The sequence below is a fragment of the Coffea eugenioides genome, chromosome 2 (genome assembly GCF_003713205.1).
Source record: "Coffea eugenioides isolate CCC68of chromosome 2, Ceug_1.0, whole genome shotgun sequence".
Lineage (NCBI taxonomy): Eukaryota > Viridiplantae > Streptophyta > Magnoliopsida > Gentianales > Rubiaceae > Coffea > Coffea eugenioides.
The window spans coordinates 14,747,696-14,819,784 of NC_040036.1; the positions used below are offsets into that span (position 1 = coordinate 14,747,696).

Below are 72,089 nucleotides of genomic sequence, written 5' to 3' on the forward strand. Positions count from 1 at the left end.
TGGGGGAAAATTGCTTAACTTGTACAGCTAAACTAGGTCAACAATATTGTACGGTACGAAATTAAGAAGACGACAATCCTAGGGGTCCAGTCGAAGTAGATATCAGTTAGTTTCATTAAATAGTCTCCAACGTCATCTATGTACTTCAAACATTTGAAAAACTTGTTGTAGCATTTAGTTGCTTCTCCAAAGGGGCAAAGTACTTCCCAGTCCGTTTCATCAAACACATCGTCAACGCCAACTGCTGTTTCATCAAACTGATTGGCAAAGGGTGGATGGTATTGAAGGATTTAGAAGAAACCAAGATACACTCTGAATTGATGGATTCCTGACACCTTTTTTCCTTTATTTGGGTAAAATATGTAGTCCTGAAATTGCACCATCATTTTCTTGCATTCACGTATAACTATTCTGGCTCCGGGGGTCGGAACTATTTGCAAGAAGTGGCAGATTAACTAATTTTACAACCTAAACTATAGCTATCAATTCTATCAGTAACAATAATTACGATACAATGACCTACAAAAATAGATACAAAAATCATGTCGTCTATTCACATGCAGGTGAAATATATTACAGCCTTACCTGACTCTGGCACTCTAAACTACGACAGGACATGGGGTTTTGTAGGGCATATAAAATCTCCCGCTTTTGGAAGACTCTTTTAAGTGTCGCTCCAATTATCATCTTCCCCATCACTTCCGACAGCCTGGATAAGAAGATAAACGAGGTAAAAGATCATAAATTGACTGAGGCAACTAGGAGAAGTACGTTTAGCATGTGTGCATTCCGGCCCAAACCCTCCTTTTCCGGAGGATGTTTGGGACTCGAAGTGAAGTAGAGAAGCATTCAAAATCCAAGCAAAATGTGAAGAACCTGGCGAATTTCATTTGCCTTCTGCAGAAGTGCAGTAACCTGGATACCTGTTGGCGGCACTGCTGTGGCTGTTGGCTTAGCCGTCACAGTTCGTCTGAGATTAAATGACTGGAATCATATTGCAATGCAGGCAAACATCAGCATTCATGTTAAGAAAATGAACAAGTTTCACTGTTCTCATTAAGTACTTCATAATTTACACCTAGTGTGAGAATTGAAGAGCGGGACAATGGAGAAAAAGGAATAGCACAAACGGAAGAATTCAAGTATCGTAAGAAATCAGCACCTGCAGAATAACTAATAGGGAATGATTGTCAAAGAGTTTGTTATCTCGAATCTCTCCAAATTTTATGTTTTAAATGCAAAGTATAGACCAATTAGCTATGCATAACTGTTTAGTTAGTTATCTACTTGCAAGTATAATCAATCATACATGGAAATTTATTAACATCAGCAGATTCCTGGAAGCCACATAATGAGTCACAGAAACAGATATTCCATTGAATTCCTAAGAGTAACATACTCCTTCCTTTGTTAAAGGAAAAATTGAGTAAATTTATATCCAAATTTAAATGAAAACTGGAAAGTCTCAGATCAAAGATGACAAGTCTCCTTACTTTTGTCCTGATCTGATGCAAAAAGTCATTTTCTTCAATTTCCTTCCGAAGCACAGCTTGATTGACCTCTTTTTGCCTAGTTGTTTTCTGCAAGTCTGGTTGCTGCAAGTACAGATACAGGCAAGCCATTTAGTTTTCATCACTTAAAAAACTCAAACCGAAATTATCTTTTCATCAATTTTCTGACAAGAAAACACCAATAAAACAACAAAAGAAAAATAAAGACCTTCAGGCGTTTACCTTGCTTTTCATTGTATGTGCAGCCTCAATAATTTGTTCTTGCTTAAGGGGAGCTGGCTTTGGGTGCTGACTAATGGTAGATCCAAACATGTGATCAACTGCAAAACCTAGATTCTCAGATAAGACAACTTGTCTGTTGTCTGCAATCTCTGCTTGCGGTTTCATAGCACGCCACTGTGGTGGAGGAAGAGGTGGAGGTGAAGGATCAGGCTCCTTATAGCACTGCAGTTCAGTAAGGCTATTCACATCACAATCGTTTCCTTCCATGAATGAAGGATGAAGGGTATCCAGTATTGGGAGATCGAACAAGTGACCAGATTGAGAATGTTCCACACTACTTCTAGCTAAAGGTATTTGAGGTCTGAAGTTGTTATTCACTTCTCCCTGGACAGCTGATCCAGTATTCCCATATATTGGAACTGGGTCAGTGAATGAAATTCTGCGCAGAGCATCATATAACTCGGGTTCCTTACTACTGGGAGATTCACTAGATTCCCACTGCTCAGAATTTGAATCAGAGCGACGACTAGGACAATCTGACCCATACGGCGAGGATCTACAGAATGTATCATCCTCTGAGTCTGAACCAGCATCATGCAACGGAATACTAGGCTCTGGAACCAGCTGAAATGAAGGAAACATATCTCTGCCACTTCCATTACTAACATTGCCATCAGGAAATTTCAATTGCAGTTTATGATCCTCAAATCCATTGATTGGCTGAAAAGAGATTTTCATATGTCCAAGCGGTGGCGACGAAGGAGGTGACACAAGGGGGGAGATACTGCTCAGCATGTCTTTACTTCTCCCAGAGATCAGTCTAACATTAACATTTTGGCTGCCATTCTTCAGCTCAGAGACAACCGCACTTGGAGAGCTGGTTGAATTATCATCCTTCTCAAAAGACGGCTTTTGATGAAATCCATTCGTAAGCAGCTTATTGCCAAGTTCAAACATGCGAGATGAATTACTACTCTTCTCCAGACTGCCTCTAGTAGATGCAGTATGTGGACTGACTGGCACAACAGTTCCATAGGTTTCACTATTACCATTATGTTGGGAAGTATCAATATAGCTTTGATTGCATGGATCACTTAACTTTTGCAGATTGACTCCTAAATCAGCGGATGAAAACAACCATGATGCCTTTTTCATTAAGATGCCACCCCTTCTCTCATCCTGGCAAGGTGTAGAACATTCAGGGACAGCTGACTCATCAACACTTCCAGATCTCCCCTCTGTAATATCTGACTTTAGGATTGAAGCACCAATTCTGTCATCTTTACTCTTCTCAACTTCGCTAGATGGGGTAGGCATGCTGAAATCAGGAGGCTTTGATGGCTGAAGTCCTAGCAAGCCACCATTTGTCCAGAATGTAGCTGAAGTAACACTGGAAAGTTCAGGCGAAAGTTTTGGGAGCTCAGAAAAAATGCCTGAAATCTTATCACATACTCGAACACCTGAACTTTGATTTTTGGAGTCAGAGGATATATTGCTTGTAACAGAAGTGATATTTGAACTACCAGGAGTGTCACTAATTTCAGAAAAACCAGCATCTGGCAGACTGCCTGAATCCGGAGATTTACTAGCCATAGGAGAAGATTGCACCAAGGCACAAGTTTCCAAGGGTACTGAGCTGATTATACCGTCAGATGTTACTGCACCTCCAGAACAAGTTTCAGATAACTGGGGGTAAACGTCAATTCCCAGGGTACCATTACTTGGCAAACAGCTTGTAGTACCAACAGATTCAGCATTTGAGGATTGACTACCAGAATGCCCTGTTGTGAACATATCCAGGCCATGATCTACTGCTTTATTATCTGAATCAGAATACTGCTCTACCTCTTGCTTATTTGGGCCATCTGTATCTGTTTCATACTCTGATTCAATTGTGTTAAGTGCATCAACATAATTGTCTGTCTCACTATCAATGTCATCACGCTGTATATCACTAAAGGTCTGAATTGGCACATCTTCATTACCAAGTTTGGCATTCATTTGACCAACAGCTTCAATTTTAGAGCCATCAAGCTGGATATTACCAGATACAGGAATGGAGAATTCTTTATTATCTATCTGGCCGGCACTTATCAAGTGAATATCATCCCTGTCCTCACCTTCCAGATCAAAATCGACAGAACGTGTCTCTAAGGTCTCATCATGATCATACCCCTTGGCACCTCTGACATCACTTATTTCCCTATCCACAGTTTTTGGGTCAAATTCCCTAGGATGAGTCTCTGAAGTGTCAGCAAAATCATATTCCTTGGCAGCTTTGAATTGAATAGCTCTTCTTTCCTCGATACCAACATCCGTTGAATGTGCCTCCAGATTCGCATCATGATCATATTCCTTGGCAGCTCTGAGATGACTACTTTCCCTATCCTGAGTTTCAACATCAGAATGCATCGACCATGTCTCTGCGGTGTGAGCATAATCATGTTCCTTGGCAGTTTTGAAATGAACAACTCCTCTTTCCTCAGTTTCTCCATCAAATTTCTCTATGAGTGTGTCTAGACTGTCATCCTGATCATATCTATTGGCAGATCTGAGATGACTAGTTCTCTCTTCAGTTTCTGTGTTAAAGTTTGTAGGATGTGCCTCTAAAGTATCATCATAACCATATTCCCCGGCAGTATTTAAATGACTAGCCCCTCTCCCGGTTTCTCCATGAAAATTTGTTGATAGTGCCTCCAGATTCTCATCATGATCATATTCCTTGGGAGTTTCAAGATTAACGGCTCCCCTCTCCTCAGTAATAAGGTCAAATTTCATAGACAATGTCCTGACAGTCTCATCATGATAATATTCCGTACCTGCAGGCTCCAATATTTCTGTCTTTCCATCCCACGTGACAGAAAATGAACTGGGACCAGTTTGTTCTCCTGATAAGCTACTCTGAGAGTCATCCACAACTGCAGCTTTTCCATCCACTAAAACAAAATTATTGGAATCACTATGGGGCATCCCTGTGGGAAACGATGAAGATTCATTGTATGCTTGTTCCTCATCATGCATCGAGTAACTTGAACGTGATAAACCCTCTATGTCACCTGACCAATACCTTGAACCTAAAGACATTGACTGGTCTCCATGGTCTGATTTTGACACACCATAATTCGAGTCATTACATTGCATCATTGCAGAAGACAATGGAGATCCATTATACGCAGGCTCCTCATCATGCATTGAGTAACTTGGTCGTGATGATCCATCAAAGTCAACTGACCAATACCTTGAACCTAAAAAGACTGACTGGTCTGATTTTGCCACACCATAATTCGAGACTGTTTGAAAGGGGGATGTTTGGCCATCAGTATTTTGTGAAGCAAATTGCGTTCTGCACATGCAAAACATCAGATGATTCATTGTCCAGATAAGCAAACGATAAAGTCAACAATATGACTTTCTTCACCATTAACTTCCTTGCTTTATGAATCCAAGTATTGAACAGATAATGCACGTACCTGCTGCTGGTATTGGAGAATGATGCACCACGCAACAGTTCTCCAGTCTTGAGCACAGATCTTTTCTTCTGCTTAAATTTAACATGTCATGAACAGCATCATGGGAAGTAACACACGAACATTTATATAATTATCTTCATGTTGAATGCAACTAGAGCATGGGGAAAACTACTACCGATGATAAGACACAAACGAGAAATATGCCAACTCTGAGCACAAGAAATATATAGGCACAGAATTCATCAAGACCGTAGAAAACAGATCACCAAGAATCTGGTCATTTATCATGGCATGTACTGTATGGTGCCCATGCCCAGCCTGGAACCAAAGTCGTTCCCAAGGCCCGCAAGGGTGGAACTTGCAAAACTAAACTTTGAAGTTTGTCTCAATGGACATGTAAAAATAAACTAAATTAAAGTCAAAACTTCTGTTTGATTGGCAAAACAGAGCATGGAGGCAACAGATTAACCATCTATTGTGGTGATAACTGAACACCCAGACGAGACTTTTGTTCAACAATTTTTTTTCCAGACTTACTCCCACCACGCACGCTTCCTAAGCCCCTCAAATACTTAACTATTCTCCAATGCCAATTTACCTAACTCCTTCTGATTGATAGATTTCTTGACTTTTACTTTTGTTTTTTGTGTATGCTACTAAATTTTCACTTATTAACCTCTAAACAGTGCTTCACATCAAGTATAGGATAGCATGTGAAAAATAAGTGCTCTGTTTGGATCCTTCAGTTTTTCAAAAACTAATTTTTCAAATAATTTTTAAAAAGTACTCTAAAAGGTAGTCTAAAAAGTAGTCTAAATTTTTTTTAATGTTTAAAAAATATCCCAAAATATATTTTAAAAACTCTACTACTCTTAAATATTCCAAAATATTTTCTAAAAATATCCCAAAATATACTCTAAAAACCCTGCTACAGTAAAATTTTTCAAAAACACCCCCAAAAACAGCTATAATCCAAATGGAGTTCTGTAACTTAATTACGCAAAGCATACAAACTTGGATAAAGAGAGCAGTTTCTACAGCAATTTTTTAAAATTAATTTTCAAAAGCCAACGAATCTTCTAAATAACACATAATCAGAACCAGGTTAACCAATTATGTTCAATTTTCTACAAGTATTATGCCTGGAGACCCTTCATTTGCTGGTCACTCTTTAATCCATTTGACTTACTGATGCTTACACTTAATTGCCGTTTTTAATTGATTACATACGAGACATTATTAGTGGGGTAATGGACTCAGATATCTTAACCCAAAAAGAACATATATTCATGGAAAGATTGGGATGCATTTCTCAAGGTTTTAGTTTTCTTTTTCAAGTTCTTCACAACAGTTTCTGATTTGCAATTGTATGAGATCAGCAATTATGGTGATATGACAGACCATCAGCTGCAAAATCCTCTATTAAAGGCTAGATGCCACCACTTTGTCTCATACAAAATTATCAACTCCAGCAAAAAGTTATATCCAACTAACAGAGGACTCTGATGCTTCCGTTATACCGAGTTCCAGCAATTTTCAGAGAGTACCTTAATTTTTCGACCCTTCTTCTCTTTTAAGACTTTATCAGTATATGCTCCATCAGACCCAGATGAAGCTCTTTTAAAGAATGATGGATCTGAATATCTTTTCAGGCAAGATCCAGGACCACCGGGATCAAATCTGGATGACAAGATGAGAAGTTTTAAATACAATTACAACAGAAAATAGGATGTTATCATAGGTGAATCTAGAAGATTCCATACTTGTCAAGCAAATCCAAATGTGGAGGCCCTCGGCAATGTTCATAAGAATCCATGATAAATCTTGGCAAGTCACTACATACAAAATGACTTTGTTCGCATCGGAGACGGGAGTGCCAATTGGCACCTGCATGTTAATTACTTCAATAATTAAGTACAATTTTTAAAAGGAATGTCTCAGGAACAGTAAAAAGCAGATCTTCTAGGACAGATAATATACATGAAAACCAAAAAATACAATATTAGGTCAGATATATTTTTTGGCAAAACTGTACTCAACCTAAAGAGGTAAGTATGGTATTTAAGTATTAAAGCAATAGCCATCACCTGAAGTGTAGGCAAAGTGCACGTGACTCCTTTGGGCCAAAACTAACTTCTCAAGTCGAGGAAGTGCGGCCTCAATTCTTTGTACACGCCCCACCAGCTTATGGCTTCTAGAAGATGTTATCATGACTTGCTCCTGTAAGCCATGGAAAACCTCTCCTGCAAACCTACCATAAGTAGAAGAAGATATATCAGTACTATGTTATTACACAACCCAAATTGTAAAAGCACTACCATACTAAGAACTTCAGGACCAATAATTATTTCAAGCAGAATAATAGCAGCAGCATTGTAACACAGACCATTAACTCCAGAAATTTATGAACTATTGATGTAAAAGACCTGGAACACACAAAAAGCTTCACTCCATCAGCCACAGTGAAATACTTAAATCTGGAAATACAATCTCAATTTTCAAGAGTACTGACAGTAATTATGCAATAATCATCAGAATATCAGGAACCAATATAGCAAAGCTAATGGAAGTCAGAATTAAAGAAACCAAAAGGAAGACGCTTCAAGGGTATCCATCAAAATAGTTTTCTAAGCTGTCTCAGACTATGGCTTTTAGCAGATTGCCATGTTGCTCCATATAGTACCTTGTACGTAGTTATTATATTGAACTTTATATCACTTTCTCTGCCCAAGTAAAGAAAGTTCATCTTTCTAATTAGTAAGCTTATAAGGAGTTCTCAGTCAATTAGAGAACTTTCCCTGATCAGCTGAAACTCATAGCAAAAAAAAAAAAAACTTTAAAGAAAAATTCTTTCTTGTATTGCTAAAAGTAATCGTTGTTTTCTTTTAGGAGCTCATTCCATTCAAGAAATGTGCATCATCGGATCTTACTTTCATTACAGGTTAGTAATTGATACATAAATCGCTCAAAAAGAGATTAGCGGATAAATGTAACAGATATTTCTCTCAGCTTCTATACTAGTCTTTCAACGATTAAGATTGATAACATAAATTTCAAAGTACTTATTCTCTCTCTCTCTCACACACACACACACACACACGCACAAGTTCGTCGATGCAGAAAAATATGCACGCACCAAAAAAAGAAAATAACAATATTTAGTCAAGGACAATGCCCTGATTGCTTCTACTGCTAACTTCAATTAGAATACTAGAAGTACTCCATTTAAATAACACGAATTTAAACAGCATAAGAAAACAGCCAGAACCCAAACTGCCGAAATCTTTCCAACTCCACTAATAAGTACTAAAACGTTAACCTCCAGAATAGCAAAAGCTTCGAAATTCACCACAAATTCACAAAATTAACCGACAGATTCAAACTTTTCGAATTATTCCACAGCGCTCGAAACAAAAGCTCCAAAAAAATACAGAAATGACACCAAAATTGACCAATGACAAAACAGTTGACAACAAAACTTCTCCAAAGCACAAACATGCTAAGAAAACTCACTCAGCGAGATCACCGAGCTGACGCAAGATTCCGACGAGGCCAGCAACGGCGACGCCCTCGAGAACGGCCTTCGGATCCTCCTTGTTGGCCTCCGCATAGAGCTCCGGAGCTCCCAGTCCGTACTCGCTTCTCACCTCCACTCTCACCAACGGCATCGTTTTAGTAGCACCTTCTCAAAAAAAACACACACACACACACTAAAACACTCTGACTGTGTGAAAAGCAGCAGGCAGAAAAGCTAACTCACACAGTTGAAATAAGTATTTGGAGTGGTGGCATTACTAATTTATTACTACTCTCTCTCTCTCTCTCTCTGGAGAAATGAGGAAAATAAATGAATGGGAATTGAATGCAGGAAATAGTAAATGAGATGCAGAGGAAAGCAGGAGGAGAGGAAGGGGAGGGGGGAAGAAATTAGGTGAAACGATTGGAGCAGCTTAACTGCAAGAGGGAGGGCGGTTTTAGCGTCGGATTTGTTTCCTTTTCTGAGAATTTGAGGGGTGGTATTGCCAACTCTGCAAGCCATTCTTTTTCGCACTACTATTTCATGTGGCAAATTGCAAATTTAGCCCTTTAAATTTCTAATTAAAACCACTTTGATCGTTTAACTTTTGTTTAGTGGAGTCTCATTTGCTTACTTTGCTAAAGAGCATACACGAGGAAATATACAGAGAAAGAAATAATTAAAAACAAAATTGATCCCAGAAACTCAATGAACACAAATTAAGGGTATATTTGATAACTCCAAGTGATGCTAAAATTAATTCCTCAAGAGTTTTTTAAAAATTTAGCATGTTTGATAACAGAAATGTGTTACCACTTGATACATTGAAAAGTACTGCTTAATTCCCTGTATACAATAGGAAAAAGAATTGTTTAACTTGTATTGAAATTTTTAAGTGAAAGTTTTTTTTTATTGAATTTGTTGAATTAATCACATCTATTATCCCTCTCGCACACAGAGCACATTTTCAGACATGTTCTAATACACATGCATGTATTTTTTACTCTTTCTTTTGATACACATTCTTGTACTCAAAACACACGCGCTTAAATATCACTTGGTTCATTATATTCCTTCAAATAAATACAATTTTTCTCTCCAATACACAAAAAAAAGTTAATTGTTTTAAAGATAAATTATCATATTTTATACTGTTTAAATTTAGTTAATTATCAAATAAATATAACTTTATCGGTACAGCAACTTAATGCTCACATCATTTGATTTTTAGACTTCAAATTTATCAAATGATGCCTAACTATGAGTTTCTCCTAAATTGTCATGGTCAGGTTTGTAAGGTCGTAATCATCAAAATTTGTTCCATTTAGTACCTTAAGTAAGGTTGAAGAATAGCTTTTATCTTCTAGTTATATCTTGTTATTTGGTCGAAATGTGGTCAGAAAAATTTTGGGCGATGCAAGTGGCCTAAAGGTTAAATTGAGTGATTGTTAAAATTAAAAGAATAGGGATCAATTCCTCAAAAACAAAAAAGAAGAGTAGGGGTCAATATGTTTGAAAAACGAAATCTACGAGTCTAAAGTAATTTTAGGGAAAAAGCTGATGGACCAGTTTAATAAATTGTTCATTCCAGGCGTGGAGTGTGGGGAGGTGGCTGAATGATTACGGGAGAAAGGACAGAGTGGGGATCCAAAGGACGAAAATGGGGCTGGTCTTTGGATGATGTGACTTTTCTGTCCGGGCATTGGTGGAGTGGTCGTCGCTGAAATGACCATTTTAGCCTCTATGAAATGGTTTTGTTACTTTTGTAAGTACTATTTTCGTTTGTTTAATTGGGAGGTAGTGGTGGTGCTTGTGGTTCCGATGAGATTTTCCGATTTGTTTAATCCGCCGTGTAGGACCGGTCACGGCGCTAGGCCAAATGGCTTTTATTAAATTACATCGACGTCCCCGAAGCCTACTAGAATTACTAAAAGTGTTCTTGAAATTTTAAATAAGTAATAAATTGTCATTAGAACTAAGATAAGAAGCATTAGTAGAAGAAATTGTTTAGTGTATGATTTAAGTGATACATTCCTATAGAGCACAAAGTTATATGAATAGCTAGATTAATAGGACATGATTTTGTCTACAAATTTATACTATATATTGAAATTGTTTAACGGTAGAAATTAAAACATTAAATTCTAGACAAGAGAATAACTATGATTTATACATGATTTGTTCTTCTTTTGGAATGCATGAGTTGACCTACTTTATTAGTTCAGTCCTTTCAAGACTGCTGCACCTCTTTTTTTTTTTCTTTTTTTTTTTTGGAAGTGAACATAGCATGAAAATTCCAAAGAAAGTTTAGAAATAAAAACTATTATGGTTTAGAGTCATCAAGAAGTATTATTTGAAATAATTACTGTAGCACTTTTTGTGACATGATATATGTAAGATAAAAAGGTGGTTGAAAATATAAAAAGGTGGATTGGAAAATGTGTTTATGATGCAAGCGAAATATTATTTGGGATAATTTCACTATCAAAACAAACCCAATGTTAGATTCACTTGGCCAATTTGCTTTTGGAATTCCAATTTTTCAAAATCATCTCAATTCTACTATAGAGAAAAAAAATTAATTCAAAAATTATCTTAATTTTCCATCTGAGCATTATCCTTCAATTCATACAATAAAGCCATAAAGAATGGAAGAACAACATAGGTGTATAGCCCATCATCTTGCAATCTTCCTTGGTAAAGGTCGAGATTGAGGTTTACCATTGTAGTACCACAATTTTTAGGACTACAATTTCATCGTACACATCACATGAATCAAAAGCTAGTATTAGTGTAAAAAGCTTTTGCATTATAATATGTCGGATTCAAGAACAAAAGGAAAATGGTTGTTTCTTTTTGTCTTATTTTCATCGACCTTTTTTTTTTTGAAACAGGAAAGGAAACTGGTCGAAGAACATGGGAGTGGTCGGACTGCAGATGGAGGAAGTAGGGCTCATGCAGGGGCTTCTCTAACTACGAGGTTAACTTACAGCAATGGACAAAATCACAACATGTTGATTATAAGATAATGATTGATTGCAATCCCATTTTCTGCCTCTTTAAATTATACTTATGCACCTGTCAAAGCCTCAAAATATTGGTTTATGGACCCTAATAGACAGAAGTTACCACTTCTTTCCCCACAAATCCAAGATTTGCAAGATCTAACTGCTGATTAAAAAAATTCAAGAAACCATCATCATGAGAATCAGCATAGTTGACTTTATATCCCAGTTGAATTGAATCTGGTTTGGTCTTGTTTGACTGCATCTGTTTCCATGGAATCAATCTCAGTGGCCTTTCACTTCGACCAATATTTACGTTACTTAAAATAATTCTTACTTAACAAACTTTAATCAGTTCATTAATTAGGACAGAAGTCACAGAACCCAACTGCTTAGCAACCATTGGTGTAACCTATCAGCAGAAAGAAAGGGATTGGTAAACTAAAATATCTCAGATTTTTTTTCCTTTTTCTTGTTTGGGTTTGTTTTGTTTGCTTTCTGTTCTTCTTCTTCTTCATTATTTTTTCCTTTCTGGTTTCTTATGACAGATGTTTATTGGACAATTATTAATGTAATGTTAATACATACACTCATAGTGACTGTCACCTTTATATTCAAATACTTTTGTTAGTTATCTAAATATATTTAACAAATAACACCTGATATAACTATAGAGCGTACGTTCATTTGCCACCCCATAAATAAACTTTTTTCTTTAAATTTAATTTTATTGCATGGTATAATTGGTTAATTAACAAGACCAGATTCACAGTTAAGTACAGGATTCTTGTAAACTGACATGTTCATCATTTTGTGGTACAGCCTTGCATTCAATTAAGAACAACTAGGCAATCAAACATAGGTCCTCCTTTGTGACTCCATATAAGGCAAAAGATCCAATAATTTATGGTTAGTGTCCTTTTCTTAAGGTACATTAGAGTCCTTATAAAAATCAGGAAACACTATCACTGTCTATGTGCTAAGATTTTCTAGGGTTGCATTCATTGTTTACTTGTAAATATTTGACTAAACATATGTTTCTTCATTCAATGTTTTCCCAGAAAGACAAGTGACAAAACTGTGGCCATGTGCAAGCATTCAAAAAATTAGAAAAAAAAAAAAGATAATAGTCTATAGTACGGAACCTTAATTAGATGCTTAATCCTTCCAATTAAGCCAAAAAGTATATGGTTATTTGGAGCAAGTTGTTCATCCACTATGATCAAAGCTTCTCTTATGCAAATTTGATATCGAGCAATTAGATAATCTTACATGTTCTCCAATTATTAGAAGATTTCAAGAAATAAAGAGGCTTGAGTTAAGTATTACCTAAGGGGAGTTATTTATTTTCTTGGGCCCTAGTCGATCGGTCGACTCCTAATCTCTCTCTCTTAACAACAAGTTAGTATGTCTTCAATATTAGTTCAAAGAAAGTTCACTTTTTTCAGTAAATATAGGTGCATACCATAATGTACTATATCATGGCAGTTCCCCCCCCCCCCCCCCCAAAAATACCCCATTTCTTTGTTGGAAAAATGAACATTTGGTTATAAACTTATATATGTCGATATTCGAGGGAGAGTTGGGTTGGGTTGGGTGGTAAAGTGTGAAAAATTGTGAAGATGACATCCTTAATTTAAAACCTCCCACTATGAAAAAATAGAAAAAAAATGCTCATTATTTAAAAAAATTCCATATCAATAAGAAGTTAGTATTTACTTACCAAACCAAATCTGCCTTGGAAATCTTTCTTGGTAAAAAATTATCAAGTTTTTGTAGCACCGTGATGATTCATCAGGGTCTCATTCTCTGCTAGGTTATTTGGAAAGGCTTGATACCTCATTTTGGTAATAATAACCATTACTCAACCTTGTTTGGATTGGCATTTTTTTTCAAAAAATTTTTATATTTTCCATGAATACATGTTTCAATCACTTTTTTATCTCATATACATCGAATCGTTACAATGAATATTTTGTTATAAACTTCTATATGTCGATATTCGAGGGAGGGTTGGGTTGGGTGATAAAGTGTAAGGAATTGTAAATAAGAGATCTTGAATTTAAGACCTTCCACTTATTAAAAAAAATGTTCATTATTCTAAAAAAATTTCACATCAATAAGAATTTATTATTTACTCACCAAACCAAAATCTGCCTTGGAAATCTTTCTTGGTAAAAAATTATCAAGTTTTTGTAGCACCGTGATGATTCATCAGGGTCTCATTCTCTGCTAGGTTGTTTGGAAAGGCTTAATACCTCATTTTGTTAATAATAACCATTACTTAACCTTGTTTGGATTGCTATTTTTCCCTAAAAAAATTTTATATTTTCTGTGAATTTATGTTTCAATTATTTTTTTATCTCATATGCATCAAATCATTACAATGTATTTTTCTAAAAAAAAAAATCTAAAAACTAGTAATCCAAACGGGAGTTTCGAGGAACTAAAAGAAGACTCGTAATATAACACACAATATATTTTATCAGTGAGCAAGCTAGTTATAACTTGTAGTATTATTTGTTTGCCAAAGCTCCAGCCGAGATTCACATTGATGTACCCTCGTCATTTATGGCAGATGCATGAAGCGAATCAATATAATCGGTTTGAGTACTGTTGCGATTTAATATGCCATCTTCAAGAAGCCATAACTTCATGAAACTACTAGGGTAGGTGAATGAGCATTGTATTCGTATTTTTGTTTCTTGCTTCTTATTTTGGGCAGGTAGAATTTAGGAAGAGAGGGAAAATATAGTACTTTAAGGTTAAACCAAATCACCGATGTACTTTTCAGTAACTTTTAATGATTCTTAGACATAATTTACTGACGGGAGATCACTGGTAGAAAGATTTGAAGTCGAGTTTCAAATAAGAGAAACAAGCTTTATTACTTGAGCCAACTCGATTTGCATTTGGATTTTTTTGTTGTTATTGGAACATCATCCTAAAATCCTCACATAGAATGCATAATTAAATGAATTAATTTTATATACATTGACGGTGTATACACTGTCATGCTTGAATAGATATCAAATATGTTGAATTTATATTTCAATTTTAAAATTTATATAAACGATATTCATCAAACCATAATAGTGTATACACTGATAATATATATAAGATTAGTCTAATTAATTACCTAAACTTGAAGTACTTATTGTTATGCTATCAAAAACAACATAGTCTATCTACAGCATATATTTTTCAGTGTGTGAATATGTTACCTATACCATAATGTACCTTCTCAATTCTTGATCAGGAAAAGCATCTCATCATAAGAAACAGATGACATCAAGAAAGGCTGACTCAAGAGGGATTCTAATTGTACGCGAACACATTTAGTGTTGATTCGAGAAGGAATAAAAAGAAAAGAAAAATATAAAAATGCTTTCTGGTTTTTTTCCTAGAAAAAATTGTTTTTATTTTCAACCCTGCGTGCTTGATCGGCCATTAACAATTAATTTATTTTTTTCATTTTTTTGTGCTTTCATTTTTCTTTGCAGTTGTGTCACTTGCAATTAATACCAATAACTAAAACAAGCACATAGGTTCTTGCATTGGGAAAAAAAGTACATGTTAAAACACACTCACTCAGCCATCATGTAAAATAGTAATGACGTGTCACTTCCTTATAAAAATTTATGTATTCGAATTTCATTAGCGATGTGAGAAATGAATTGTATGCTTGAATCTCATTGGACAATGTGAGGACTGTATTAGTGAGTAATCTGTAAGATCACCTGCAAGCAATTTTTGGTCTTTGAAACATGTGTTGATCCATAATAGTGACCGGAGGCAAAACAATCCAAATTATTTTTTATTATCCAAAAAAATAAAAATAAAAATAAATAAACACTCACCCAAGCAATTCCAATTTTTACACGTTTCTATTATAAAAACACCAAGACAAGGTAAAATCTATCTTGTTTATAAGTAGGCTGACCCCTGTTCAGAAAATTTAAAAGCCACTAATTATATACACTTTATGATACACCCGTTGTTAGTGCTAGCTTTTGCGGAATTTTGGTGTCCATTTCTTGTTTTATAAAATAATAATACAACCTTAATGGTCTTTTCCACAGGTTTCAAAGTAGCATTGTCAAATGCTGAATCAATTGCACCTTTTATGGAGAACATGATACCTAAATCCTAAATGTCGGGTCTCGCTTTCAATGAATAGAGCCAAAGACATAATCATGATACTCTAAAAGAAAGAAGCAATGCAATCTACTATCTTTTTTCTTCTCTTGCATCCCCAAAAATACGTTGCAAACTTTATCAGCTTGATTAACCACACATTAGTAGAACTAATTGGACAAAAGAAATGATAGTATTACACGTCTAGTTACAATGGTCTTTTGCATTTGATAGCAACCTAACATAATTCAATTGGCTGCAGAAAACGTTGCTTTCTAAACCAGAAGTGATCATTGATTTGCGGGGACACAAATAAAGGACCAGAGTAGTGTCATTTATCCCTCAGATTTTGAGCTTCAGAAAGTTGCTAAATTATACACCTGGCTGAATCGAGAATTGAACTGGATATGAAGATTGAAGAGGGATGGTGACAAATTTCAGACTATCATCCTGCCCTACTAATAAGACTGTGACTTGACTTGTAGGGTTGGTTATGGTATCCCTCATATTTTAATGGTAATACCAAAATTTGATTGCAAATTTCTTCTGGCCACGTTTTCAAAATCTACATTGTTTAGATGGAGTCTAGACAAATTCAGCTCTTGATGAGAATTGGTCCATGACTTGATATTTTGATTTAAGATTTACTCTCCTCCCATGTCAAACAATATTTTAACAATGTATTTTGTTTTTTTTATTGGCTATACATTTAGCATATGGATTTTGGTGCATGGAGAATCATTGGAAGAGTTATGGCTTGATGGCATTTTTATCTTTCAAATAGTAAAATGGCTGATGGTACTTAAATGTTGCTAATATCTCTACGGAGATCAGGATTTCAGTTCATTTATTTTCAAGGAATAAAGAGAATCCAAAAAAAATTAGGAAACAGATGCGAATTGTCAGATAAGACCCCAAAAATTACCAACTGAAATAATGAGGAAATATGTTTGTTGGAAAAAAAAAATAATGAGGAAATAGAATTGGCATGGAATAGTTTTTTCCATCATCATTTACATCCTCAAAAAATTACATCAAAATAAATTAAATAGAAATACCCCGTTAAGTATTTTAAAAATGCAACTTAGAATGATGAAAGATAATCATGTAGAAAACAAAATCTACAACTACAACAACAATTATCCTCACGTCCGATGTTTCCAATTTCGAGTTCTTATCACACCAATACACATCTAAAAGCTTCGGGCCAATGATATATATATATATATATATATATATGTACGTACGTACGTATATACGTATATATATTGATGAGATAGAAATCAGATAAAATCTATTGTTAGAGAATATCAACTCCCAAGCCAATACATCCACATTCAAGTTTCTTTGAGCCAAAGAAGAAAAAAAAAAGTCAATTTCAACTCCTTGTCAAAAAATAATTTTAAATTTTTTTAGGTTCAATAAATATTTGAAATACAGAGATGCAGGTCAATTGTATTGTTATTATTTTTATTGCATCTGCGGATTTTGGTTTGGGCCAGATCATGGTTTGGGAAGCTTTTTGCTGCAATCCTCATGGAGTTTGAGTAATTGCCTTTGCAATGTCATATTCACCTGATCACCTCAACTTTCCAGTGACAGGTCCAGCATAAAGTCTCTGTGGAACCATGTTCAAGATAGTGTATGACATAATTGACAATTCAAGAATTGGTGGATTTGAGCAGAAAAATAATTTTTATTTGATTTTTCTTTTTGGATGAATTACATTGACTTTCCTATAAAAAATTAGAAAGAGTTATCCCATATTGATATGATCTTTGGAGTTTCGACAATTTTTGTTTACTATTGCCGGTCTGAAATAGTAAAAAGATTTGCCTCTTAGTAATAATATAATCCTTGGTTAGCTCTTTGTTAACAATTGCAGGTCTAAAATAATCTCCCTTAATTAGTCCCTAATTAGATTCTAAGAGTTTTCTTCCCCCTACGTTATCATAAGGCCAGCTTGTATCACAAAAAGAAAAAGAAAAGAATATAATTAATCTTTTATACATTATCACTGGGGCGAAAAAATTATTTTCATGGGATGGTGTAGATTTTCTCAACATGTGCAAGAATAATTTGTAGTATTCAACAAGGATTATATGTTTAACCCTCAAACTACTTCTCTAAAGATGTTCTTAGAGTGATAGTACGTAAAACAATTAATCTTGAGAGTAGGTTCTTACGGTGGAAGTATATAAAAAATTAATCTTAGCAGTAACCTTGTTGGTGCGTTTCAATGTAACCAACTGGTGGAAATTCTTGGGATTATCAATAAAAGAAGCAAGTTTACTTTAAAAAAAATTAATCTTAGAAGTGTCCTTGGATTATTTATGTTGGTTCATGTCAAGTGGATGTAAATAAAAATATCGATCCTCCAATAATTTGTTTTAGTTGGATTTGCTCCCGATGCTACCAACTACTATAAAAAAAAAAAATAGAGGAAAATCAGAAAAAGATATAATCGCTCTACCATTGCTTGTGCCAATGTCAATTTCACTTTGAAATTTGATAAGTCCATTGAGTTCGAATTTCTTCAACTCTGATATGCAATTAGGATTTATGAATCATTTTGCTCTTTGATCTCAAAACTTGACTTTATCATTTTATCCTCCTGAATCCAGTCTCTCTTGCCTATTATAGAATTCGAGCAAGACTTGTCTATCTATAAAATTTCTGTTTTGCATCTTAAAATCCCGTTTCAAATTCTCTAAATCCAGTCCAAGAATGTACCGTATGGTTTTACTTGCTCTGTGTCTGCTGTTTTCTCTCTTAGCCTTTGTTTTTCCATCATTTCATGAAAATGGCACACCTCATAGTGGGGTATGCTGTGGCACTATGGGAAACAACCTCCCAACTCCACCAAAAACAATACAAATCCACCAAAAACTCAATGCCACACAAATCAAACTCTACAATCCAGATCAAAAGATTCTCAATGCCCTCAAAGGTAGCAAGCTCCAAATCTTAGTTATGGTCCCAAATGATCTCATGATCAATATTTCATCCAATCAAACTCTAGCTGATCAATGGGTCCAAAACAACGTGGTCCCTTACTATCCTCTTTCAATGATCCGTTACATCCTAGTAGGAAATGGAGTTTTAAGTAATTTATGCAAACCAATATGGTTTTATCTTGTCCCAGCCAGGAAGAAGATCAATCAATCAGTGAAAAACTTTTGGTCTCAACAACGTTAAAGTTGGAACCCCACTAGGCATGGATGTTATGGAGTCTTCGTTTCTTCTACCTCCAATGGCACGTTCAGGTCTGACATTTCAGACGAAGCCATGATTCCAATGTTACATTTCTTGAATCAGACTTGAAGTCATATTTGTTCATAGATGTGTACCCTTTTTTCGACTGGGTATCGAAGCCCAACAGCATTAACCTCGACTATGCATTGCTAAAAGCCGAAATATTACCTTCAAGGATCCGGTCTTGGGCTTGACGACACTAACTGGCTGGACCAAATTCTTAAATCGGGTTAGTTAGAGTGTGCGTGAGTACCACTTAAGTTTCATGGGTGCAGCCAGAAGTCAGCAATTGCCTTTTGATTGTACTTATGGGGTTCACTTAGGTGTTGTTTGTGAAAATTCTTGCTAAAAATTCTTGATTCGGTCATTTTTGACATGCAGAAACTCGGGAATCCAACTGTTCCGCTATTCATTGCTGAAACAGGCTGGCGTGGTGGTGGTGATATGGATTAAATTGGAGCTAGCATTTATAACGCTGCCACATATAACCGGAATGTGGTCAAAAAATTCACGGCTATGCCTTCCATAGGAACGCCGGCCAGACCAGGTCCAAACATTTCAGTCAGTGTCTTCGCTTTGTATACTGAAAATCAAAAGCCCGGTCCAGGTACCGAGCGCCATTTTGGGTTATTATACCCGAATGGAACAATTGTTTATGACATAGATTTGTTGCGCCAGACACTACTCGTGTTCAAATCGAATAGTTGGAACTCGACTCAAACTCGATCAACGCCGAGTTCGAGTTTCGACGAGTTCGAGTTTCGATTTTTCTTGCTCGTGCTCAACTCGAATACTTTATCAATTAGTTCAAATTCGACAAAAATTCGGTCAATGCCAAGTTCGAGTCAAATTTTCAATCGAGCTACTCGCGAGTCCAGGTTGAATAGTTTAATTAAATTACACCCCTAAGGCACACTTAAAGTAAAGCTATTATCTAACATATTTCTGTGCCTACAGTGAGAATATACGTAAGGACAACAATGTATATAACCGAAAATTTTTAAGATAGAATTTGAATGTTCTATGGAGAATAAGAAAATAAAATGTCGGTGTCAGTGGCAATTTTAGAATTTCCTTTTACAAGGGTAGTATTAGAAAAATATACAATGATAGGATTGAGTATTACCAACAATTTTTTTTGCATCACATTATATTACTTTCATTCATCGATGATGGAAAGTTTGTGGAAGTGCTGAAATTGTCAAAAGTGAATGCTTTGGTCTCGTCAAAATGAATACGGAGTATAATTTATCGTTGCACATGCAATTACAACGTTTTCAATCTTTTTTCTTGTCTGACCCCTTGATAATTACTCAACTTCTGGAGAGCTTTATGGCGGGGAAGGTGGAGTTGTTTGTGCTGCAATATCATCGAGGGAAGGCAATTTCTGTTTAAAAAGCAAATGTATCTGCATAAGAAAATCAAATGTGACTCGAGCGAGACTCTTTAGCTTATTTTGGAATGTGATTCAGATTTCGGTGTCTCTTTTTAGAACTTTGGTCTCGATTCCTGACCAAATCCTTCTGAAAAAAATTGTTAATAAGACAAAAGTTAAGGAAAAAAGCAGACAATAAAATGGATTATGACGGAGGAGAGAATATAAGTAAGAGTTTCTGAATTCGAACCTACCCATTTGCACTAAAAAAAATATTGTAAATATACCTTAACAACTTATGTTATGGTTGTCATATTACAATTATTACATTAATTATGAATATACTCTTTGGACAACTCTTTGTCTACACTTGCTGGCTATAGTGATATCTCCTGGCTCTTAATTAGATTTCAACAGATTTATTTCTACAAAGTGAAGTCAGCTTGTCTCCCATAAAGGAAAAGTCAAATTTTGTGAGTATAAAAATATTGATCCTTCAATGGTTTATGTTAGTCTTCGTGTCACATGGATTTCTCGCTAAGGTACCAACTACTCGTAAAAAAGAATTGATTAAAATAAAAGAAGACACAATAACAATGCAATTCCACATGCCACTAACAATTGCCCATTGTAGTTTAATCCTCTTTCTCCATTAAATTTGACTTTTTTTTTATTTTTTACCCATTGTAGTTTAATCCTCTTGTCCGTTTAATTTGACTATCTTTTTTTTCCCCAACAACGGAAAGATGAAATTTAAGCAACGAGGACGAGGTAAGGGAATTAGAATCCAGAACCTATAAAAGATCTCAATTCTAACCATCAGGCTAAAACCTCTCCAGCTTTTAAATTTGACTTTCTTCAAGTTTCGTGGGAGAAAAAAAAATACTGCAAATAACACCAATGGCTCCTCTGCCTAATTACATACTTCTTGTAACACCCTAACATCCTATTGTTATTCATCGATGACGGAAAGGTTGTCAGCAGCCACGCTGAAATTAGTACTCCAAAATGAATGCTTAAAATTCCACTTGAGGGACTCTTAAATAGGTCAAAAAGTACAATATTTGTTGCTGCACATGTAAATATAGCATTAGCTATATCAAGAATTCCTATTGCCGATGGCAAGAGAGTTGATGCTTTTACTTTTCATACTTTTCATACTCAACTGTTGGAGATCTTTATTGCGGGGAAGGTGGAGGGGTTAGGATGCAACATTTGTCTTTAGACCGAGTTCAGATTCCAATTGCCCGGTTGGAAAGATTAAACAATGAGGTGGGAGACAAAGTGAATTTTGTGAAACTAAAGCGTGGATGCAAAATGGAAATCAAATACAATTAAGTGTCAGGAAATGATATTAGCATTTTTCAAAAAATTTCAAATACTTCTTCGCCTCCTTTGCATTATATGAAGTTTGAGGAGTGTCTGAAGTTTTTTTAGAAGTATTGATATCATCTTCCTTAAGTCTCTCACTAGCTGAATTCATGGTGTGATATATGAGAGTCATCTGCCGACTGCCCGTTGGAAAGACAGCAAATTGTGTTTGGGGAGGGGGGGGGGGGGAAGATAAAGTGAGTTTTGTGAATAACAATGTGGATGCAAAGGAAAAACAGATGCAATTTAAGGGTCTCTATAGCTCATTTCAGACTGAGATCATCCAAGTCTCGATATATCATTTTCCAATTTTATTTTTCTTTATTCCTGACCAACTCCTTCTGAAAAGTGCATTTATTAATAGCACAAAAGAAAAAGATAAAGGAAAAAAAAAAACCAAAAATGGAGGCAGTAAAGAGCATTTTTTTTAACTAGAGATTTGGTTTAAATTGTGCCTAAGTTGTCATACTACAATAATTACATTATTATCAATATACTCGGTGGATAATTCTTTGTTTATATTGGTGGTCTGGAATAATATATTCTTAGCCTCTAATTGGATTTTAAGAGATTAGTTTTACATACTGATCTCTTACATAACAAAGAGAAAGAAAATTGAAAAATTTTTGAGGATATGAAAATATGGATTAATCTTTTACATAACATTAGTGAAAAAACATCTTTACATGAGTAGGTATAGATTTTACTGCATGTGTTATAATAACTAAAATTAGTATTTCTTATATTGAAATTGTAAAGAATTTTTTTAGGTTAGGTCAAAATGCATGACACATAATTTCTTTTTAAATTTCAAATTCTGTTCATTCACATGACATGCCTGTGAACCTGTTGTACATAAAAATTTTCATTGCTAGTGTAGAAAAAATTTAGCTAAACTGTTTAGTGTAGAATTCGACAACTGTTTGTGTCGTGCATCGAGCTAAACTTGGTTGTGTAAACATATTTTCTCAGATTGATAATGAATCGAAGATTTATCATGATCCTTTATTTATTTATATTAGTTCATGTCACATGGACTCCCACTGGCACTTGCTACCAAAATAGAAAAAAAAAAATTCAAATAAAAAAGAAGATGCGAGTCAAAGAAGAGACGCAAATCACACTGCAATTTCACATGCCATTATTTTCTCTCTATGCCATGTTAAAGTATGATTCTTGTATTCAAAAGAAAAAAGGGAAGAAGAAAGTATGATTCTTGCGATTTGCATTTGACTTTCTTTTTAGTTATAAGCTGCAGCCAGATCTGTGATCCATTATAGGATTCAGAATTCTCCTTTATCAGGGCTAGAATCAATTCACCAAGGGCCAAAACCTGATTTCTCTTTGCTTCTCTCGATTTGAGTCTTTTCCCTGCCTTCATTTCGTTGCTCTTCATTTCAGCATTTGGTTTTAATCCTATTGCAGAACATGAGCAAGATCACTTGTCTATAGACAACAATTCTTGTCCTTCAATTTAAATCCCATCTCAAGTCTCCAATTCTCCAAGTGTATGGCTTTACTAGCTGTATATCTCTTTTATCTGTTAGCCTTTGGTTCTTCTTCATCAAATGCTGCTGCACAAATCAATCAAGTTGGAGTATGCTATGGCCAACTGGGGAACAACCTCCCAACTCCATCAAAATCTGTGCAACTCCTCCAGAAACTCAATGCCACACAGGTCAAACTCTATGATGCAAATCCAAAGATTCTCAATGCCCTCATTGGTAGCAAGCTCTATATCACAGTCATGGTCCCAAATGAGCTCATCATCAACATTTCATCCAACCAAACTCTAGCAAACCAATGGGTCCAAAACAATGTGATCCCTTACTATCCTCGGGCCATGATTCGTTACATCCTAGTAGGCAACGAGGTTTTGAGTTACTACTTTAAACCATTATGGTTTTATCTCGTTCCAGCCGTAAAGAGAATCCATCAATCCGTGAAGACTTTCGGTCTCTCCAACGTTAAAGTTGGAACCCCACTAGCAATTGACATGTTGGAATCTTCTGTGCTTTTACCTTCCAATGGCACGTTTCGGTCTGACATTGCAGGCAAGGTTGTGAAACCATTGTTGCAGTTCTTGAATCAGACCAACTCATTCTTCTTCGTTGACTTGTACCCTTACTTTGAGTGGGTATCAAAGCCCAACACCGTTAGCCTTGGCTACGCATTGTTAGCGGCCCAAAACAAAACGTTCAAAGATCCAGTCTCGGGCTTGGTCTATAATAACTTGTTGGACCAAATGCTCGATTCGGTAGTGTTTGCCATGAAGAAACTCGGGTACCCGAGTATTCCCTTGTTCATTGCGGAAACAGGTTGGCCCAATGGTGGCGATCTTGATCAAATTGGAGCCAGCATTTACAATGCAGCTACGTACAACCGGAATGTGGTGAAAAAATTCACGGCCATGCCTTCGGCAGGAACACCGGCCAGACCGGGTGTGAACATTTCGGTCAATATCTTCGCTTTATACAACGAAAATCAAAAGCCTGGTCCAGGCACAGAGCGACATTTTGGGCTATTGTACCCGAATGGAACGAGTGTGTACGACATAGATTTGTCCGGCCACACACCAGATTCAAGCTACAGTCCATTACCGCAGCCATCAAACAACAAGCCTTACAAGGGGAAACTTTGGTGCGTGGTAGCTAAAGGAGCAAGTTGGAACCAACTGGGGAGCGCGTCGACTTTTGCTTGTGGACAGGAAAATCGTACCTGTGCAGCGATTCGGCCTGGTGGAAAGTGTTACAAGCCCAATTGGTCGGTCCTGCATGCAAGCTATGCTTTTAGTGCTTATTGGGCTCAATTTCGGCAGAGCGGTGCAACTTGTTTCTTTAATGGGCTTGCCGTCCAAACCACCAAAGATCCAAGCTATTTGTCCTGCCAGTTTCCCAGTGTTAATCTTTGAAATTGTTTTTTTTTTTTTCAAAGGATGTTATTCTTTGATCAATCAAATTTGCTGATTGATCATATTAAAATCAAGCGTCTCGATTGGGAAGTTTAGTACAACACTTATCTTTTGCTTGTTTTGTCAATCTCATATATGTAATCTCAATCTCTCCAAACCTTTATCTTGGAAGCATTACGAATATTTTAATTCTATATAAAAAAAAAAACCCGTCTTTAGACAAAATCTTCTTTGTAAAATAGGAAAGATTACAGACATTGCTAGTGTATTGTCTTGTTACTAACCTTTTAGCAATTTTCACTTGTGAATTTTAGACATTGCTAGTGAAACCATAACTCTTTGCGTTACAGGTACGTAATTGTCGATAATCACATCTCCGAACGCAAGGGCTACCAGTTTATCCAGTTGGTCTGGAATTAAAAAGGTTTACAAAGTTTTCCTAATTTCTCAGTCCCTCCCCTACTACTATCTTCAAGCCTATCATCTTTGCCATCTGGCTACCCTGCATACAACTGCTACTGCCAACTTCCATGAAACTTAAAATCAACAACGAAATCCCCCAAATCTTGCTAGTAAAGCCTGTAAAATTGAGCTTCAATCTACATTAAAAAAAACTCGAGCTTCAACTTGTTATTCAATCCCAATTATCAATAGAGCAAATTTCATGTCAACATTACTTTCTTTACCCCAAATTTTCTTCCTTAACCAATGCATGCCTTACCATATGACAACCTTTACTTGGATTAAGCAATGCATGTAATCGAAGAATATGTTGTTGAATGGTGAAGGGGATTTGGAAGTATTTTAACAGAATCGGGAAGGAAAGATAGGAGAGACAAAGAGGAAAGGAGGCTGGATCCAGGGGGACAAATGGAGGTGCTTAAAGTATCTTGGGTTTTATTGTAATTATGAAACTTTAACGATTCTATTGTAGTACTATTAAAATTTTGAAACCCAACTGGTGCTTCAAGTATTTTCTACACCTCATCAAGTCAATACTGTTAACGGTTCCAACATTTTGACATTTTACTTCAACAAAATTATGGCTCTACTTGGATTAGGAGTTTTTCTCACAAGCTATTTTTGTTTGTGAAATTTACAGTAACAGATTTCAAAAAAATTTTAGGAACACTCAATTTTAAAATACAACTTACCAAAATATTTTTAAAAAAAATCTTGCTTCCTCCACTTTCACTGCTACCACTGCTGCTGCTGCCCCTCTCCCCTCTCTTCCGTTCTCTCTCCTCCCTTTTCCTCCCCTCCCTTCCCCTCCCTGTAAACCCTCTTACCTCCCTTTCCGCTTGATTTGGTTGAGATCTAGTCTAATCTGCGCCGATCGTGGTCTGTACGAAATCGGATTTGGTCCTACATACACATTATCACATTTTTTAAAAATTTTTAAAATTTTTTTAATAATGTAAATGTGATGATTTAAATTCGAAATCTTTCACTTATATACCCTCCCTCCGAGCCACCCAACCGATCACTCCCCCCATACACATTATCACATTAACAGATCATAAATGACCAAACAATCCGGATATGATATCAATGGGATAATGACATGGTTTTGCCAAAGCGTACCAATAAAACATACAATAAGAAAGTTTTCTAGTCATCTGGTCCAAAAGTGCGAGTAATCTTTGGTTGAGTCACTCTTCTTATCATGTGATCATGACATTAATGGTTTTCCGCAAACCATCTCTACCACTACTACAGCTACAAGATAAATAAATGTAAGTATACTTCTTCTGTCAATGCTGTGCATCTTTGATCATTTCATTCTTCTTGATGCAGGCAGACAATTTTGTACAAGTGGTGCATTCAACTCAACTCCTCGCTTTTGCCAGCTATAAGATAGAAATCATAAGATTTTAATCTATGGGCTCATTTCCAGCTTCGTGATAATAATAATATTGTGTATTATTGAGAATCTATCTATCGAGGAAATTATTTATAGTGCTATTGTTGACAATCTTGTGCTTCTGAGCTCTTCTGACTAAGTAATTCAGTCGACCTCTGACAACATTTACTGAGCTTATCACATATTCCGGATTCAAGGGTTGGAATTAACAGGAAACCCTACGTTCATGCAACACATTTATATAGTCATAGAGGAATCATTTTTCTCTCAGAATTTTTAATTTTTCAAAAAAACATTCATTCTTAGTATTTCAACATTCAGAAGACAATAATGTGTACAAACTCGTGTGACAAAGTTATAACAAGAAAATTTTATTGTTAGATTTTTGAGTGTTACAAATTCTAATATTTATGTAGATTGAAATTAGATACATAGCCTCATTTATGTTTTCATGGTTTCTTACTACCACATACAGTTTTAATTTATTGGATTCGTGAGTATGATAATATAAGTCTCAATTGTCAAAGATATGATGATTCATTCATTCGAAATTGACAGCATCATCATTAAGATGGTCTCGACTCTTTGCCGTTCAAACACCACCAGAACCAGAAGCCACGGAAAGAGACATCCACCGTTCCGTACAAGCCACCGCTTTATAGTCTTTCAGATATAGTAACTCCTACTATAAATAGACTCCCATGCTGCTTTTTAGTTTCCATTCTCAGTAGCCATTGGCTTCCCAAAGAAAACACCACTTTTTTCCAGTGCTGTCATTTGATGATGATATTTCTAGCCACCTCCTTAATGATGCTGTCTTATTCAACAAAAGCCATTGCATTTTCTATTGTTCTGCTCACTTTTCTCATCACATCCCAATCCGTTGTTCCTCCCTCAAGAACGTTCAAGTACATAAACCAAGGTTCATTTGGTGATTATATAGTGGAGTACGAGGCTAATTATCGAGTGCTAAGGATTGCCACCTTTCCTTTTCAGCTTTGCCACCCCAAATGCTTTTATCCTCCGGCTCCGCATGGGCCACCCACGGTCCGAGTCCATCATGCGATGGGTTTGGGATGCCAACCGTGGAAGGCCAGTCCGTGAAAAAGCAACACTAACCTTTGGTAGCGATTGAAACTTGGTCTTGGCCGATGTTGATGGCATGGTGGCTTGGCAAACCGGTACGGCCAACAAGGGTGTGGTAGGGCTTAGCCTCCGTCCTAATGGTAACGCGGTGTTGTATGATGACAAGGGCAAGTTCATATGGCAAAGTTTTGATCCCCCAACTGACACAATTTTGGTGGGTCAAACATTACGGACCACAGGCCCGTCTAGGCTCGTCAGCTGATTGTCCCCGACCGAGCCTGTCAACGGGCCGTACAGCTTCGTGATGGAAAAACGATATTGGGCTATGTATTATCAGAGCAAGAATTCACCAGAACCCCTTCTTTACTCCAAATCAGATGAGTTTGGCAATCATAGAGGCGCTTTGGCAAATCTTGAATTCTATTGTGAGCCGGAGAATGATGAGAATCATGCTTTCGAGCTTGGTTTCAAGTTTAACATGTCCAATTCTCCGAGCTTAGGGAGGTATATTTTGTCTAGGCCCAAATACAACAACACCTACACCATGCTTCGAGTTGACATCGACGGTAATCTAAGGATGTACACCTACGATGAACACGTTGACTATAGCGCGTGGGAGGTCACGTTCGTGCTCTTTGACAGAGATGAAGGTAGGGAGAGCGAATGCAAGTTACCGAGGAGGTGTGGATCATTAGGCGTATGTGAAGACGACCAGTGTGTCGCGTGCCCGAAGCCCCAGGGCCTGTTGGGCTGGAGCAAGAGTTGTGCACCACCAATGCTACCACCATGCAAGGGAGGGTCCTATGTGGGCTATTACAAAGTTGATGGGGTGGAACACTTTACCGGTGCTTACAATGAAGGAAATGGGCCCCTAAGGCTCTCCCAGTGCAAGGATCGGTGCTCTAAAGATTGCAAGTGTGCGGGCTTCTTTTACCGGGTGGAGTCGTCTAAATGCTTGTTGGTGACCGAACTGGGTACTCTGGTCAAGGTCTCGAATTCCTCTCATGTCGGCGTCGGGTACATCAAGATCTCCAAGTAGATCTAGTTCTTTGTCCAATGTAATATCATCTTTCACAAAATAATTGAAAAGATTTTCAATGTTTTGTATCCATAATAATTATCTCGTAAAGGTTCAGATTATTCAAGAGTATGGATCTTTGGATTTAAGTGAAGGGATTTTTCTCCATATAATTCTAGTGCAATCATGTATTTCCATGAACCCGGTGACATTAAAGATTAATCACAATGTTTGGTTGGGTTACCCATTATATCTGTAATAGCAGTTTATTGACATTTGTTTATTGCAAGTTGGCAACCATGCTACAAATTCTTAACAATTTGCCTGTGGAGTTAAAAAAAAAAAAGGACTTTGAATCATTATTCATGATGGTTGTCGAAGACAATTGATTGGGAATTTGCTAATGTGTTCCCCATATATACAAAGATGATTTGTATGTAAAGGGCTAGACGACCAAGCACAAGAATGTAAAAAAATAGAGCTCTAATTGCACGTAGCGCTAATTCAGCGAGTTCTAACTTTGTACTACTTTGTTTGGATTGTCATTTTTTATAGAAAATTTTTTATATTTTTTGTAAATACATTTTTTTAATCACTTTTTTATTTCACATATATCAAATCGCAACGGTACATTTTTTAACAAATAGCAATCCAAACGAGCTCACAGTCAAGTTCAAATCCTAGCTACAACCTAATGTCAAGTCTCCATGATAATGTAGTTTAACCCTTTTTTACCACGTAACACTGTGCATTGAATACGATACACACAGATTGCAAAACTAAAAATGGGGGAAACAAAGATCCGATCCGATCCGATCCCAATGGGACACCTTCTTACGTACAATTCATAACTCTTATTATTCGCTGGTAGACATTGAAGCTGAAGCTGGTGGCTATCGTCGTCGTACGTAGTAACCGGCAATCTAGTATCGTTGGGTACTTGATTCACGTCACCCTAAAACATAGTTAAACAAATTAGGGAAAAAATATACACTCAAACCAAAGTAGAGCATCTGATTACAGGCACAGCATTTTTTTTTTTTTTTTTTTTTTTGGAAGGAGTTACATGCACAGCTTAGTAACAGCACCGACACTACTAATTACAAAGTGCAACAGTATAGTACAGCAAATATAGCAGCTGAGATAAGCGAAAATTTAATTCACGTTATAAACATAAACATTAACATTGGGCTGGCTCTAATTATATTAAGCTTCCGAAAATATTGAAGTTGACTTCAGTACCTGTTTGATAACTCAATTCAGTACTTAAATTTAATGGTTTCAGATCTTAACATGTTCAAATACATTTCATAACCAAAATTTAATTATGTGGCACTGAATTTTGTTTTAAAAAATAAGTGATAAACTATTGACTTGTCATTTGATATAATATATACTTAAACTTGTTATTTTAATACTTAACAATTCATTAATTTAATAGATTCAGATTTTAGATTTAAATACGCACCTAAGACATACATTGTATTTCTTCTCTTCTTCATTGGAGTTTATCTGAAAAAAGTTCCTTTTTAAAAAAAAGGGGTACATCTAGCAAAAAGTGTCTAAAAAGCAACGTTTTCTGAGAAAATAAGAGACAAAAGTGTTGTGTCCTCTGAAATATTCTTATTCATCTTCAATCAATTTCAGTTTGTTTTTTGTCCCTTCTTCAAAAGGGGTACATCTTAGTTAGTTGTAGAGTGATTTTTGGCTCATATTTGGAGACTAATTTGTGGTTGCGGCGGGAGATGATCAAATTGGTTTTCATACATAGACAACCTTCCCACCAATACGAGTATACAAGTACTTTTGTTCTTGCCAATTGTTGGGAAGGGAATAATAAGAAAATGAAGAGACGATGAAAACTACTTGATCTTGTGTAGCATAAACGGAATTCGAAGTCAAGTGAATAATTAGTGGGACTTCCATGCATGATACTTAACTCGATGACGAGTTTGACGACTACGAGTTACAGAGAAATAACTTGGTAGTGGTACTGGTGGGTGAGTGGGTGGATAGTAGCAGTATGGGAGTACTTTACCGGGAGCAGTCAATGGTGGGGGTGATCTTGTAATGAACTTTGGCTCCGCACTTCATAGGGAGAGACTGAGCGTTGGGCAATTTGATACCATGATAGCCTGGATAAGCACCCTTAAGGCAGGAGCAAACACTCCGGCGGTCGGCGACGGTCTTGGCCCATGCCACCAGGCCCTTAACACCAGCGCAGCAAGGACCCGGCACAGAGCCACCATTCTTGAGGTAACGGGTACAAGGTACCAGGGAACGAATAACTCGAGGGCAAGGGATTACGGCATCTGCACGGGGTGCAAGTTCGCCAGCCACCACCGTCAGCATTATAACCGCACCGACAACTTTGGAATTGAGACCTCCGAGAAGCATTGTTGAGTAATTTATCGCCGTTAACTAATTTTAAGCGGAGCAGTCCACCTTAATGATCAATCAGTACCATGAACAAAGGAAATGGTGGTGGAGGGAGGGACCTTTTAGGCAAATAGATGATTGATAGGTGGTGCTGCACCTGCATCCGAGGCGGTTGTGTTGCTAGTTAATTTATAGTGCAGCAAAATTACGAGGAAAATTCTAATGCAAATACTTGAACAGAGAGCAGAGTGATTGAGTGACTGAGAGCAGGTGTGAGCCCGCTGGAATATCTAATGTCGGGTGTCCGTCAATCAATGAATTAGTCGGCTGGTAGTTGGGTAAAGATTCGTATTTCGTACGTATATTTCAAAAAAAATTTGATATTTTATATATTTCAAAAAAAATTGTATTTCAATTTTTGAAAAAAAAAATTAAAAATTTTGAACAAGGATAACGATTTATCTTCACGGTTATATACAAAACAACGGCGACATATAATATAATGTAATTCTGTAGATTTATCCATATAAAAGTAATAAGATGATAAAATTTGTAATAAATTTAATGTCTCACGCTCAAGGATATGAGTTAAATTAGTATAAATATAGCCTAATCTTTAAAAGATACATTAATATATCTTCCAAATACATTCGTATTGCTCACATACGAATTTATATACATAATTTTGTCGAATATGTAATTTTCCCTGAATTTTTAGTCATACTTTTGAAAAAAAAATCATATAATATGCATACATATAATATTTTTTATTGTACTCTTCCACTAGTGTACTAATTGTGTTTACCACCAACAAAGTAGTACTGATGACTTTTTATTTTTTTTACCTCCCACCTCTTTCCACCTCTTTCCACCTCTTTCTCATTCATAACTATTAGGTTCAAAATTCAATTTTTGAATTTGATAATAGAGAAACTCTAAATTATTTCTAGTAGCCACTAAAGTAGTTCTAATGGGGAGAAGAGAAGGAAAGAGGAGAGATGAGTCGGATGGTATCAGAAAAGAGAATGTAAATAAAAAGTTTCGAATTTCATACCTCCTGCTTATACTAAAAAAACAAAAAACAAAAAAAAAGTAGTGCTCATGGCAAATACTCAAATTAGTTGCCACTATCATTTCTGGTACTCTGTTACGTATGTTCCAGCACTTGCTTTCATTTCTTAATCCTCTACTTTTGGGTCATCAAAAGATCATTGAAAACATGGAGGATTTAACATCCTATGAATTGAAAAGAGCAAGTCCTTTTTATTCCTTTTTTTAATAAAGAATAAAAAATAAAGGCCACCAACCAACCCAAAAAAAAAAATACACACAGAAGACATCATCCAGCAGCAGCGGCGGCCACTGGACCACTACCCCTTCGGCACCTTTGCTTCAACAACCATAGGAGCCAACTGCGGTTGGTTCTTTCTCCCTTTTTGTTTTGTTTTGTTTTTGTTTTTGTTGACCCGATGATATCTATTTTATATCTATTCTTATTTTACACTGAGAATAGGTGGATTTGAAGGGGTAAATGGAGAATTTGGAGATGACTAAACCGTCACTAAATTAGACGAGTGCCTCTATACTTGCTGGTGAATTTTTTTTTTCAAAAAGTTTTAAAAAAAATATAAATTAAAAAATTTGATCTCTTTACTTGTATTCAAAAAAAAATTTAAACCTCTTCTTGTCGGCCAACTACTCGATAGTTTGTTTAGCCAGCTGTGGTTCTCGCTTGGACCTCTAGTCTTTTACATGTGGCATTAGCCATTGGGCTAACAAATTCGTACCAATTTATGGTGTTGTCATTTCATATAGCTAGCACTGTCTCTTTTTGTGAAACAATGTCTCTTTCAACCAAGGCTATGGCGCCACTGGGCCTTTCATTGCCAAGTCTTCTAAGGCTTGGTGGTGCGGTTTCAGTGGCCCTTGACTTCCCACAAAAATTTGTTATAATATATGACGGTTTCAGTGGTCATTTTCGATGGAATTTTTATTCACATCGAGTTTCCTTTCCATCTCCTAAATTAGGCTAGATTAGATTATAGAAATCCTATCGTTGCGACAAAAAAAAAAAAAAAACTGAAGCTATGGCACTTTTTATTGCGTTTTTCACTTTACTCATCACATCCCAATCCGCTGTTCCTCCCTCAAAAACATTCTAGTATAAAACCAAGGTTCATTCGGTGAGTATATGGTGAGTATTAAAGCCAATTATCGACTGCTAAACATTGCCACCTTTCCTATTATCCTTTGCTTTTGCAATGCCACTCCCAATGCATTCATTCTCGGGCTCTGTACGGACAACCAACGGTCCGAGTCCATCTTGCGATGGGTTTGGTATGCTAACCTGGAAATCCAGTCTGAGAAAACCCCAAGACCTACCTTTGGCAGTGATGGAAGCTTGATCTTAGCGGATGTTGATGGCAAGGTGGCTTGGCAAACTGGTACCGCTGACAAGAGCGTGATAGGACTAAGGATGCATATGATAAAATTGAAAACTAAGAATTAAAATTTAAAATTTGAATCTATTAAGTTATTAAACTGTTAAGTACTAAATTTGATACATTTCAGTATATATCACATTAAGTGATAATTAAATAACTTATTACTCATTTTTTGGAACAAATTTTGCCTAGAAAATTCAATGCCATTTAATTAATTTAGATGGTCTATTTTTGGCTATCAAACACATCTGAACATCTTAATATATTAAAATTTAAGTGTTGAATTAGGTTATTAAACAAATTGTAAACCTACTTCCTAATGATAGCTTGGTGTTGTTTGATAAGAAGGGTAAATTCATTTGGCAAAGCTTTAATCACCCAATTAATGCACTTTTGGTGGGTCAAACAATAAGGGCCATAGGCCCGTCTAGGTTGGTCGACCGATTGTCCAAGACTTAACCAATCAATGGGCCTTTCAACTTTGAGTTTGGAAAACGATATTGGGCTGTGTATTTGCAGAGCAAAAATCACCAAAAACCCTTCTTCACCACAAATCAAATAAGTTTGGTGAAGGCGTTTTGGCTAACCTTGACTTCTAATTTGAACCGGAAAATTACGAGAATCACGCTTTTGAGCTTGGGTTCAAGTTTAAGATAACCATTCATTCAAATCGTGAGAGAGAAATTCTGTCTAGACCGATATACAACAGCATCTACATCATGCTTCAAGTTGATATCGATGGTAATCTAAGAGTGTATGGTTTTGTTGAGTATAGCGCATGGGAGGTCAATTTCGTGCTCTTTGATAGAGATGAAAGTAGGGAGAGAGAATGCAAGCTACCGAGGGGGTGCGGATCATTAGGCATATGAAGACAACCAATGTGTCGGCACCCCAGGGAATATTGGGCTTGGATAAGTGCACAGTGCACTAGAGATTGCAAGTGTGCGGGCTTCTTTTATCGACCGGAGTCTCCTTAAATGCCCGTTGGCGCTTCACTTGGGGACTTTGGTCAAGGTCTCAAATTCCACCCACGTCCGGTATATCAAGATCTCCGAGTACATCTAATTCTATGTCCAACATAACAAGTAGATCTAGTTCTATCTCCCATATCGCAGTGCATCGAGATGTATGACATGTATTTTTTTATTTGTTAACAACGGTTAAGATTAGTTAAATTTTAAATGATCGTGTTCCTTTCTAATAAATAAATGCACATGCCATGCATCTAGACGTACATTATGAGAAATAGAAAAAAAAATCCATTGGAAAGGAGTCAAATCCAAAAAGTTGAGCTCGAATAATTATTAATGATGATTGTCGAAGGCCATTGATTGGGGATTTTGCTAATATATGCCTATGTACACGTTTATTAGGATAGAAATTGATTTTTCTCTTCATCTTAAGTTCAAAGCCCGCTAACAAGCACCACATTTTGCCACTTGAACATATCGATACTCATATTTTTACTCATGCCACCGGAAGCTTTTTAACCTCGTATTTTTATACACCAAATTTGTAGTTAGTGACTGAATCTTTTGAGCCTGCAAATACATTAAAAAGAGTTGGTGTAAGTTGTAATTTGTGCGTACTTAATTGCTAATTTCTCCTACAATTCTCCTCTGTGAGTTGCAAGATCTTACAATGTCAGACACCATGGTGCAAAAGTCTATTCAGCACTGGCAGCGAACTTTGATCAATTCTAATTATTGATCAGAAAATTTCGTCTCATAACACTATTCATATCAAACATGGAAAATGCAAAGGATATTAATTTCATTTTGTCTCCCCTGGCCTTTTGATTCATTGTCAATTTCAGCCTAACTGAATGAAAAGACCAGACTTTTCAAGAATCAATGAGGACTAGCTGGATGCTATGTACGTAGACACTAGACAATACTCATGGTAGCTTAGGCAATATCGGGGTGTAGATGAGTGTGACCATTACTTAATAACTAATTGATTAAAGAGTCTATCAGCGAGAAATGACCGTAAATCACGACAATTCTAAGTAATAGTTACAAATACGAGAATTTTAAAACCAAAGAGGTGAATCATTCTTTAGTTTGTTTCTGTCGCTTTTCTTAATTAAATTGCAAACAAGGAAAACCATTTGGTCTAAATTATTGAAAGCAATCACCATGATTCACTGCCAATCTTGCGGGCCTTCACCAAAATTGTGCATTGAGACAATTGGAGAAGGAAGTAGGGCCATTCACGTGGAATGACAAGCCTTTCAGTTTAGAAGTAAAGCATTGTAATAAAGTGGTTGTCATTTATGCATGTATACTTAAGCAACACTGGTTCTTCTTCCTAACTTATTCCAGTAATGTTCCTCCGAACAGTCAAATAGATACCTGAATCCATTTACGAGTCATTTCAAAATCTGCATTATTTAGGCTATCAAAAAGATTGAGTCTTACAATTGCATACAAATTAATTACACAAGCATGTCATTCATGTTACACAAGCAATTCAACAACCTACATTTTAACACTAGATTTGAAAGTTTCTAGCATATATTGATATCTGTAGTGGATCAAATTACAAACTTATGATCCTTAGTCTCAAAGATTATCGGGCTGTACCTAAACCTTAAATCACTATGTATGTTGCCAACTATAAGCATTAAGAAGAGAGAGATCGAAATGATAATAAGAAATATTGCATGCATTAACCTTTGTAAGGGAGAAATTGGCTTGTCTGATATTTTAAGGACACAATCAACCAATCAGGCGGTGACCGTACACTTTTGTCTATTTAGGCAAGAATAATTTGGTGGGTCGTCTTCTTTTAAGCCACTGACATGTTTCATGCCCAGGGAAAATATACCAAGACAAAGAAGGGGCCCGGACACAAGGGCAAATTGCCAACTTTTTTTGGTAAATTGAAGCTGTAATACAAAGAGGGACTAGGGAGTATGTGGAAAACTGTTGAAAGAGACTATTAGTGCTATGTGTTGCACATACATGCACCAATTAGTTTCCTTCTTAACCCTATGTTGAAATTTGAAGGTCTCATCTCCTCCTTTTTTCAATGCTCTCATGTTTCATGTTGTATGTTCTATTTTTCAAAAGGCCTTTCGTACCCAGGGGATGTTCTTTGTTCCATCCTTTTCTTGTTCGTACCCTCTTTATGCGTTTCTTTCTTTTGCTTCTTTTTCGTTGAGTTCGGAGCCTTGAGCTTAGGCTTTCTGTGTGTGGCCTAGTGGCAGAGTCAGAACTTTTGTTCAGGGCTGCAATAATTTTAGTTTCAACTTATAATGCATGGTTTGTAGATCTTGTTGACAATTAAGTATCTGTTACAATTTTAATAGAAATGCACCAGTTTCTGTAATATTACAAAAATTATAAAAATAGCAAATTGATAATCCTTGTGATTTATAATGTGTAGCAGTTATCATATCATGTAGTGGAATAAAATTGTGAAGCACTCAAAAGTATGCATATAAGATTACAAGATATACATTTATATATATATGTGTGTGTATGTAAGATTCGCATGGTGAGTGCATGATCAAATTTTCACAGAGAATATTTGATTCACTTGCAAATTTGTGGTTGGGCACATAAAAAAGCTTAATGTTAAGAAAAGAAAATTTAGTGGAAGTAGTATAACACTCAAGATTCTATCGTAGAAATGATGGAGGGAATTATAAATAATTTTAACACTTGTTGGGCGCAATTATGGGTATAAATGGTAAATTTTGAAAATTCAGGAGGGGCAAAAGTGAGGTAATTAATATTAAAAACTAAAATTTTTTGTTGGTCATTTTATATTTGTCAAGAAATTGAATTGCACCCCATGAAATAAAGGGCCCCCGGTGTGGACGCCCAGGACCAAGGAATTCGAAGCAAGAACAGTTCCTTGGTGAAACCGTCTTTAAATTTGTACAACTTTTGTAATCTGTTATAATTTACTACAAATAATTTGTACAATATTGTGATAAGAATGCTAGAGACCAGTATTGTTTATAACTAAAAGTACACATCAATAATGTCCATTTATGCTGTATCATTTGAACTATACATTTCCAAATCGTAACTTGTAGTGGGCAATTGCCACTTTGGCAACTGTTCCTACCTCTATTCTGGAGGGGTTTGGGGTGTTTGAAACATAAAGCTTACTCTAAAGCTTCTTTCATATTTTTGTTATCTCAATTTGCATTTCTTTTTAATTTTTCATCCATCCTTATTTTATAACTAGACATTTTGCCACTAACTGGTATTCTGTAGTGTTATTGTTATTATTATTTAAGTAAGCTAGGGATGAAATTTAAGAAGTTAGGAGGGGAAAACGAAACTTGAGCCTATGGGCTTTAATTTCCAGAATCACAATTTTAACCAATAGACTAAGACTTTATCTGGAATAATAATTTCCTGATTAGTTATTTCATTCTTTCTAAACACAAGGTAATTTGTACGGAGGCATGCTTAAATTTGAAAGGATAAGAATTTTTTTTTTTTTTTAAAAAGTTTATGTTCTTTTTTGTTTTTTCTTTTCTTGGAAACATATTAAGAAAATTACCACTTAACATTAGAGATTCAGGAATATATAATTGAATAAGATGTAGAATATATTAATTAAATTTGTAAAATATCATGTCTTCTAGTGGCAGCTCCAATTATTAATGACATTGCATTAACTAAAACACAGTGGAAGCGCAAGATGCAAATTAAACCAAAAGGAAAGGAAAAAAAAAAGGGAGATTACCTCTTTTATTGTTTTGGCTGAATGTATCCATATGGGTTAGGTGTATTTTGAAGTGTTTTTTTAAAAACTTTACTATAGATATTTTGTTTGGATTCTATGTTTTTGAATTTTTATTTTGGGATTTTTTTAATTTAAATTTTTTGATATTTTTATATATTTGTTAAAAATTTCCTATCACTCATCGCCAACACCCACCACTATCCACCCCCGGCCATCACCCCCTTCAGAGAGAGAGAGAAAAGACTGGAGGAGAGAGGAGGGGGGTGGTCGGCGATGGTGAGTGATGGTGGTATGGAGTAGTGTGTAGAAGAAGAAAAATATTTAGGATTTATTTTATTTTTTTAGTGTATTCGAGATTGTGGAGTTATTTTTAGAATTATTTTTGAAGTTTATTACTGCAGAATCTCGCAAACAAAAAACAGCTCGACAGAAAAATAGAAAATTCAAGCGGAGCCTAACTAAGAGAATTCCAATCTAATCTTGGGAGTTAAGAGACAAAGAGTTAGAGATGCAAATTTTTTTCACAAAAATAAAAACATTTGGCCCCACAACCCACATGTGTTGATTTGATGCATCGCCCAGCTTTAAGAACACTGCCCCCACTCTGGATCTCAAAAATATTTATGTTTGTGAATTTGATGCGATGATATGATCATACAGCAGACACACGATTGTGCTTAATGGAATACACATTGCAGATTTTGTCCTTAATTCCAGACCTTAATTCATGGCAATGAAACCTTGTATCTATAGCTGTATAAACCCCCCGTCCGCCCCCCCCCCCCCCCTCCCGCGGGCCAACAAAAAAAAAAAAAAAAAAAGCGGATGAAAATCCCAATTTGTGCTCAAACCCAAACATTTTCGTATTAATAGAATCCTGTTTGTAAAATGTATTAATGTAATCCATGATTAAACAGTAAAAGAAAATGGAAAAAAAATGAAGAGAAATATGTATATAGATTCTTGAAGAGCTTAACTAATTAACTTCCCTCTATTTAACAGACATCACTAATATTCATCTTCTCCAGCAAGTACATGAACATATCATTGATCTATAACAAATTTTGCTTCTATTTTGACTTTCAAATGTGTATAACTTTTCTTTTTGGTTTTCATTGAATTGTACAAGTTACACATCTGAGAATGAAAGAACATCCTTCCCTGGAAACACAAGGAAACATCATATCATTACAGGCATGGGATTCCTTTAACATATACGGCTTTGATGCGGCGTAGCATCGATCACAAATATCATGCTGAGTCCAAAACGGGTTAATTACAACTCCTCCTCCTAAGGTATATCTATTTTTGTATTTTACCCTCTAACATAATTTTTTCTCACTTTATCTCCTAAATCGTTAGTTGATTCTAACGTTGTGTAATGACAATTAATGTCAAAAAGATATTTATACCCTTAATAGTTAAATGCAGTAATTTCCCTAACTTATTTTATATTTTATCCTCTAACATCATTTTTTTCAATTTATTTATTTATCACTAAAATTGTTAGTGAACTCCAATATTTTATAATACCCAAGATAAATAATGTATAAAAAATTGATATCCCTAGCATGGTAATAAAAAATAATAAATTTATAGATATGGTTCTAACTAAATATCATCCCATAATTACCTTTTTCTAGATTGGGCGAATATCTTCCTAATTTTACGTAATAATGGCAAAAATAATAATAATTATTATTGAAAAATTGATATGTTAAATTATTATTAAAAGTCTAAACATGTTCAAATATTATCAATTTCTCTTTATGAATGTGCATATGGTTGTGATTTTCTTTTAATATTTTTTTGTTGGTAATACTTAAAAAAGAGAGAAACATAGTTTATTTGGGCTCCAAAGTTTCTGGGCTCATTTTTTAATATAGCATGATTAGATGCTATTAAAAATTGTTTGGATGACTAAATTTTTTTAAATTTTTTTTGTTGCACCATAAGCACTTTTCTCAATCACCTTTTTACCTTTTTTAACCACATTTTTATTTCATAAATATCAAATCACAAAAATTATTACATTATTATTTTTAAAACATTTTCAAATAATCTTTAATCCAAACAAACCTAATGTATAGACTTTTAATAATATTTTTATAGTTTATGTTTTCACTAATAATTTTTATTTTTCCCCTTATCATGTAAAATGAGCGGGGATATTTTCCTCTATATAAAAACCTATAATTATAGAGATAAAATTTAACAAAACCTATATCTATACATATACAATAATTTTCATTATTATGTTAGGGATACTAGCATTTTTAAATATTATCTTTCTTTAGTGGTTTTAGGGACAAACAGACAAATTAAGAGAAAAATGATAGTAGATGGTAAAGTGCAAAACTATCTAAACCTTAACACGAGTTTTGTGATTAACCCTCTAAAAAACGTAGAGATACACAAATTTGACAAACTTGTCCCAATTCAAGGTTGGGCAATAATTATATTTACACGCATTTAAAAAAAGAAAAAAAATATTTACACACATTTTTTAGTTTTTTGTACATGTTGGTATTTGCATTGCCTGCTATACATGCTCCTTTTTAGCCTAAATAATATTGCATGCAAGAAATTAAAAAGGTTGTGTGAATATGATTACGTTTTAAGGTTTTCAACTTTTGAAATCAAGCTCAAACAAGGAGCTTACAACCATTTATGATATGGTATCGAACTTTTGAGTCATTATCATTTTTCCAAAAAATGATACTCTTCCTTGCTGCTGTCAATGTTGATTCTCTTTTTGCGTTTTGTCGAGCTTGAATCTCGAATTGTCGTCTCAAAGCAATTTAGTAGTTTTAGACACTGATTAATGGCAATGGAATGAAAGGTGAAAAAAAGATGAAGAGATTAATCAGACAACAAGGATCTTATTATCACACATAGCTGTGCTTTGTCTGGGAATTTGTCCCTTTTTTTGTGCTAGTTACTGTAGAGGAATCTGACCTTTTCTTGGACATAATTCGTTTGTTCTTTGGTACTCTTATTTGATGAGAAGTAACTGCAAGATACGATCTAAGTGTTGATACAGCTAGGAGCCTGGGACTACAACGTCATAGTGCTGAGTTCATTCTTTGGTTTTTATTTTCTTTCCTGTCATGGACAATACTTCTATTTCATCTTATAGTAATACATTTTGAAGCACTTTTATATGCTTAATAACATATTGGCCAACTGGCTATCTGGGTCTACCTCTAGGTGAAGCATATATAAAGCCAGGGGACAATATCTCATGACTAGATTATGGCACTAATTAGTTGGAGCAGTTCATTTTAATCATAGGAAAAAATCCTTGAACCTTCAATTCTTGGGAGATTTGATATACATGTTTTTTGGGAGGAGATGGCCAGGTGGAGGAGGTGATAGGCCTGAATACAGGCAGGCAGAAGAGTTGGATGGAAGAATAATAGAGGTGGTAACTGATAAGCACCTGTCTCCATTATTAAGATATGTCAAGTGCAATCGCTGCATCCTAATTTCTTTTGTGCAGCAGCTCTATTAGTTAATAAACAAATCAAAGATCCTCATTATATTTATCATCCACTTGGTTTTCACACATTTTCTCAGTGATTTCATACTTGTCAACTTCTCTTGTTTACTGTTTCTAGCTATGCAATTAAATATAGTGACTATGAAAAGGGTCCATGGAAATTATGGTGTTATTAAATTTATACATTTTTTTGTATACAGCAATCCAGTTTTGGTACCCAAATGGTCATGGACATTCCCCTCTGATATTGCTTGTGAACAGGGCTTAGGGGCCCTTTATTTTTACTAATTAAAAATGCTTTGCACATCTTAGTCTGTGATCTTACTTTGTCACGAGGGCAATTGGAATATGGCACCTTCATTATTAAGCTTCATTTACATGAAAATGGCTTTGGATTTGCATTTATCTTCTTTGTTGAAATGGTTGGCAATAGCTTAGTATCCTAATTCCTCAAGGTAATCTTTTTTTTTTTTTTTTCTGAAAATTCACAAGTACCATATCGCAAATGTTGCATTTATGGATAGATACTTACATGATAATTAAACATAAGAATTGTGTTTGATCGCAACCGTACAGGAAACCATCTCCCAACAAATCTTGTTGGTAAAAATCGTAAAAAGCGCGCAGTTGGCCTTCTTATAAGAAACTCTCTAGTTTGCGTCAAAGAAGGAGAGGGGAAAACAAGGAAATTAAAAGATTGCCGTAAATGTACTTCCGTTGGGCTTGCTTAAATAGAGATTGTCAGGGCATCAATTGAAATCTTTTTAAATACATTTTTAAGTTACTTTTTATCGCACATACATCACATTATATATATGTAAAGTGTTTTGATAATTTTTATTTGGAAAGTACGATCCAAAGGGAGTCATTTCTTTTCTGTTCTTTTGTACAAATGTGAAAAGATTCTGCATAGCCACCAATAAACAGCATAATGATGCATCAAAAGGACATATGCCAATCGCTGGACCCCTCAACAAAGAACATTTTGCTACAATTTTGTCTTCACGGTCCTGATTTGATCACTTTTCACCACTCCATCATTTCAATTGTTTTGTTTTTCGCCAATTCTTGGTCAAGGATCCCTTTCATTGGTACTACTACGGAGATATCATAATTTATATTGTTTACACTTCTTTGATCAAACAAATCATGAGGTTATACTTCGTCCACGTTGGTAATGTAGGTTTTGGTGCATCACGGGCGATTATCAGCTTGTATGATTCCATATTTGCCTAAAACTTTAATCACATTACTGCTGTTAAATATGTATACTTTAAAGGTATTTCTAACAGGCACTCATAGGCATTCGTTAACACACCTAACATTCACCACCTAACCTATCACTTATATATACATACTAATAGTTATTACTTTCTCTTGTATTTATATACCTTTCCTATTTAATTTTACCTATCTTTTCTTGTATTTATTTATTTTTTCTAATTAATCTTATATTTTCAAAAATATAATATCTGAAATATATTTTAATGAATGCCCATTGGATACCTATTAGACAGATCCTTTTACTGTCAAAATGAGATCAAGAAAAAGCAGCCACAGGAATCCAACTGCTAAACGCGTTTAGCCAAATAAATCTATACTTAATCAAGAAGCTAATAATCTCTGGGGTCCTCCATAACACTGCCCAATTGAATTCAGCAAAAGTAGGAACAGTTCTTCCATTTTGATTGTCACAGATTTGGGAAACACCATTCTTTCAGTGTTCCACGAAAGATTTCAACAGTGCCTGAGGGACCTTTAGTTGATCGTGGTTAACTAGGATTTGCATATTCGATATCTGCATGTCTGCAAAATCATAGGATCCACGCCATGCATTTTGATGGTTCAAGTTTGCAAACAATTTTATAGCAGTGACCTCAGTATACAAGAGCATTGACAGATTTTTAGCAGTCAATTATCCATCAATGTTTCCAATTGAACTAGAGAATTTTGTACATTTTAACTATGATTGTGCTCGTTATGGAATGAGGGGAATTTAACAAATTTTCAACAATTTTTCATATGTCTATGTATGTGTAACTGTTTATTAGCTAAGTTTCCTTCAAGATTTGCCGTACAATGTGTGGTCTTTAATGTATCTCTATGTTCCAATTTAAAATAGTCATTCGACATCTATCTAATAAAATTGCTAACTTGATTTATGTAGATGGATGAAAATCATTTGTTATTGCCAAATTGGCTAAACTACACACCTATGTCTCGTCGAAGGTGTCATATTTTTTATTTTGAAATATTCCAAAATGTTTGTCATCTTAACAAAGTCAAAATTACTTTTAATTTTTTTTCTAATGTTATCCCTATCTTTTCCTATTTTCCAGGCTACATTCAAATTTGAAATTTGAATTTTTAAGACAAAATTGTAAATAAAAGCACAAAAATCATAATCAATCATAATCAAATTACTATTTTTAAAAAGTTAGAACTAACCTCGAAATGTGAAAAAAAATTAGAACGGAGAGAGTACATGATAATATAAAATATAGAAAAGAATAACGAGAAAAGGATTAGAGAAAGCATATATGAAATGTCAACCATAGTAATTGCATTGTGCTATAGGGGTTGCATAATCATGTATAAACTCTCTGAGTGAACATATTGTACTTGTGGGCTTTTATAGCCAATATGTAGAACTAATTAAATGACCTTGTACATTATTAGAATTCAAGCGCGGAATAAACAACTATTGAGATATCAAGTACACAACAATTTAATGGTAAACAAGATACAAGCATGAAAGATAGACGACATACAATATTTAACGTGGTTCGTCTCCACCATTGAACCTACATCCACGGAGAGAAATCCGTTCTTTATTATGAAAGGAAAACCCTATACAAGAATACAATTTGAACTCAAACCCAACCCTTATATACCATATCTCATTTTCCAAGAACCCTCTCTCACATCCCATGTATAAGGCTATATGATGCCCTTGTGTCTCCTTGTGTGTCTTTTGTATAGTATGTTAATCCACCTATTTATAGATAACATTATTTGGCCAAAAGCCAAATAACAATTAGAAACCAATTCTAATTTTTAAACTTGTACAGAATAGGAAATAACTTCTAATCCTAAACAAAATAGAATATTCCTTGGCTACGACTTCAAGTAACTAAAACCAATTAGAAAACTAGTTATTTTCACACAAAACAAGAAATCTACCTAAAAGAAATTAAGCCAATTTCCTAACAAATCTCCACCTTGGCGAAAATTTTTTTTAACAACCATTTGCCTTCAACCACCAAATAATATGGTACCGAATTACACACCCGAATCAATACAATTCTGACACCAAATTGATTCAATCGGCAAATGAACATGTGTAGTTACTTTGAATCCAATCTCCAGTTGACTCGTGAGAAGGTGTCTCAATTCACCATCTTTCTTTGCAGGATTTCTTCTCACCACCACTTGCAATCTGGGATCCCCTTCTGTGAGTTCTAACCCTAACCATTGATGCAATTAAGTGGTAAAATCACCATACTTCTTCCCATCATCAGAACTGTCTCGCCACGTGTGATTTCCAGAACTCCACCTACAACGATAAACTCGTAACTGTCAGAGTCTTCTAGCGCATGGAAATTAGATCTCTTTATTTTTTTGGGACACATGCCACACCACCCAAAAAACATAACTGAAATCTAAAAGCCACCGGGATGAAGTATCAACTGTTGGCGGCGTAAGAAAGTCTCCAACGATTCACGTCCAAAATCAACATTGGACTCCGTCTTTTTCTTGACTATTGAATCACCTGCTTAGATTCATCGTCAAGTATTTTCATGCTTTTCGACTTTCTATCCTTCACCATCAATGCTTCTTGTCAAACGATTGAAACAAAGATATCATCTATTAAATTGTTCAATTGGTAACAGTTGCTGATCCACTTGATCTCAATAGTTAATCAAGTCCAACTTTGAACAACTAAACTCTTGATCCAACTATTTAATTTGTTGGGATCCAAGTGCTTGTAAGCAACCCAGTTTTGTAACCAAACTCTGATACCACTTGTTACGATCCAAGCGCGGAATAAACAACTATTGAGATATCAAATACACAACGATTTAATGGTAAACAAGATACAAGTATGAAAAATAGACGACACACAATATTTAACGTGGTTCGGCTCCACCATTGAGCTTACATCCACGGAGAGAAATCCGTTCTTTATTATGAGAGGAAAACCCTATACAAGAATACAACTTGAATCCAAACCCAACCTTTGTATACCATCTCTCATCTTCCCCAAGGATCCTCTCTTACACCCCATGTATAAGGTTACATGATACCCTTGTGTCTCCTTGTGTGTCTCTTGTGTAGTATGCCAATCTATCTATTTATAGATAATATTATTTGACCAAAAATCAATTAACAATTGAGAACCAATTCTAATTTCTAAACTTGTAGAGAATAGGAAATAATTTCTAATTCTAAACTAAATAGAATACTTCTTGACTACTATTTCAAGTAACTAAAATCAATTAGGAAACTAGTTACTTCCATACAAAATAAGAAATCTACCTAAAAAAAATTAAGCCAATTTCCTAACATACATATGTTTGTACATACATTCGTATTGTTGCATGAATGTGAACTTCCCCCGCCGGGGCTGGGAATGTGAACAATGGGAACAAACTCGTAAAACCCTTCCCTGAGCTTAATTTTTGCAAAAGGGCTCTATCATATGATTTTCCAACTTTTAGCCCAATGCAGAAATTTCTGAAAAGCTAGCGAGACAATGACATCCATCACTGAACGTAGCCAATTGCAGAGGATATCATTTTATATACATGTTGTAGGTGTCTCTAGGCTGCCAAATTATGATGACTAGTGACGATGGCTGCGGAAATATTTGGAAGAGGTTGAAGAGTAAGAAGGTGAAAAAAAAAATTCTTTTTAGGATCATTTCACAACACAACAGCCCAATAATTGCTTGGTTGACTTAAGTACTATAATACATTTAATTAAAGTATCTAATTAATTCCATATTAGTTGTTTCCCAGCAACAAGTATGTGGCATGATAAGAGTGGATTTTGGACCCCATTACATTGAGGAATTTAAAGTTGGGGTCTATCATCTTTCCCTTCTCGCATTCCATTATTTTTTAAAATATTGCAAATTTGGAAGGAAACTAAATAATTTATTGGATTCATGTTGGAATTAATTAATCCTATTCAAACAACTAATTATTTAGCACATTAATTTCTCCACTAATATTACTTTTTCTATATTCTTCCTCTTCTTTACTAGCTCATAGAAGGTAGAATTAAAAGGACCAAAGCTATTTAAGACTTTGTTTGATAATTCAATTCAATATTTAAAAATAATGAATTCATATCTTAACATATCCTGATGCGTTTGATAACTAAAAATTGAACATCTGAATTAATTATGTGGCATTGAATTTTTTAGACAAAATTTGCTCCAAAAAATAAGTGATAAGCTATCACTTATCATTTAATGAAATATACATTCAAATATATCAAATTTAGTAATTAAAAATTAAATAGTTTAATGAATTCATATTTCATATTTCAAACTTCAGTTTTATAAAAAACAAGTGTAGTCAAAGTTATTTTTTGTCTTAACAAAAATTCTAGTAAAAAAGAGGTGAGATCTAAAAAGTGCAAGGAAAAAAGATGATTTGTAGCTAAAATCTTTAATTGTTAAAATTTTAACCTTAATCACTAAACTAAAACCTCCTCTGACAGAAAAAACCTCCTCTGACATGTTCAAAATTACTTGACTAACCAATTCGAAAGCCATTTCCCTTATACCAAAACATGGCAAGATCTGGACCGTCCCTCATTATGGGCAACCCTTCGCCCCAAGAAGTGTGGGCGTCACTATAAAAAATAGTCTCAAATCCAGTGCAATAATAAAATAAAAAAAAATTCCAGTACAATAATGAGATTTCAACTGTCTCTTCATACAGTACTCTTTTTTTTTTTTTTTTTTTTTTGTTTTTGGAGTCCTCTTCATACTCTTTTAACTCATGATACTTTTAAGAACCTATATGCTTCTAATTGGACTGCTACAGTATCCTTAGTGGAAAACACCCAAGGGGATTTTCTGACCAGTGTTGGGAAATAAGCAATTAAGGTTCTCAAGAATTACTAATGGTGCATAAATAGAATGCGGGAATGTGCCAAGTAAGGTGTTACTCGATTAAAGCTGAACCATAAAACGAAATTACTACAAAAAGGAATGGTCTTGTTTGGATTGCGATTTTCCGTCAGAAAATTACGTCGTTTTCCGTGATCACATTTCCCTATTATCTTTTTCCCTCACATACATCAAATCGCTACAGTAATTTTTTCATGAAAAATCATGGAAAATGCAATCCAAACACAAAGGTTGTAAGTATTGCAACATCTGCATCAAAAAATTACCTGAGTCAATCTTTACCAAAAATTATCCAGTCAAAAAATAGTTGATGCCCCTTGTGTTATAAATAAATGATAAAGAAAAAAAAAACAATAAAGAACAAGACATATTATTGTTGTACCATGCTTGTTCCACCGACTGCTCTGGAGTCACGGGAATCATAAAATGTGATATTTGATACACACGAAAATCACAATAATAATAATCTTAGAGATGATGATGCATTGATCCCTAGCTAATTATAGATGCACACATATATATAATATATTTAAAAAGAAGTTGAAAATGAATGAGAGAGAGAGAGAGAGAAGAGGGAAAGAAAGGAACGAAGAAAGAAAGGGAAGGTGGAAGAAAAGAGGAACAAAAGCACCCATTAAGGGCCCATAACACGTCCCCTCAAGTAGACTCAAGATGTGATCTTCATCTTTCTCCACTGCACTAGAGTCTCTATACCATTTTCTTCAGCTTTCTAGTTTCTCCCCCTTTCTTTCCCTACCATTTCTAGCCAAATTCCCATGAGTTCTTCAACAACAATTATCTCGGCTGAGAGGCCTAGAGATCCTATCGAAGGATCCTCGCGATCCACCGGTGAAAACCACCAGCAGCAGCCCCAGACCACGACCACCTTAAGTCGATATGAATCTCAAAAACGTAGAGACTGGAACACTTTCGGCCAGTACCTAAAAAATCAGAGGCCTCCAGTCTCTTTATCTCAGTGCAACTGCAACCATGTTCTTGAGTTTCTTCGATACCTCGATCAGTTCGGAAAAACTAAGGTTCATTTACATGGTTGTGTATTCTTTGGACAGCCTGATCCTCCTGCTCCTTGTACTTGTCCTCTCAGGCAAGCCTGGGGAAGCTTGGATGCCCTGATTGGAAGGCTTAGAGCTGCATATGAAGAAAACGGAGGATCCCCCGAGACGAATCCTTTTGGTAATGGAGCTATTCGGGTTTATTTACGCGAGGTTAAGGAGTGCCAAGCTAAGGCGAGAGGGATTCCTTACAAGAAGAAGAAGAAGAAGAAGAATCCAATCAAGCTGCATGAGGATCATCATCAACTCAAGCATTTCAAGCAGTCCACTTGAGCTGCTTAAACGAAAGAACTGAAAAAAAAATGGTAAATTTTATTCAGACTTTCTTGCATAGTGCATATCTGCATAGTACTAATGACATGATTTTCTTTCAAGAAATGAAATTGGGATGCAAATTTAGGCGAAAAATGACGGGTGATGAAAACATACCACCAATTGCACAAGTTTGCTGAAAGATGTGAGTGTGACGGAGGATACATAAGAATATAGGAAGTTAGACACAGGAATTGTTGGTTAAAAAGTTTAACTATTTGAGGTCAGAACTCAAAAGTCAGGAGGCTCAGAACTCAGGACCACTTGACTAGGCCATACTAGCTCTTAGAGTTCATACCTTTCTTGTGATCATCCAAGACTTCATCTCAAAACAACAAAAAACCCTAAACCCGCCTAGTGAAAAACCCTAAAAAGCATCAAGTCTAGGCCATTGAACCATGTCGATTTAGGTTTAGGCTTATCCAACAAGAAAGCCTCCGATAGTAGTCTTAGGCTAAGTATAGCTAAGGAGGTGTGTGGACGGACCAAGTTAATATACTTTTCTCTCTCATATCATAGTGCAAAAAAACACTGTTAATTAATCTAATTTCCTAATTGAATATCTTTACTTAAATTATGAGCTTTTCAATTGTTTTTGGCTCTTTTGGGATCCGGCATGATTTTGTGCCCCCCATGAATGTCCACATGATACTTACACTCGATCTGCATGTGAGTTTCTACACATATGGATGAGGAAATTGACGCAGACAAATTCTTCCCATGTTGTCTTACAAGCCAAATCTGTGTTGTAGGCTGTCACTCCAGATATTTGAATCTCCTTCCCAACTACCATAATCCTCATTTTGGTGATATGCTACATCGATCTAGAAGTCTATAAAACAAATGATTTTTTTATAATTCTACTCATGCTCGTACGTAGTATTAGTTGCTAAGCTTTTAGCAGGTAGCATGTCCCAGAGAGCAAAGTTTTGGAGAATCGATATAACTGACACTAGTCCTTTATTTCCTCTTCTGTCTTTCCAAAAATGTCACAACTTGATTGTCCTCCCTTTAGCCATCAATGGCCACCCTACCAACCTAAGGACGTACTTCTCCTCAATCCCCAGAAAGAAAAATGATACATGTCTAGTACGTTTTTGATGTCTTGTCATCAGAATTATTAAGCTATATATTGTCGTACGTTTTTAATTTAATTATCACCTCACTTTTTTAAGACAAAAAAGAAGTTGATGAGTATGATCATTGATCCTTTCTTGTTTTCTTCCGGGGGCTTATTCTTGAATCTTGAGATTAGTGAATGGATTAGAATAGTAAAATAATGAAAGATTAATGTATAGTGACCTAGCACTATGCGTAGTTTCTTGAGACTAGGCATATTGTTCCAAAACTTTCACGAACAAGCAAAAGTTAGGATTTTATCTTTGCCTTTGATTGATGGCCTATGATGTCTGACATAGATCTTTTTTCTGTCTGATATGAAAAAGTTTTTACTAAATCCTGCTTAAACCTTGCAAATTGCTAAAATTTGTTATTTCACTACAAAAGTGAAAGCGTGAATATTGACTCCTTTCTTTTAGCTGGTGGAAGGAATGAGCAAGCAGTGTATAAAAATGGTAATCACAATAATCCATGATACCACACTTGCAAACTCCCACTATTAAAGTCTTGTCTAGTTCATATAATTAAAATTCTTGCACCATTGATCACAGCATTCTTCTTACTTTTCTAATCATTTGCTTTCATAGTGAAAAACTTTGTCTCCATGGCCTTTTTGCATTTGAAAACATAAAATAACAAAAATTTCTTTTTAACCTTCCTACTAATCAAGATTCCATATGAATGTCATAAGCGTTACCAACGCTATTCTTCCAGGCAACATACCTGAATATAATACTGAAATCTCTACCGTTGCAGTTCCCACCCCCTTCATTGCCCCTATCTCTCTTTACAATCTAGAGTAGGTATATGTTCCCAATCATGAAAAGGCCTTTTTTTTTTTTGTTAGCAAAGGAGCATCTCCAAAATACACTGAATCTCATGTCTCCTTTCTCTACTCAGGGAGCAGCTTTACTTATTTTGATCATGTTTTCATTGCTTTACAATTATTCAAAACTTACCTCCCTATTAATATCGCCTTGTTAAAGATATAGTCCTTAGGTTTTACAAAGTTCAAACATCTACCATGGATTCCTAGACCACATTACCACTCTATCCAAATATCTTTATACTGTAGGGCGAATTAATGGAGACTATTTATATCCAAATCTGTTTTTATTAGACAGTTCATCCAAAAAACAGAATAAAATAAAATGAAGGATCCAACTCAAATTGTAGAGTTTTCTGCCACTCTAGTTTTTCTTGGAGTTATTTCTTCTCGTTTTAACCTTGTTTTTTTTTTTTTCATTCTAGATTTTTTTTGTTTTCCACCAAGAGATATAATACTGAAGCTATGCATGAAAGCTATACCTGGTTTTGGTATGAAGCTAGGCTACGTGTGACAGAAATTATTGAGATAAAATAATTGATGCTGTCCCTATATTTGCTAATAAAGAGCATCCAAGGAGTGATTATATCTTCTTAGGCTCCACCTATTTCCTTGAGGTTTTTAAGTTGACATGTTGAATATTCTCGCAATAACTCTGTCCAAAAGGAATCCTAAGAATGCCAATGATAACTTTTCTAGGGTTAAATGCGTTGAGCCCTCTAATGTTTGGTGTGATTTGTACTTTCCCCTATAATGTTACTCTGATTGCAATTGCTTCCGACTAATAGGTAGTGCTAACAATTAATTAAAATGGCATTAATACTCTCAAATTAGCAATTAATAGAAATAATACCAATGAAAAGGAAATTATTTTTTCCAGGAAACTGCCCTTAAAAGTAGGAGCCAACAAATTAAAAAAACCACATGCCCTTGGAATCTATCATAGAATATAAAATAAAACCATTTAATAAGCAAAAGAAAATCATATACTAGTATTCAGAGATTAATACCATCTAACTTGAGAAAAAAAAATTTCTCTTGAGATTTTTATATGTCCACAAAGTGGTATGATATATTTTGACACGTCTTTCACCTCTTATTGATATTCATGATTTAAGAAGGAACAGCTTGAACAAAAGCTAGAGCCAAATTTACTGATTTTTGTGACATTTTTATATAATAGAAGTAAAACATATTTGAGAACTTATTTTATTAGCATAAGTGGAGGGTCTCGAATCTAAGAATTCTCACTTATACTCCCTCTCCCTTACCACTCAATCCGTAATTCCCCACATAAACAAAAAAATTCCAGCTCTATAAATGGGTGAGAGAAGAAGCTTTTGCAGTGAGAAAAAGAATAGCAGAACAATGAACGAAGGCCAAAATTGAAGCTTTTAATTTTTGTAACTGTCAAAGCTGATGTGACTTAATGGAAGGGGAAAAAAGTGCAATAAAAATAATGCGAAGAGGGAATGTGTAAATCACACAAAACGTTAGGCTGGCTTAGGGTATTCAACTCCTTTTCTTTAATTGAGGAATAAATTGGGTAAATTTTTGTTAGTCTAACATATGAAATGTTGTAGTGTAGGCATTTCCAACTGGGGCAAAAAGGAACGGGAAAGTGCTTCATGACTAAATCTAGTTACACATTTGAAAACTATATCGGACTAGTCTATGTGAAATACAACTATTGGCTTGCTTATGGACTGATATTGAAAATTTTGATTAAAAATCTTTCTTATGGACATGGGCTTACAAAAATATTGCTGCGATAACAGTTTAAGCGATGAATATTGGGTTGTAGAGGATGTATTATAGTTGTCAGTTTGTTTCGCGTGATACTGAAAATCTTGAGTTTATGAAGTATAAAGTGTCTAAAATTAGGACCTAGCAGTGAATGGATAAAATTAGCTTTTGGAGTAAGATATCACTGCAATAGATTTACACCAAAACACTCCACAATGCAAATTAAAATGATATTGTATTCACCCGTTTATATCTCATCATTTTGTAGCTAATACAAAAAGATTTTCCTAAGGTTTCCTAGCGATTAGGTGATAAGTGTCCTATCTTATTGAAGACAAAGTATTGCAGTTTTATCATAACTTATTACCGGAAGGACATTTTTGGCCTCTTTTCACCAAGCAATTTAGTATCTGAGATTAGGGGTAAGTATCTGACATTTTTGGCCTCTATGCTATCTTTATCATATTCTGGCCCTAACCTGTGAGACGTAGTTAATTCAATCTGGCCAGCTATAAACTGGCCAGCTTTAAAGATTGAAGTACCAAATTCACTATTTCCCTTGTGAAGCGCATATGCATGTTATAAATCAACACAAAGGACATCAGGTTGAACTCCTTGCTTGGGTAAGCCTGTGTACAGGAGAAATTGATGGGTGAAGTAAATCTCATATTGTTGCCTAACAACAGTTATTTGAGCATAATATTGGGTCCAAAGTTATGTAATGTAGTCTAGAAATCATAACTTTTCTATCCTAAGCACTATTATAGTTGTCATTACCATAGCCTTTACAGAAGTTCAATATTAACAATATTTGAAATTTAATAACATTCAAAAGAAGTACATACGAATGGACAAACTTGGAAGAGTAACTGAGCTTCAAGAGTCAATTACACTACTTATATTTTTGTAGGAACTGAAGAATAAAAAAGACACATTTTAATTATGTCCAATACACTCGATGAAACCTTGCAAGCTTTCAAATTTTTCCTGATGAATTCTGATACTATAAATACAATGAGAAAATTCTGAATTTATTGTAAATGTTCATTATCATGGTAATCATCCAATTTTATTCTTTTTTATAGTATATAATTATATTTTAATTAGTTTTGCTGAAAAATTGGAAATCAATAAAACTTGCTTGGTGCTTTGTGGATAGTTGATATAATCTACTGTGGTCTTTTTCTAAAACTATTTTTAAATTTTTATGCCTCTTGACTATTTTTAAATTTTTTGCATAAAACTATTTTTATGCAAACACAATAAAAAAGTATTGCTACTCATTTATCAAGTTCAGGGTTTGAAAATATGCGTATCCACGTTCCATGTAAACTGTCAAACATAAAATGTCCTTGTGTCTTTCTTGCTTATGTTGTTTGGTACAATATGAAGACATTCTTGTTCTCACCTTCTTATTAGACTCTTGAATTTTTAGCTTTTATGCATATCATTTTTGAATCTTGACTTCATTTTCACTACTAATATTCGATAGGGTTAACTGCTCCATCATACACTAACTTTTTCTGATGATTCTATTTGGTTTTTCAACTTTAAAATTCTTCATTTGACTCCTATATATTTCAACACAAATAAATGCAGTATTTCAAACTTTCTGTGGAAAATCAATAGGTTCTCTTCCTGGAATCATTTTCACAGTTTGACCCAAAGCTTCAACGCAAACGCTAATCTGCCATTAAAATTTTAGCGAAGATTTGAAATTGGCTCTTATGTATGATCTTAAGGTAGTTAAAGTAAGCAAAAGTACTTAAAAATGTGAAGTCATATTAGACAACAGGCATTCATTATGTATATGACAGCTTGATTATCTCAAGCCTAGATTTTTTTTTTTTTGGTGGGTATCTCATGCCTAGAATAGACTAAATAACAAATTATTGCTCCGATTAGGGGCCAATATACGTCTGAAATAGAATTTGAGGGAGAAAAGTGAAAATCGAGGACAATATGAGTCATGATAACTGATGTTAATACTTAAGTACATGCAGCTTGATTCAATTTGTCAGCTTTTCAATTATTTATATTGTTACATATTCTCTCACAACATGGTAAATGATTTGAATTTACTCCTGATTGGAAATGTTTATGCTTGCGTGTGAACAAAATTGTTTGCAGGAGTTAGCAGCAGCCCATCTGAGCTAGGAAGCATCAATGGATTTTACTGCTTGAAATTTGATTCCTGTCTACAAGCTAGCCATAAACTAGAGCCTAGTTCTTGTCAATGTATACATGCTATAGTTTATAGTTCGAGTGATAGTATATGTTAGTTGGACTATATCAGAAGCATGAAATTTGTCTTCGAGTGAAAGAGAATGACTTCTCTCTTTCTGCACTGTATATTAAGTGAAGGTGCTGTGCTTTAATTGCTGCAAATGAACAATCATGCATATTCCAAATTCTCGTTGTTAACTATGTTTAAGAGATATATTAGATTTCTCAGTTATTGTTCTTAGGCTTAAAAATTGCATTTTTTTTTTCCATTACTAAAGATGCATTGCATGTTTTACTTATATTCGCTCACAAGGGTTTTCTAAAACACAGGCTTTCTGTTGTTGAAGACATTGTTTATTGTTTATTTTTTTTCTATTCGTGGTCTCTCCTCTCTCTCTGTTTTGGCTGGGAATTGATATTTCATGTTTAAGTAAGATTTACCGTGGTAAATTGAGAATATTATTCATGACTCTTGAGAATGATAATGTGAGTCAGATCTAGGATATGTGCTTTGATTTGGACGCATGGATTTAGTTGCTTTGAGACATCGAAAACAAGCCCAAGGTTTTTTTTTTTTTTTGAAAAAAGCCCAAGGTTCTTGTTTCATAGTTTTTAGAATATGTCAATTTGGTTAATAAATTAGCACCAAAAAAAATTGTTTAATAAGTTATGTTGTTAGTTAGTTGTTAGGAGTAATTTCATGTTTGGTATTTTTTGACTAATTCAAGTGTTTTAAATTACAAATATTTTTTATTGAAATTTGTTAGGAGATTTGTTAGCAAAAATTATGTTAAAAGTGTTTTTTGTTGAAATTTGTTAGGAGATTTGTTATGTTAAAAGTGTTTCTTGTATGCCCTACAAATAGAGAGTTTATGAATGAAGAATTTAAGGTCTTTTTTAGTTCTTTAATACGATATTTTATAATAAGCTATTTGTTTGCGGCACTAACTCCCAGTGTTATTTCTTAGTTTGTGCTCTAAATTCCAACCAAATTGGTATCAAGCGCCAAAACTGAGAACAAACCCACGGTGCTTTGTTTCATAGTTTTTGTTGGAGCAATGCAACTTCTGCTGCAACCTTCTAACTTTAGAATATGTCACTTTGGTTAATAAGTTAAGCTATTAGTTGGTTTTAGGAGTAGTTCCACGCTCGGTATCTTTTGACCAATTCAAGTATTTTGAATCACAAGTGCTTTTTGCTGAGATTTGTTAGCAAAAATTATGTTAAAAGTGTTTATTGTATGCCCTACAAAATAGAGAGCTTTCGAACAAAGAATTTAAGATCCCTTTCAATCCTGCCATACAAGATCTTATAATAAGCCATTTTGTCGCAGCACTAACTCTTAGTGTTATTCTTTAGTTTATGCTCTAAATCCCAACAAATTGGTATCAAATTCTAGCAAATTGGTAGCAGCTGCCAACATTTTTTGCGTTAGTGCTTTCCTTTGATTTACATGCAATGATGCATGCATCATTCAGTCAATCAATCTCAGCTAGTTCCCTCCGATTTTACTGGTTTCTATCACCAGCAGCTGCTTTCTGTGTGAGCTTTTGTGTTTTTGACCCTTATTTTTTGACAGATTTATGGTGCATTTCTGAATCTTTTCCTGCATGCTTTTTCTCAAAATCTCACAATTTCCTTGGATTTTCTAAAAACTAACTTGAATATTGTGAAAGCTTGTATCATGGAGGAATTAGCTACTGATGTATAATCACACAGTTTTCTTAAAGCTGATTTTGTTGCTTAACAACACATGGCATCGGAATCTTGACTTCTTGCTTTCTTTTACCCATATGCTACTCACTGTTTTAGGGTTCGATCATTTGTGCACAAATTCATGCGGGAGTTTTGTTAACTATCGGCTGGTAGTCTCCATTTGACATCAAGAGTTCGGAGACTTTCTTCCCCTTTTTGAGTACTTGCGAGGTTAACCAATAATAATCATCCAAATATTGAGTGATCATTGATATTGACACGTTTGAGATCGCCAAATATTCGGAAGTTCTTCCATACAATCCTCTTTTTTTTTTTGTAGTATTTTTTTATCAGCAATAATTAAAAAAAAAAATTATCGACTCTAACATCCAAACTTGTCTTCGAACCAGAGTAACCCAAACTATGTAATTATCCGTTGTTAAAGAATGATGGGTATTCAGCAAACACGGGGAGAAAAAGGTTATTCTGCACTTGGAAATTTCAGTTTGTGAGCTTTAGTTGACTCGCTTACAATGCCAGAAAGATGCTTCGCCTCGTTCCTTTTAACGTGATTCATCACTTCATATGGAAACTCAAAGACGGAAAATCCTAAAGCTTTTCTTTTAACTCTGATGACATGAAGGGAATAATATACTCCTTCCATCTCATTTTGACAGTCTTGTTTTTCTTTTTCATCGTGTTCCAAATTGTAGTCCACTTAATTAAAAAATATATTTAACCTTCATTTGGATTGAGGGATTTGATGAAGGATTTGAAATTCATCCAAATCGGTTTAGTTGTTTGAATTGTTTAATAGATATTTGGGTTTATAATACATCAATTATTAAAATATATTTTAAATACAAAATAATTCGTAATTTATAACTCTAAATACCTCCTAAATAATGTAAACAATTAGAGGGGTTTTAGAGGATTTCAAATTCTCTCTCAAATCCCTCAATCCAAACTTAACGCCTCCAAAATACCTTTATTTAATATACTTTGTTATCAGTGATATAAGTTACCTTATTCATTAATTGCTTTGATTTATTTTCTTGAATGGTGCAACTCTCTATCAATATTATTGTTGTAATTAATATAAAAACATAATGGTTAGTTATACTAGTAATATTAATGTTAGGATATTTTTGAAAACTAGTAGGTTAGATTTACTCTTCCAATAAAGTTAACTAAATTTTTTAAAATTATAGACAAAAAAAAAATAAGACCATTGAAGTGAGACGGAGAGAGTATATGTACATGTATGCATTAATTTTTGTGTGTGCGCGGGCTTGCGCGCCATATGTGAATATATTTGTGTTCGTATTTTGTCCATGCGTGTATTTGTACCAGTTCAGCAACTATAATTACTTAGGCTTACAATATTATTTCTGTGCGGCAACTAATTCCCGAGATGAAGCCAAATCCCAATCTCCTAGTAACCACAAAAAGGTTCCAGTCGTGGAAGCTAAAGCTCCTCAACACCGTTAGAGGTTTCAGTAAGTTTTTGCCAAGAATTTAGAGGCAAACTTGGGCCCGTTTGGTAAGTAAGTTTTTTTAGTGTTTGTCTAGAACTTTACTGTAGTTTACTGTATAAGTTGTAAAAATTTTCTTGAAATGTGTAAATTTTTGAATATTTTAAAAATTTTTTGAAATTACTATAGTTAAAGTTGTTAAAAAAACTTTAAGCAGACAAACTTGACAAAAAACTTACTTGCCAAACAAGGCCTTGGTTCAAGAAGAAATTCAGCCATGCCTACTCAAGCGTAAGGATGGAAGTAACAGTCTAATACACGTTTTCTCGAGCAAATGATTCTTCACAATATCTACAAATTTGTTCATCCGAAAGCTTTTCATAATTGATTCTTTTTTTTTCTGGACACGGACACTGAACCAAACGGATGCCTTTGTATTCGCTAGTAAAATTTTTAGGAAAATTCTGAACAAAAATACATGCCAAGGGATTTAATCCCTTGACCCACACTCAAGGAGAGCTTTAAAGTTATGTAGCCAATTACTCTAGGAGTAGTTGATTTTTTCATAATTGATTCGTATGGGGGGAAACAAAAACACAGAGAGAGAGAGAGAGAGAGAGAGAGTTGTGGAATGCTCTGAAATATTATGACTAGAGGTACCTCGATTGTGGCCCCCTAGAACATTATTTGAATACATAGTAGCAAATGTTTTAGGTACATAATGAAAATATAGGAGAAAAATGAGTATAAAAATAATTAAAATTTGTTGTGAAAAGAAATTCCATCTATAAAGTTAACACTAATTTATTGTGATTTGGACAAAAAAATTTTAACCAATATTATATGTACATAGTGATACCAAAAAAGAAAAGAAAGCAAATCCATTATGAGTGCATTATCGGTTTAATAGCAGCATAGTTTTAGTTGTAATTAAATAAAAAGTAGTCATAATGTTTCTAACATTTTAATAATTAGAAAAAATTTAGAAAGCCACCAAAATCAATCACAATCTTCAACATCAATAAAAACATACAAACTTGCATATTTTTCTTTCTTTTTTGAGAGAAGGAGCGAGTTAATTTATCCATGTAAATCATGCTTAATAGCATTACAGACAGATGAGAACATTATCTCACCAAACAGTTCTAGAATACATATAGCAACTTTAAATAAAAAACATGAATTGCCATGTTTCTAAAGCTATATATGCAAATTCAAATCCAACAATTTGTTTGATTGCAAAAATGTCTTCTTAATCAAAATAGAATTTTCTAATAATATTTTGTCGAGTGACACTCTAGGCTAAAAGCCTCAATGCTAACTTCCACCACCAAATGCATTCCTTTGACAACTGCAATCGTTTTAGCAAGTCAAATCGACAAAATATTATCAACTCCTTCAGCCAAATAATAATGATATGTCTAGTTCCACGCCTAGCAATCAGCTCAAACTGTAATTACATTATCTATCATTATGGACAATAAAAAAGGATAAGAGTACAAAGTCATATAGAACCAGTTTATGTAAAAGATTCTAAAATCTAATTTAACACTTCTTTTATTCTCAAGCTATCATTTGCCAAAATTAAAACCATGAAAATAAACTACCTCTCATGGATACAAGCTAGTAATTCAAAATGTTGAATGAAGAAATACAAAATATTATCTTCATATTCTAAATTGTTTGCCCCAACAATTATTTTGCACATCATCCACCTTATGCAGTTTATAAGCACTTTTCACCATTAATAAACTTTATATAAATCAAAATATAATTTCCTATCCATAAATTACGAAACTCTGATTAATTTTTAATTTAATAGGCATCATTATTTTCTTCCTAATCATCATTTACCTTGGATCTTCATTTGTCAAATTCTTTCTCCTCTACTCTAGCACTATCACCCTATCACCCTATTATCAAATACAATTTTAATAAATAAAAGATTAAAATTAGAATGAATATTTATAATGGTGTTATTTATTTTATGAGGGAAAAGTAGTTACAATTCTTTCATTGTTAGCCTAAAAATTCTTCATGTAATCACCACCCGTCTTCTTGTCAGCCTTAGGGAATTTTATTTTCCAAAAATAGAAGGTCCAAAATTAGTTTCAAAATAAATAAAATATAAAAAATTGAAAAAAAAAGATTTTTTTAGATTTGGGGGAAAAATATTCACAGCATTAGATGCCTCTTTTAGGTGGAAAAGAAAGTTAGATAAAGAAGGAAGCGGCGAGAAAAGCAATAAGCAAAGGTTTTTGATCAAGATGCAAAAAATGACAAAAAAAATATCAAATAATACATACCAAAGAAAGACAATAAAAGTAAAAGATCATGAATCATGATTATTGGACTATAGAAGAAAAGAAATATCAAACCTATTCTTGATCTTCGATAATGAAACCATTTATTTAGTTAATTATGGATAAAAATGAAAGAAAATGCACCAACTAATTCAATAGAGAAAAAACAGAATAAATGATTAGGATGACGAGAAAAAAAAAGAAGAAAGAAGTACAGAGTAGAAACTAAATAAGAAACCTGTAGTGTATATGAGGATTTGTTTAATTGTCTTTAGCCAAAAAAAAAAGAAAGGAAATAAGGTGAACAAAAGAAAAAAAAAAGGGGCAAAATGAAAAAAAAGAAAAGAAATGGGCCACATGTCAAAATGATAGAGATCCACTTGGCAATTAATGGGGTTACTACAGTAACTCCACTTTCTTCTTATATAATAGGTATAGGTAGATATTAATCACGATAGCCAAATCAACTGTTCATACTTATCAGCTTGTTGAGTTCAAATTTCTTCTTATATAGTTACGGTTCTGTAGGAAGCATCCTCCAAACTGGATGGCCATTTACCAGAAAAACCACCAATGTTTTTTCTGTACATCTACGAACGGAATGCCCAGTCCCGGCACCACTCAGATCCTTGAAAAGTCCATCTTTTCGCAAGACTTGTTTATACCAGACACCAAATCTTTAGCCCAGCCCACATGTCCGTGAAGCCGTCTGACACCCAGTATCCAAAGATCTGCAGCCTGTTGAAGCAGAAAGACCTTGCTCATGGCTGGATATTAATATAACGCAAGGAGCATGCAAAGAGGCTGCTTCCAAAATTGGATTTAGACCAAGAAAGAGAAGTTTACACCAAAGAAAATGCAAAAGATGGCTACGCATTTAGTCAGCTAAATTAAATTCGTTTATTGTCTCCTGCAGCAAAAGAGAACAAAATCCATCGATTATAACCCAGTTGCCACCCTATTCTCTGTCAAAGTCTTCTCAACAAGATTCCCGAAACTTGCAATGTCAACATAATCACTTCAGAAAATAATTACAGAGAGGACAACTATCTCCACTGATGAAAAGCTGAAGCAGTTGAGGGAAATGTCGACTGGCCCAAACATTATCTTCAATTTGGTTGGCCACAAGCTAAAGAGCAAAAACTAGATCCTCTCATTCCGATTCATAATGACACGAGAAAAATAAATGGATAATACAATAATAGTGACTGCAGTTTAATTAAGTCGTGGAATGGCTGCTGCTGCTGATAATTTACTGATATTCATGATAGTATCACTGCCTAATGTACTTCTTCCAAAAATAGCAGTAACCATCTACGCTCTTGAGTAAGCTACAGAGAATTTCACGCGAGATGGCCATTACATCCTCTTCCAAGTAGCTAGCTATATAAATCTGCAGAGAAACACAGACAAGTGTGTGTAAGGATTGAATTCACAATTCAACGTATTAAACAATACACAATTTTAGCTTTCTTAGAAGTTGGAATTTGTAAAATTGCTTGAAGTTTAATTTCATAGTACATGAATGCTCAGAGTTAGTTAAATATTTGTTAGAATCATCCATAAAGGAAGCTTCAGATCTCAATGCAGAGGTTCCAATTTTCAGGAGACCAAAAAGGCAATTCCATGCTGACAAATTATACTCGCATAAATGTCTATACTCAATTTACTAAGTTCACCGCAGAACTAAATGCCCCTACCATTGAGTGCCAAATGAAAACATATAGCAAAGATCTTAGTCTGTTCCTAAGAAATATATCAAAAAGAAAAAAGAAGAAATCTGAAATTCCAATCAAAGAACTGATTAACCCAATTCCTTGACAAAGTCCAGGTCAAAGAAATAACAAGAAAAGCAGCCTTATAGCAAGCAAGGGAATCTCCTTTTTTAACTCTGTTCTGCCAAGATCTACTAACAAGAAAATGACATCCACCGGAAAGGAGGAGGTTCTATTAAACATTTATCAGACCGGTCCTATAAAGATGGAACAAACACACAAAAACCAACCATAAACCTACAAAAGATAATTTGGGCACATTAAACCGCATATAGTTATGCCAGAATTCCTCCAATAAAAGCCTTGTACTCAATTTTGAATGGTAGACTCCCAATCCAACCACAAAATTTATCTATGAAAGCAACAGATGTCCAAATTTAAAATATTTCATCTATTTCATAGTTCATTCAGACCTTAAGTAATTGTCCAAGATAAAATCCATTTAAACACAAAATTGTGCAGTGGTAAAATAAAACTGATGAAAGAAATGGATTAACATGCACAAACACCACCTTATGCTTGCCAGTGAAAGACAGCCAAAAAACAGGAAGAGAATAGATCAGCTCAATGAACCAGAGAATACTGTGGAGCATGGCCTTTTGCTTATCCATTTTTTTTTTGGGTGGAGAATGGCATAAATAAGTCTTGGAAAAAATAGAAGTCCAAGGAGTTTGGGTATAACACCATGGATAACTTATTAATCTCACACTACACTTCATATGTTTGTGATATAAAAGAACACATGACAGCAGTCCAAGTTTGAAGTGTGTGTTATCCAATGTTTTGCCACATATCATGTGTACATATGGACACAACACAATAGCATTCCATGCTATAGGAAATCCATGTTTGGTGACCACAAGCACCGTCAAAAAGGGGTTAGAGAAAACACTGAACTTTCGAGTCAAAATGCACACATTTCACGTCAATAGAGCCAAGAAGAAATATCACATTGACACGTGAAACATAGCCCAAATGTCATCATTCACAGCCCAAAAGTTTTAGCTCCTTAAGCCATTTCAAAACGGTAAACTAGAACCTAAACATCGACAGGACTTCTCAAAATTCAGACCCAAAACTAGCTACAGAAGGAAAGAGTTGCTTCAGTGACTGATCTGACATGCAGCAATTACATTCCAAATAGTTTTGCTCGCTATAACATCCTAGTAACATAGAAGCAAAATACCAGCTTTAGCCCTTCATATCTTCTACTTCCACATATTATGCAAACCAGAAATTCATACACCAGAGTGTACTTAACAACTAGTGCTCTTCAAATTCACTCATGAAAAACTGACAAAATTAAGTGATCAAGTGGAATATAGGAACTTGAGTCTTTGCACAAGCAATGTGGGAAAATAATTCTTCAAAAAATATCACCATGAAGACGGAGATGTGGTTCTACACATTGGTACTTGATGAGTTCACCCATAAACACAAAAACTGATGCATCTAAAGCAAGAAAACACTAAGTTACTGATTCCGCTCTAGATTTCCATTCAAAAAAGTATTCCAAAGTATAACCAAAACCATGCAAAATGCTACAAGCCAGCAACATCATTACACGTTTCCACAAAATCAATATCTTGCTACATAGCCATCCACAATTCCAAGAGAATCCAACAACAACATTAACTTCAGCACCAAACAAATATCAATCAAACTTCCATCAAACTTCAAATTATCCAAAATCCTTCCATCCATTGCAAAACAATAAGGGAATGTTGCAGAGCCTACATGCCAGGCAATTTTCAGTCTAATTTAAAATATCAAAATCTACCAATTTACACTATTCTAACATCAAATGCAACTCCACATTTAAACAAAAAAAAAAACTATTATCATCAAAATAACTGCAATAATAGAAGAACTCCCAACAAAATAAAAAACTTCTTAATAATAAATCAAGAAAGCCACAAGATTGAACTATAGTCTTATACCATCTGATCCAGATCGTTTAGACTGCTTAATCTTCTCAAGCTGGACTTGTGTGTCCATAAACAACTGCATCCTCTGCACTTCCAAATCCTTTGCAAACTGCATCCTCTGCTTCTCTAACTCCACCATTTGCCTCTGCTTCATATTCTCGACCCTCTCATAAATCTCTCCAAACCTCTCAATTGCCTTAGCCAATCTCCTCACTCCCTCCTCCCCTGCCACCGTCCCCTCTTCTCTCTCCACCTCCTCATCCTCATCCTCTTCGGATCCCCCATCTTCCTCCTCATCATCCTCCACCTCCTCCGCCGCCGCTGCCGCAGCAGCTGCCACAGCCGAATAATTCTTCCTAAAATAGGAATCATCCACGGCGGAAAACTGCCGCTTCTGAGGCAACACCACTGGCTCCACCGCCGCACTCGTAGCCGGCGGCAACAGCTGCGGCAGCTTCATATTAATCAACGGAATCCCCATCGGCGGCGAAGGCAACGACAACGGGGAGTGAGAAGATAACGAATTCACCATCGGAGAAGTTTTTTGCTGCTGATTCTTCAAATTATTCCCTATCAAAGCATCAAGCCTAGCAAAGAACGGCCACGACGAAGTTAGGGTTCCGTTGGACTCGGAAATTTTCGCTTTCTCAATCTTATACTTTTTCTTCAACGTATCAATCCGATTCTTACACTGAACATCGGTCCGGCGAGTCTTCTTAGTATGACCATGCCGAGCATTAACGGCATCAGCAACCTCCTGCCAGTCCTTCTGCCGGAGATTCCCACGGTTAAGTTCCAAATAACGCCGTCCCCATGCATCAACCAGAGTCGAAGTCGCCTCCTCGCTCCAACAATCTTCCCGGAAAGGCAGACTCCTGGTCGGCGGCGTCTGTAGCAACGGCGCCGGAGATAAATCACTAAATTCCCCCATCTTTTAACTGATCAAAAAAATCACGGCCGATCTGATGGAGAAAAAATTGGCAGGATATATACAATTATATATATTTTGTAAAGAGGAGAAGAAGGAAGAAAGAAAGGGAGGATAGGAAAAGAGGGGGTGCCAATGCCGGTTGGCGACGAGAGAGACGGATGAAAGAGGGAAGGCATGAAGGGTAAGAATGGAAAGAGGGAAAGAGGGGAAGGAAGAATAATCGGTGAAGTCGCCGGGACGGGCGCGTGATGACGACGAACGCGTGAGTGGGTGAGGTGGGGGATAGGGATTAGGATTTCGGATGGTGATCGGATAGTTCATAGTTGGACGGTTTTTCTATTTTTTAGTTTCTTTTTTCTTTTGATTAGGTTACGTCCGCTGCGGCTGTTGTCGTTGTTCCGGGCTAATCTCATTCTTCTTTCTTGCAATTCACGGGCATTTAGTATCTTTGGCAAATTGCTAAATAGTCCTTCATGATTGTGAAAGTTCTTTCTTTGTGCCACTACATTTCAGAGAACACCTTCTTATCCGAGACTGCAAATATATCATATACAATAAATGGATTAAAAATGGTTTATCAAAAAAGCCTATATATGCTCTATAGTTTTGAAAGTGAAAGGATAATTTACCTCCTTCTCTTTTGCCACATCAATTATGTAATAAACAAGTGATATGGGCGCATATGATACAATGTGAGTGTGTTTAATTTTAGCACTTTTTATGAAAATTTTATATTTTGGACCATGTTGGACGACAAAAATGGAGCAATTGAAGAGCTTGAACACTAACTATAAAGAGCATTTTTTGTGTGAAATTAAGTGACAAAATTTGTTTACTCCAAGATGAGGGTTGTTGCTTTATATATTGTTAGATATATGCTTAATTATTTTGTATTGAGTTGGGAAGAAAGTAATTCAAATATTAAATGTATATAAAGTTTGTACCATCTATCCCGAGTTATATCAATCAAAAAAGAAGAAGAAGAAGAACTTAGGTAAAAAATTGTATTGTTAAATTTGGCATTATTGTATCTATTAAAAACAAAATACTTTGCTTGCTTACAAATTTAATGAGAGCCAATTTAGCTCTAAATTTTGTATTAAGTCATTGTTTCAACAAAAATGACATGTCAAACTAACGTGTACATAGAATATGAGTAATTAATGGCTAAGATAAATTAGGCTTTTGCATTTTAAAGTTAGACCTTGCAATACACATTGATAATTGAACATAATAAAACATACTTCCACCTTTGTCATGGAAATCATGGTAATGTGATATATGCATTGCACAAGCAAGAAAGAAGACGGTAAATGGCATTTAGAAGGATGACAATGACTTATGTCAAATTAGAGGGATTCAAAATGATTCTGGGAAAAATAGAAGGGCTCATTTTAGCAATTCGGGCTGCTTAATAATTAATTGATATAGTTGTTTGTTTGAGGAGCAGTCGGCAGCAGGCGTAAAGGTGCCGTTGTTTTCTCGGCCAATGAGCGAGGCCGCGTGGGTCGTGTGGGGATATTCAGCTCCAAACGGAACGGCGTGGTGGGCCGACCGTTCAACTTTGTCCGTTTAGGCAATGTTCTTCTTGATCGAGCCCAATGCACGTTAAATAATGGAAACAGGCAGTTTTTGTCCTTTTTTTGTCCTGCTTTCTCCCTTTCGGCTTTGGGTTCTTAAATATTCATTTTAGGCCCTATTCGTAATCTAATTCAGTACTTAAATTTAATCGATTCAGATTTGAACATATTCGGTCGCGTTTGATAACTAAAATTAAATATTTGAATTAATTAAATGACATTGAATTTTGTAGACAAAATTTTTTCTAAAGAATAAGTGATAATTTATTCACTTATCACTTAATATGGTATGCACTCAAACATATTAGATTTAGTACTTAACAATTCATTAATTTAATGAATTTAGATTTCAGATTTCAGATTTAAGTTTTCAGGTATCACTTTTATCAAACGCAACCTCAATTTTATCTTGGGTGCTCAAAACTTCATATAAGAAATTCAGGCATTCTACAAGTTTATGTTAATAAAAGAAATATATACACATATCTTTTGGAAAAACAACTATTCTAGTCCTTAGAAAAAAAATATTCCAATCCTTATTTTAGAGTCTTGGCCAATTTCTTACCTCATATATCAATACTTACCAATTTACAAGATAAAAGACAATGTTTGACCTCTATTGAAAAATTAGAAAATCCTAACGAAGTTAACCTATACACGGCATATGCACAGCTAAAAATTACTATTTTAGTTCCTTATCTTCAAGGTCATGTCCAATTTTGTCTCTTATATGTTGCCTCATGCCAATTTAAGTCCTCATTTCTACAAAGTAAAGCTAATATAGGAGTATAATAGGAAATTAGAAAAACCCAATGAAATTCGTCCAAACAAGAAGGGGCAGAATAGAAGAAAAAATATCACTGGCCCAAGCGCAATTATATCAATAGAATTAAAGGCTCTATTAATGTTTCGAAAAAAATTAGAAGAGGAAAATTGACACATTTGTGACAAGGGTCTATAGGATTTTTTTTTTTTTAAAGGTACACATGTCATGCATATGGGACTGACTCTATTAGGATTTTCTAATTCCATTAAATGTCCTACATGAACATTATTTTGTGAAAACAAGGGCTTAAATTGATAGATGGTGACATACAAGGGATTAAATGAAACATGATCCTGAAAAAAAGACATCAAAATAGTTGTTTTCAACGTTGCGCTTGTCATGCGCTTGAGTAATTTCGATGAGATTTTCTAATTTTCTATTATAGGTCCTACATTGACTGTATTTCATAATGATGTGGGACTAAATCAGCAGATGGTAACGAATGAAAGACCAAATTAGCTAAGATTCTAAAGTTAAAGGACTAAAATAGTCATTTTATTATTTTTTTTAAAGAGTGGAGGAATAATGGAAGAAATTCAAGGGGGTGAAGATAAACTCTTCCTTTTAAAATGAGGAATAAAAGCTCGTAATTATTTGTCTCCTAAAACAATTTTATGTCACATTGCCTAGAGAGGAAAAAAAAAGGAAGAAGAAACCTTTTCCTTTGTTATTGGTTTCTCTTTTCCTTGTCATTGCTATCTCTCTCTCTATGCCCCACCTCCTGCTCATCCTTCTTCTTCCTTTTTTCCATCTTCCTACTCTTGCATGGCCCTTTCACCATCCTCTCCCACCCTACTTCCCTAACCAAATGAGGATCAAAGCTTTTGGATAATTGTTATAGAAGAATGAATAATTTTTCAAGCTATGAATTAAAATAAAAGATAACAAATATAGAAATTCACTTAACTAACCATTAGGAAGTGGCTACTTTACTTTTTTACTCTTTTCCCTTTTTCTATTGTCCCTTTGATCAAAAAACAGGGTAAACCACCGAAGATGAAAAGAAAGTATTGATCCAATTATTACAAAAACGAAACCTAGAACTTGTGGTACACTAAACTTCATGGTATTTTGCTGGTGGCACCACTTTGTTATGCCCTTGTGGTACCATTTGCATTACTTAATTAATTACTTTCGACTAACAGTCAAGGTCCAAGGACCATGGTGATGGTAATAAAGCCAGTCCTTGATAACAAATATGGCCCTCTCAAGCTCTTCATCTCTAAATTCTCCCTTTTGAAGCTCTTGATAACAAATTTCGGTTTTCAAAATGAAAGATAGAAGGGTATTTAACTAGAGAAAATTGTATGAATAGTCCCTACCATAAGCTAAATCGTCATTCACTCTTTGATATTTTGATTGGAGAAACTCGATCAGTCCTTGATTTCTTGAATTTATGAGATGGACATGGATTTGGCCTCATATTTAGTTGATAGCTTTTCTGGCATAAAACACACCAAACTGATCGAGATACCAAGTTATTGAAGGCTTAAACCGATGATCATTCCACTATTGAAGAATGAGGCATGTGCAGTTCAACAAAGTTGGTTTTTCGTCTAGTTTGGCTGCAAACACATTGATGGATTTCCAAAATTGCATGCATAACATTCTATCAAATGCATGTGATGATTAGAGGTTTGATTTTGATTTTATACTTCTTTTCTTAGATTAGCAAACATGTTAGATGAGAATATATTTTTCGAGTTAGAAAAATGTCTAATATATCAACGAGTACAACAATTAAGTTCAAGACATTGAGGACTACATCAATTATTTTTTGAATTTTTAGGGACTAAAATGAAACTTATGAATGCTTTAAGGTCAAATCTTGTAATGTGACGTTGTAACTTCCAACATCTTTTCCAACAACAGAAAAAAGAGGAAAAGAAAAAGAATGAAAGAACAAATATGTCCGGCCTGTCATCCTTAATCTATGTCCATCAAATGAACAATGCGTAGTTGCGTACACGTACTTGTTATGCATCTGCATTACTTACCGAAATGCAGCAAATATTCTGAATCTGCATTAATCATGCATGTATATATCACTCTCACGTATTTGATCAATATCAGGAATTTAAGTGCCTCAAAATCACATAAAACTAAAAGTAGTATGATTGCATATGGAAACAAAAAAACCTAAGCTGCTTTTGATAAAACTGAAGTCTCAAAATTGAAATACGAAATGTGAAATTTGAAGTCTCCATCCGTTAAGTTACTGAACTATGAAATACTAAGGCCCTGTTTGATAACCCAATTCAGCACTTAAATTTAATGGATTCAGATCTTAATATATTCAGACCCTTTGATAACAAAAAATTGAACATCTCAATTAATTAAGTGGCATTGAATTTCCTAGGCAAAACTTGCTCCCAAAATTAAGTGATAAGCTATTCACTTATCACTGAATGTGATATGCACTCAAATGTATTAGATTTAATATTTAACAATTCAATAACTTAATGGATTCAGACTTTGGATTTCAGATTTTAGTGTTCAGGTTTCATTTTTATCAAATGCACCCTAAATCTAATACATTTAAATGTATATCACACTAAGTGATAAGTAAATAGTTTATCACTTATTTTTTGAAACAAGTTTTACCTAGAAAATTCAGTGTCGTTTAATTCATTCAGATGTTTTATTTTTTTGTTATCAAATGCATATGAACCCATTAAGTTTAAGTACTGAATTGGATTATCAAACAGGACTTAGATTTGAAAAAAAAAAAATGAAATAAAGCTCCACAAAGGCTGGGTGTGGTGAACTTTTAAGCATGTTTATTCCATATGGACATCATATTGGGTATACAATGGAAATTCAGGTTAAAACCGTGAATAATCAGTCCCATAATCCCATAATATTTCACAGTCTGTATTCCATTTAGCGGGTAGTCAACTAATGCGGATAAGATAAGGGGAAGAAAAACAGAAATCCATCAGCATCATGACCAAATCTTCCTATTATTGGTGTTATCCGAATGGTCACTCCATGTGATTCGCACCCAATCTCAATCCAACAGATCTGTTGAAATTGAGATCAAGCAAATTATATTTGCTTCATGGAGCTGCAGAACCCTACAAAGTGGCTTCCAAATTTTGATTTGTCATTCACTCATCACATGATTTCCGTCCTCTCAAACATAGCTCATATGCATATCTTTAACTGTCCAAATCTCTAATAATCTGTCCAGCAAGTGTAAAAGGATTGTCTAAATTAATTTTCAGGTGGTAGTCCACTTCAAAGTCGTGAATTTGAAGTTGAAAAGGTTTCATAAATACAATTAGCTCATATTTTTGAATTTAAGGACGTATTGATTTGTAAAAGATTTACCTACCAATGTCTGAGAAGATTTATTAATATTGTACTTGAAATTTATTGTTCTTCAATTTTTGTAACAAATTAGAATAAATGATTATGTACCTTATGGTTGGTTGGTGCTGCTTGAATTGTCCAATTTATTTAGGTCCACTACCCCCCCCCCCCCAACCCCAAGGACTTAAACTTTTTCGTCGCAATGTCCCAATGGAAAATAATCCATACTCATGCAACTTGAGTTATGGATAATCTTGAAACTATTCCATTGTGGTTTTAAATATTGATGAAGAAGTCGATAACAATAATGCCTAATGTTCCTTCAAATCAAAATTCTAGATAAATAATCAAATAAAGAAATACTGCAACAGTGGATTAGTTAAGTAAATTAAAGCATTAATCTTGTGCTCTTCAAAAAAAATTTTAATAAACAGGTCGGAATCTACGTCTAATCCCCCACCGTTTTTCGGTGATTTCTTTAAAAAAAAAAATCTTATTTTCTACTCATACTTTGATAATACATAACTTTTTTTTTTAATGCCCAGCCATACATGGCTATGTTTAGAACAAGTATATATGAATTCGGTCATTTTACCTGTGACAAGTTCTTGAAGCCTCAACTTCTTTTTCCCCCTAATAAAGAGGTTGGCAGAAAAAAGTATTTAATTTGTGCCCCCCCTCCACAATTAACACACTGCTACGTTTCAATATGACTCGAGGGCAATGCAGGGATTAAATTTTCTGTTCCTCGGTAGAAGTTATATTCATTGGAAAGAAAAAGTAGTCGGAGCTATTCAAAGACTAAATAATAAAAAGGCACATAAATCCACACAAAAGAAGATGAAACTATAGCAAAAGGTGAAGACAATGACCTTTAGAAGTCACAACCAGAAGACACCTACGTAGAATGTAGAGGAAGAAGAACTCATCAAAAAGGCAAAAAAAAAAAAAATTTGTAAAGCAATTAGAGAAGCACCGGTTATATTTTCTCTTTGTTGCTTTCTTTTGTGAATGTCTTTTTCCTTTTTTTTTTTTTG

General features: G+C 34.9%; 5 protein-coding genes and 2 pseudogenes across 6 annotated transcripts; 4 read left to right on the forward strand and 3 right to left on the reverse strand.

Annotated features, from left to right (window-relative positions):
• Nucleotides 1–313: 313 nt before the first annotated feature.
• LOC113762735 (protein SCAR3) lies at nucleotides 314–9,214 on the reverse strand. Of its 2 annotated transcripts, none has more exons than XM_027306309.1 (9): nucleotides 8,717–9,214; nucleotides 7,291–7,454; nucleotides 6,967–7,090; nucleotides 6,751–6,883; nucleotides 5,204–5,271; nucleotides 1,734–5,076; nucleotides 1,494–1,595; nucleotides 924–984; nucleotides 314–709 (listed from the first exon to the last, which is right to left on the reverse strand). In XM_027306309.1, the coding sequence occupies exons 1-9, from the start codon at nucleotides 8,869–8,871 to the stop codon at nucleotides 696–698; spliced, it is 4,164 nt and encodes a 1,387-aa protein (XP_027162110.1). In that variant the 5' UTR covers nucleotides 8,872–9,214; the 3' UTR covers nucleotides 314–695. The 2 variants fall into 2 exon arrangements, with proteins under 2 accessions (XP_027162110.1, XP_027162109.1); XM_027306308.1 differs by having other exon boundaries at nucleotides 877–984.
• A 9,621-nt stretch (nucleotides 9,215–18,835) lies between these two features.
• LOC113757337 lies at nucleotides 18,836–20,026 on the forward strand (annotated as a pseudogene).
• Nucleotides 20,027–23,373: 3,347 nt separating this feature from the next.
• LOC113759877 (probable glucan endo-1,3-beta-glucosidase A6) lies at nucleotides 23,374–24,774 on the forward strand. Its single transcript, XM_027302454.1, has one exon. The coding sequence runs from the start codon at nucleotides 23,374–23,376 to the stop codon at nucleotides 24,772–24,774; it is 1,401 nt and encodes a 466-aa protein (XP_027158255.1).
• Nucleotides 24,775–27,448: 2,674 nt separating this feature from the next.
• LOC113757346 lies at nucleotides 27,449–28,763 on the forward strand (annotated as a pseudogene).
• A 575-nt stretch (nucleotides 28,764–29,338) lies between these two features.
• LOC113759888 (non-specific lipid-transfer protein 1-like) lies at nucleotides 29,339–31,356 on the reverse strand. Its single transcript, XM_027302466.1, has 2 exons — nucleotides 30,781–31,356; nucleotides 29,339–29,697 (listed from the first exon to the last, which is right to left on the reverse strand). Exons 1-2 carry the CDS (start codon nucleotides 31,137–31,139, stop codon nucleotides 29,688–29,690), a joined length of 369 nt encoding a protein of 122 aa, XP_027158267.1. The 5' UTR covers nucleotides 31,140–31,356; the 3' UTR covers nucleotides 29,339–29,687.
• A 17,246-nt stretch (nucleotides 31,357–48,602) lies between these two features.
• LOC113763102 (protein LIGHT-DEPENDENT SHORT HYPOCOTYLS 10-like) lies at nucleotides 48,603–55,409 on the forward strand. The gene is made up of 2 exons (XM_027306814.1): nucleotides 48,603–49,300; nucleotides 55,129–55,409. Exon 1 carries the CDS (start codon nucleotides 48,699–48,701, stop codon nucleotides 49,266–49,268), a length of 570 nt encoding a protein of 189 aa, XP_027162615.1. The 5' UTR covers nucleotides 48,603–48,698; the 3' UTR covers nucleotides 49,269–49,300; nucleotides 55,129–55,409.
• A 6,093-nt stretch (nucleotides 55,410–61,502) lies between these two features.
• LOC113762582 (trihelix transcription factor ASIL2-like) lies at nucleotides 61,503–65,691 on the reverse strand. Its single transcript, XM_027306092.1, has 2 exons — nucleotides 64,413–65,691; nucleotides 61,503–62,090 (listed from the first exon to the last, which is right to left on the reverse strand). The coding sequence occupies exons 1-2, from the start codon at nucleotides 65,329–65,331 to the stop codon at nucleotides 62,077–62,079; spliced, it is 933 nt and encodes a 310-aa protein (XP_027161893.1). The 5' UTR covers nucleotides 65,332–65,691; the 3' UTR covers nucleotides 61,503–62,076.
• Between the last annotated feature and the right edge of the window lie 6,398 nt (nucleotides 65,692–72,089).

Excerpts from the sequence above, each read along its gene's own strand:
- LOC113762735 (XM_027306308.1), bottom strand. The coding sequence starts at position 8,871 with ATGCCGTTGGTGAGAGTGGAGGTGAGAAGCGAGTACGGACTGGGAGCT. Across the intron at positions 7,455-8,716 it reads CAGCTCGGTGATCTCGCTGA|GTTTGCAGGAGAGGTTTTCC; the intron begins GTGAGTTTTCTT and ends TACTTATGGTAG. Across the intron at positions 7,091-7,290 it reads GCACTTTGCCTACACTTCAG|GTGCCAATTGGCACTCCCGT; the intron begins GTGATGGCTATT and ends ATTAACATGCAG.
- LOC113759888 (XM_027302466.1), bottom strand. The coding sequence starts at position 31,139 with ATGCTTCTCGGAGGTCTCAATTCCAAAGTTGTCGGTGCGGTTATAATG.
- LOC113759877 (XM_027302454.1), top strand. The coding sequence starts at position 23,374 with ATGGCTTTACTAGCTGTATATCTCTTTTATCTGTTAGCCTTTGGTTCT.
- LOC113763102 (XM_027306814.1), top strand. The coding sequence starts at position 48,699 with ATGAGTTCTTCAACAACAATTATCTCGGCTGAGAGGCCTAGAGATCCT.
- LOC113762582 (XM_027306092.1), bottom strand. The coding sequence starts at position 65,331 with ATGGGGGAATTTAGTGATTTATCTCCGGCGCCGTTGCTACAGACGCCG.